Here is a 72089-nt window from a genome sequence, read left to right as displayed (position 1 = left end):
TACTAACACTACTAAAACGTAGCCGTTAACGAGGTGAACAACCTTAACTCTTGTACCTTAACCCGAATCAGTCTCTTTCTTCTCCAAATGGAGCTTTCCCTCTTTAAAACTCTTCCTCTTTCTAGGGTTTGAAGATGAGAGAGTTGTGGATGTGAAAATGATCCAAAAGTGGATCTAAAACTGATATTATGGTCACACATCCATCCTCAAGTGAAAAGATCAAAGTACCCCTTTTAATTTAAGTAAATTGCAACAGCTGGCCTGTCAGGCCATTTGGACGGCGTCCAAAATGGCTGGACGGCATCCCAATGAACTGTGACAGAATCTGAAACTTGTTTTGGTCGTAACTTTCAAACCGTAACTCCATTTTTGATGAATCAAATATCGTTGAAAACGTAATAAAGTTTTCTATCCAATGGTAAAGTTTTAGAACATCAACTCAAACTTTATTTGAGATCCAGATGTACGATTACACGTCTCGTAATTCGAATAACGTCCAAAATAACGCATAACTGAAAAACGGGGTGTTACAGCTGGCCTGGCAAACGGCCCCTGCAAACAGCCTGCCGGCCGTTTGCAAGAAAAACTCAAGCTTATTTAAAGGGTCTTTATCATTCATTCTAACGCACACTTCAATTCACTTTTTTCTCTATCTTGTACAATATTAGTCATACTTTCAAGGTCGTCGACTCCGTACGGGAAACCTAGTACCCGGAGAAGAAGCCGATGATTATATTAGGAGCGGTCTGGAGATTCAAGTTGTCACTTTTGTATTCGGAACTCGTTTATTCTACTGGTACTTATATTCTTTATCTTTATATAATGTCTTCTATCATTATGTTCTGTGATATTGTTGCCACGATTAGCGAGTAGTTATCTTTAGTGTATACTATGATGTAAGTAGTTATAATGCCGATATAATGTTATGGTTTGTGTATGTTGTTGAGATGCTTTCCGAAAATGCTTTAAACTCAATCGCTTTTTCAACTAATAGAACGTAGTTATTGGCTCTGTTATTGGGAAGTCGCGAACCTCGATTCAGAGTACACTATTTGTGTCACCCCTTGGTAAGAGACGTCTATCGAATACAACGTAAGATCGACTGAGGCACACCGGTTGTAGTAAGTCTATCGAGCTTTGGATTCCGACTGAGGACTCTTTCGCAGTGAAACATCTGACTAGACCCTTAGTACATTATCGGTCCCAGACCATGCTATTGTAGTCACTTAGCATATAAACTTCGTACGTGTATGCTGAAGCACAGCGGTTGTTGTAAGCTGTACCTCTGTTAAGTAAGGCAATGGAACCCGGTCAGTGTTGATTACTACACTGCACCATAACGCGATCTCAAGCATTGCACCCCGCTTGAGGGATTCTTAGTTAATTAAGGAACTGTTTGTTTAGACACATAAAGGATTGGACCGTTAGGATAACCGAACGTGTTCATGGAAGTCAACCTGACTTGGTCATGGTGTTCTTTATGGTTGAACTCTTTTTAAAGGGCCTAACTATCTTTTAAAACCAATCATTAACGAAAGCATTGAAACACATCACGTCTCTCGGATATGGTAAACCATGTATTTTATTATGCTTAAGAAAGTTTAGACCTTTGTGGAATGTTAATACGTCACCCAACTAAGTCGCTCAATTGGTTGAGCCGTCTGAACATGTATGCATGTAGTCAGACTGCACAGGCGTAGGGGGTAAGGGACATTTCTGTCTATTCAAAATCTTCAAGCCTATCGCATTACCCAGTGACATGTCTTACGACAGGGGCGTTTAGGACCAGTGTAATGAATACAAGGCCTCTGCCTATTCATGAGCAGAGGCGGAACATATAGTAATCCAAGGTGGGTATCCGTCCACCCTGGATTTTACGGAACAAAAATTTTTACACTAAAAAAAATTACTAAAAAATAAGGTTTTTTTAGAGTTCGTCCCTGCTGAATATGAAAGATTTAAAAAAATTTTACACCCGCCCCATCTGTATCCGAGTTCAAGTTCCGCCGCTTTTCATGAGCCAGCATTCCATAATCTCGGCAGAATAACTGATGAAATCATAGTATGCACTTACTTTAACCTTATCTGAATTACGAATTTTATCGCATTTACTTTATTTGTCTTATAAATTAGAAAATCTCAAAATTAGGTAACCACTACTCCTTCATAACTATCTTAGGCTTTAATATAGGTTTGATTCTACTGATATCTTAAAAATACAAATCTAGGTCATACTTCCCTTACTCATAATAAGGAGTAGTACGAGTTAGGCCCCACTAAATATAAATTTAAAACAGTACCCCCCCCCCCTCTTGGTGGTTGATTCTGACGTGTTGCGACCTAACGGCACCGCACAAATAAAACTGTTTCGGCCATATCAGTCCATTTTTGTCATTTTACCATTTTTCTTACAGCTTCAGCTACTCTGCCAAACACTCAAATACTATACATCTAAAAAACTCTAGCTACCAGCTTTCAGCTAACAGCTTTCAGTTAACAGCTACCAGCTAATTTTGCCAAATATAAAAATAAAGCCACAAATTTAAATTTAAGACTTTTTTATTTAAAAAAAAATGCTCTAAGAGCATTATGAGCTGTAATTATCAGTTTTCAGTGTCTTCTCGATGATAGTGCACTGACTAGACTCACCAAAGGCGAAACCTCCTTTAGCTTTAGGAACCCAAACTTTTGGGCTAATAGTGGATTTTCTACCGTATTTTATGGGCTATAATTTTTTTTGCTCTATTGGGCCCTCCTAAAATTAGTAGATGCAGATTTTTATTACAACAGATTAACCTAACATCTCAAAGCAACTGTAAGTCATCTTCACTTCTTTATGGACAATTCTGAAAATTAATTCATCTTTCTCCTATTCAATTGTGGCATTTCATTAGGTATTTTTATAACTATTTCGTGTATTTAATGTTATCGTATATTATGTGTTATAAATAAGTTATTAATGATTTGTTAAGACTTAAGAACATACGGGCAATCGTGTATTGAAGCCTTTAAGGGTTAAAGGTTATGAAAGGATAATAGGATTAATGATATTAATGGGTAGTTATGAGTAATGAATTATATAAATTTTGTAGTTTGTTTGTGATATAATTATATAAAACTCATAGTCTAACTATTACATATCGAATATACGATTGTTTGATATTGAATATACACAGAGACTTAAACATCATTGTGATTAAAATTTTATTTATGAAGTTGGCGTTGGATTCTGATTCTGTTATCGATGATTATAAAATGTTTAAAGGTCGGCGAGCTGAATTGTAATGATTTTTATTAGCATATATATGACCATGATCATGTTTATTTTTGTAAAGTACTGAACTCAAAATTTTTGAATGTTCACTATTATCGCCCTCCTAGTTATAAACTTCAAGTTACGCCACTGAGACTGACACTGAAAAACTGACATTTGTGAGAAAGTGAATGAGTGGTTCAATGTCAGTTTTCAGTGTCTTGCTGAGAAAAAAAAAGATAAATTTTTTATCATTGATTTTTTTATTAATTAAAGAAAATATAAAATAAAATTAGACAAAATAAAATAAAGGTTGGATTATTAGAGAAAAAAAATACATTTAATCATTAAAAAGTAAACTACATTTCATATTTCATAAAACATCAAACTAAAATTATTAAAATATTCAACTAAAATCTGAATAACTACTCACGTATAACCCAAAGATATTCCACCAAATCGGACCGTAAACCTTCATAACATTTAATCATTAAAAAGTAAACTACATTTCATATTTCATAAAACATCAAACTAAAATTATTATAATATTCAACTAAAAATTGAATAACTACTCACGTATAGCCCAAAGATATTCCATCAAATCAGATCGTAAACCTTCGTGCACTTCCCTATCATGTAATACCTTTGTTTTTCTCTTATATGTGTCACACATATCGATCCAAGTAGTTTACAAGTTCACAACTGGTTCATAAACCTCGGCATTCACAGCAATGTTATACCAGTTATTTTCAGCAATCATGTTGTGCATTATGATATACGCATACATGATCCTTTGGATAGCTTTCTCCGTGTAAGCTTGTGTCGGTTGCTGTCGTATAAGCCAACGTCACTTCAAAATACCAAAGGTTCTCTAAACATTTTTGCATGCAGAAGCTTGTTCCCTTGAAAAGTAACATTTTTTATCAGCTACACTATATAAACGCCTTAACAAATGATGGGCTTCTCCGGTAAATCCCGTCAGCTAAGTAATAACATCTTTTGTACTCTACACCGTTAACATAGAAAGAGATGCCTGACATTTCATCATTAAGCATCAAGCTAAACATAGGACTAGTGTGTATTACGTTTAAGCCATTGTTTGATTCTGCAACCTCAAAGTAAGTACGCCAAATTCATTTGTTATATGAGGCAACGGCTTCAAGCATAATAGTTGAATAACCGTGATCACTTCTATTAAATTGTCATCTCCATGCAACTAGAAATTGTTCCCATTCCTAATGCATAAAATCGATACTATCGAGTATTCCTGGAAAGCAATAAAGTTCCTCATGAGTCATGAGCATCATAAAAACGTAGCATATCATCAAGGGTTCCACATATAAACATTTGCATATAAATCAATAATACACTTTGTAATATTTTGTATAATTTCATGTACAGGCATTTGAAAATACTCGTCAAAAGCATATGGTACATTACCTTATGACAATTGACGTAGTTCAGTGGTAAATTTTGTAACAGACAGAAACTTGGGCTAGACGTAAGAGGACTATTTTTCCATTAAGTTTATATTTTTGTATATATGTGTTTATTTTAAATATGTGATTAGCATTATTTAATTATTTGGTTAAGATCAGTTCGTGACAAGGTCACAGAACATATTTGTTTATTTAATTTGGACTCCGTTAAGGCCGCCTAACGAAGTACATAAGATATCAGATAGCTGGTAAATGCCCGTTTGTTGTGAGGTATGGGTTATTAACCCTCTTTATGTTTGGTGAGCTGACCCATTTGTTGATTTTCCAGAATCTTCAAGTACTCACATACCGCATCTTACATCTTACCTTTAGAAATCCTAATCTCTAAATCTTGTTTTTGATCATTGTTTTTGTTGGAATCAGTGTCTAGTGATTTCAAGAGTTCAAAAAAGATAAGATTTGTGTAATTTCTTGTTTAAATCTGTGTTAAACTGGGGTTTTTAGTTAGTTTTTGTCAAAAATAGCCTTTGATGTGCAAGATGGTGCTCCCGATTAATATAACATCGAGTAAATTGCATGTTTGAGCTTTCCCCCTTATCGTTAACTTGATTTAAAATATCAAAAGCAAGAAATGTATATTTATCATCAGAAGAAGAGAAAGTCGACTTGTGTAGTATATTGTGTTTTTTTAGAGGGAAAAGAGTATTAAAACTGTTATAACATGTTTTAACATGGTGTAGTATTTATAGGATAGAAAGGAAAAGAATATACTTTAAACAACTTGATACATACACACACACACACACATACACACACACACACACATATATACATACATACATACATACATACATACATACATACATACATACATACATACATATATACATACATACATACATACATACATACATACATACATAGGGGTTTAACAACTATACTCGTGGGTTATTTAAACATGTATCACATATTCACGAGTCGGATTTCACCAGTAAGTAGTATGATACAATCATGACCCATCTACGACCCGTCAACAGGATTAAAATCATTACCTGACCCGTACTTATTTATAAAAAAAAAAAATTCCTGAAAATTAATTATTGATTTAATTAAATAATAATACCTCTAATATTAATTATAACTTATATTTAATTTTATATACATTACATATAAATAACAATTATTAGACTTTTTATTCCATTATTACGATTAGATACGAAATAAATATTTACTAGATCAATCGTAAACCTTTCATTATAAGAATGTTTAGGATTAATTATGTAAAGCTTGTGGTAGACATTTACTTCTTTAGACTATTTATAACCCTGCATATGACATCATAGGCAAATTGTACACTTTTTAGCCAAAAAGTGAAAACTGACAATGACTGGACAAGGTCACTACTTGACCTTCAATAACCCAAAATGTCAAATTTGTGTGTCAAATTATAGTAGGGTCTACTAGCTTTTTATTTTTTTTTACATTTTACATATTAAATTAGCACATAATTTAATAAAACTAGTCGTCTTCGGTTTGTTCGTCGTCGGAATCTTGTCGTGGTGGCTGTGGTGGGTTATCGAGCAAAGGCTTAAATTATCAATCTACATCCGTTTAAGCCTTATGATAAATTTTTTTTGTTCCGGGTCTGTGATATCTTCGGTCTTCACCGATAAAACACTCGCACCCGTTAAAGCGGTTCGTAGGAGCTCTTGTTGATCTAAAAATTTAATACTTTTTGTTTGTGCATTTTTATGCTTTAAAATAGCATCCAAAGCACCCTCCGCTTTTGACGAACGAGATTAACGACTAGAATCCGAGTCATGTGATTTTTTTTGCCTTCTTTTTTACTTTGTCTCGACCCATTGGCCTTGAAAACAGATCTTCCTCAAAAAGTTCGTTTTGGGAAAGTGGCACCTCAATCCCCTCCTCATCCGCACTTAGATCAATTCGACCACCCGAGCCCGGAACATACCACTTTGATTTGTCTTTCAACACATACCAAGCGGCTAAGTTGTTATACTTTTTTCCCTCATTATTTTTTATATATATTTGGTTCGCTCTACTCATCACATCGACATCGTTTGATCCACTTCTCCAATTGCATTCGGCCTCATTGAAAGCGGGTGCAAACTCACTACAAGCCTTGTTGAGGTTTAACCACTTTGACGAAACTTGGTCATCACCTCGTACCCATCCCTTGTCGTTGTTGTTGAACTTCTTGTAAATCGTATCCCACAAAGAACCATACTATTGCGAATTCCCCTTTCGGCTATCCTCCGACGAATCGACCCAACATTGAGCCAACCACGCTCCTTCCTCGGGTGTCCATGCTTTCACCTTCTTTGTCGTCGGAGTGAACCTCACATGTTCGTCAACTACAAAATATAAATAAATATATGTATTTATTTGTATATATATACCGTGTATATATATATATATATATATATATATATATATATATATATATATATATATATATATATATATATATATATATATATATTATACAAAAAAGCAGAAAAAAATAAAAAAATATATACTATACATATAAACCGTATACACACACACACACACACATATACTAAACAAAAATTAAAAACTTAACAAAAAATTCTAAAATAATACAATAAAAAGCAGAAAAAAAAATTATACCTCATTCGACAATCTTTTTTTATGTTTTCTTACTCTACGATAATGTGTTTCCAAGACCGTTTCTTGCGTATCCGGTACCGTTTCGTCTTGATAAATCGGAGTCATCGGGGTTTGATATCACAATTTTGTTGAGCTTCGTTGAGCATACGTTGTTGCTCCAAGAACAATTGATGTTGTTGTTCGGGTGTTAACACTCGAAATTGAGGCGTGACCAATGGAATTTGTTGATAATTATTTGGGTTTGATGAACCACCATCCAAATAACTACCGTAGATTGACCAATCGTGTGGGTTATTGGGTCTTTGATTTAGATTTGCCATAGTTTTTTGTTGTTTAAAAATGGAGGATGAATGAGAAAATGAAGAAGATGAAGATGAATATGGGTGTGAATATATATTTATATAAAATATATTAATGATTTTCAGAATTAAAAAAAAAATATCAAACGGATATATCCATTGATGTGATCAAACCACTCAGAAACCGACACGCGTCCCTGACGAATCTCTCACCGTCCGTCAGTTTCCAAACTGACGCCCCTACGCGTCAAAATCTGACGCCGCATTAAAGGCGTCATGGGCGTCAAAATCTGCCAACTCAGTTGACGAGGGTCCATTTGACGCTGCGTTAGGATCAGTCTTATGATTAATGATTCGTAAATCGTAAATAGAAATTTTAACTGTATTGATTAATATACAATAAGATTGATGTAATTAAAAAATAATTGATATAGAGATTAAGAAAATTTAAGGACTATTATTGTCAATTACTCATTAATCTTGATTTGAATGGTTGGATTAAGGAGTATTCTATGTAATTAGTAATTTTTTTTTTCAAGGAAAAAATTTTATTAACACAAATTAAAATGAGAATACAAGGCAGGGCATACCCATCACCCATACAAACAAAGCAAATGCAACAGCACACCTAATACAAATGCAAAATGAAAAACTAAAATGCAATAAACCCATTATGACACCTGAACACAAACAGTAGCTTAGATCAAGCTGTCCCATATTTCATGACATGCTAACACTAAGCCACTCAAACACCCAACCTCGTATCAGGTCTGCCATTTCAAATCCCAGACTTCCTCAGCTTTTAATACAGCACTAGTTCTTTTGACTTTTAAAGTCCACAAATTGACTCTAACATAATCCTGGGCAATTGCAGCTACCTCCTGCTCAGTCCTCTTCAATCTGTTAAAAATACAACCATTTCTCTCATTCCAGATATAGTACACAGCAGCAGCAATCACTAACTTTGTAATGATGCTCCAAATCTGGTTTCTACTTGGAAATTTGGCCATCTCATCAATAATACCTTCAATCTTATGAGATAAACCTTTAAACAGCAACTTTTCCTTCATATATTCCCAAAATTTCTTTGAGTATCTGCACTCAAAAAACAAATGTTTTTTTAGTCAGGCCCCCCATCACATAACAGGCATTTAAGAGTGCCACTATAATTCCATTTGCACAACCTATCCTGTGTAGGTAATCTGTCCCATATCACTAGCCAGAGAATAAAAGCATGCTTTGAATAATTTGCTTAAACCAGACAACATACCACCAAGAATTAACAGGGTTATTTGGCTTCAAATCCTTCCACACCTGATTAGTAGAGTATACAACTTTACTATTGTCATTTTTGACCCAAAAAACCTCATCCTTTTTATTCACCATTTCAGGAATTTTGACAAGATTTAAAATGGGATATTTAACACGTAGATCAGTAGGCCAGTTACCACCATGATGTTGTCTAAATGTGCTAACAGAGATATCATCATCAATTCTGGCATTGTATCTGTCCCTTCTAGGTATAATTGAGCTCAATGGACCTTTCTCATCCCATTTATCATACCAGAGTGAAGTCTCTACTCCATCACCAACAACATAAAACACATGATCCTTGATTTTATCCCTCATGCCTAATAATTGAACCCAATTCCAACTATCATTACTATCCACAGTAATATCCCATATACTCCTGTTTTTTTTTAATTTTACAGTGTTTACCCAATTGTACCATAAAGAATTTTTCCTCTCTATGATCTTCCACAATTGCTTAAGCAACAAAACTTGATTCCATTCCTTAATAGATTTAATACCTAAACCTCCTTGGTCTTTTGGTGAACATACAGTTTTCCATGCAATTTTAGCTCTCCCCTTAACACTATCCCCTTGACTCCATAAAAAACTTTTGAGAACCTTTTGATATCTTTAATTACTGTAGAAGGAAGCATAAACACTGAAGCCCAATAGATATGCATAACATTAAGCACAGAGTTGATCAATAACAATCTACCAGCATATGATAACTTCATATTCCTCCAATTATTAACTTTGTCCTTAACTCTATCAATTAAGCTTTTACAATCACTCACACTTAATTTTTTTGCAAGTAAAGGGATACCAAGATACCTCATAGGCAATTTTCCAATTGAGAAAGGCATTATCTGCAAGATTTTATGCCTAGTCACCATATCCACACTACCAAAAAATATAGTGCTCTTTCCCAAATTTGGATACAAACCTGATACCTTACTAAAACAATCAAGTGCTTCTTTTATTACAGTAACTGATTTTGCATCACCATGGCAAAGCACCAACAAATCATCAGCAAAACTCAAATGAGAAAGTTTCATCTGCTTGCATCCATGGTGATATCTAAACTCAAGGGTATTAGCTATCTTCCTATTCAATACTAAATTGAATACCTCCATAACCAAAGTAAATAAGTAAGGTGATATTGGGTCACCTTGTCTTAAACCCCTTTCCCCTTAAAAAATCCATGAATACCACCATTTATACATATTGAAAACTTGGTAGAAGTTACACATACCATAATCCACTTGACCATTTTTTCATGGAATCCAAAACTACACAGGATCTTCTCCAAAAACTTCCAATTAACAGTGTCATAGGCCTTTTGAATGTCTATTTTCATAGAGCTTCTCTTAGGCCCATTAACCCTATTATAGCCTTTTAAAAAACCTCTCGAGTCACCATTATGTTGTCTTGTATACTTCTTCTAGGGATAAAAGCTGTTTGATTATGATTCACCACCAGATCCAATCCTTCTTTTATTCTCTCAGTCAAAATTTTGCTAATACATTTATAGACCACATTGCAAAAAGCAATGGGTCTAAAATCTGAAACTTTGTTAGGTGTGGCAATTTTAGGGATTAGTGCAATTAGGGTAGAGTTCAGCTCCCCAAGTAATTTCCCTGATGAAAAGAATTCTTTTACAGCTGCATATACATCTTTACCAACAACTGACCAAGCTCTTATGAAAAAACAAAATATATACCCATCTGGCCCTGATGCCTTGTTCATGTCAATATCAAAAATAGCAGCCTTTATTTCTTCATCAGCCACCTCTGTAATCATTTTCTCAGCAATGTCTATAGGAATCTTATTAGTAAAAATATCACCCAATTCCTCTACAGGCATAACTTTATATGTTTTTCCTAAAAACTCTTGAAAATGTTTCACACACTGCTCAACAACTTGTTCATCATAAAATCTCACCCCACTTTCATCACATATACTCTCCACCCAACATTTTTGTTTTCTGCTCTTTAAAACACTGTGAAAGAATTTAGTATTCTTATCACCATCTTTAAGCCAATCAATTTTTGCTTTCTGTTGCATCAGCCTTACCTCATCAAGTTTTGCACCTTCATACTCTTCAAGAGTTTTCTTAGCTTTTTCTTGTAAATGAGTTCAAAAGGGTTCTCATCAACATCTTTTTGAGCCTCTTTCAACTCTCTTTTTAATTGATCAACCTTAACATGTAAGTTGCCATTGCTCCAATTCAGCTTTTTCAACCCACTTTTCAAACCCTTTAGTTTTTTTAACCAATCTAAACATTGCAAATCCCTGCACACATCTTTTGACCAATCCTTAGCTATAGTCTCCAAGAAGTTATCCTTATAAGCTATGTAGTTCATAAATCTAAAAGACTTCTTAACCCTCTTAATGCCTTTATTAATCCCTAACAATGCAGGACTATGATCAGAGATTAAATATGGTAGAAAAATACCATAAGCCTGAGGAAAAGTGTTGATGAATGCATCATTAATAAGAATTCTTTCCAGCTTTTTAAGAACACCACACTTTGGATTCCTTAATGATTTGGTCCAAGTGTAGTGAAATCCAGTGCTACCAATGTCATCAACCTCCACCTTGTCCAAACAGTCATTAAAATCTTGCATATCTTCGGTAATATAAGACCCCCCTGATGAATGTTCTTCAATCTTCCTAGTTACATTGAATCACCAATTATTACCCTTGGATGATTTCTAGTGACCCTGCATTGTATATCAAGCTCCTTCCACAATTTCTTTCTTTCCCTACCAATATTAGCAGCATAAACTATAGTACCATACTAACTCACATGTTCATCTCTTAATTCAAACAAACAAAACAAATTTTGTCTATCAACATGCATTTGGGTAACTTTAACCACCCTGCTATTCCAACCCAGAACAATTCTACAACTATTAGGGCTATACTTCAAATTAGAAATCCATTCCCAATTACTGAACACATTATTACTAGCTTTCTCTATATTACCAGCTTTTAAGTGTGTTTCCAACACTGCACGTATACTCAGCTTTTCATCTTAAATAAGCTTTTTAACCTCCTTTTGTTTATCCTCTGTACACATTCCTCTAATATTCCATCCAGCCATTTTGCACTCCATTAAAAAACTAATAATGCAAACGAACCACACATCATATTAATACACTAGGGTCACCCCCACCCAATTCATTATCCCCAACATGTGTTCCATTATTTTCCTGTAAATACATCATCACATTCATCATCATCCCCATCAGAAGAAGCACTGCCTTTCCTTTTTAAGTTTTCAATTTGTATCTGGTAATACTTCTTTATATCATAGCTCCATTTTTTAACTTCTGCATCTGAAGGCACTCTCTTATTTTTGATAATGTTGTCAACAATTAGCCTTGGATCCTTCCCAATACCAGTTATTTCATCTTCTTGATCTGAAAGGACATCATATTTATTAGCACTTGCCTGGAAATCTTTTGTATTCTGCTCATTTAGTTTCCATTGTTTAGCTGGGCTTTTAACTGCCTCTTGCACAATAGGGTCCTTCCTTGTGAACACCTTCTTCCTATTTTTGTTATTATTCTTATTTTTCACCTCCACAAAACCTTCTGTATCCACACAGTCATCCACCTTTTTAGTCCCCATCTCTTGAGCTGTTTTAGGCCTTACTTTGCATTCCTCAAAACTATGCCCAAATACAGCATAATGGGAGCAAAGCTTAGGTTTCCATGTATACTCCACCTTTACTTGCTTAACAAACTTCACATTGTTCAATTTATCCTTGTAATGAACATCAATATTGTCCACAAAGCCTTTTGCAGCTTCAATTTCAACTAATACTCTTGCATATACTGCTCTACCATTGCCTTCATGACACATTGTGGCTGTTGTGTTATCCATAACTAATGGTTTCCCTAATCTGCTAGCCAGAGAACTAATTCCTTTAGTACACCATGCTTCTAAAGGTAAACTTGACATTTTGACCCACACAGGGATTTTGCAGGGATCAACCTTCTCAACTTTAACATCAGGACTCCATTTTTGAACAATTAAAGGCTTCCCATTCACCATCCATGGGCTTTGATCAATGACCTTATTCATTCCTTCTTCAGAGTCAAATTTGAAGTAACAGATCTGACTATTATCCATAATGATATCTTTCAACCCTAGTTTACTCCACATTCTTCTCAGATTATAACTCATTACCCCATAGGTCATATTACAACCCACAAAGTAACCACAAGCAGTAAGACTCCACTTCTGGCTACCTTCCATAACCAATTCTTCCTCAAAAATAACATATTCATTCCCATAAGTATCTACAGTAGTAGGTATAAAATTCAAATTTCTATCGACACTCTTACGATTGATACCAACAGCTGCAGCATAAGAAACATTACTCTCCTTAACATGTTTCTCACTAGGAGAATTATTCTTTACAGTATTCATATCAACATCATTCACAGTATTAGTGCAAATACTAGATTCAGAATTAGACGTACTTACAGAAATTGGGGAAAAAAATCTTCGCAATCCCTTCATAAGCCTTTGTAGTTGCAAACAACTCTTTCTCCTTTAGAACACTTCCTACCACAGCCCTAACACCGAATCCATGATTAGCTTCTTTTTATTTAGGGCATGAACTGTATCTTTTAGCTTATCAGGTATTTTGACTTTTCGTGTCGAAGCCCTACGATTATCAGCCATCCTAAACGCCCTCGATCTACCAGACTACACGACGAATGTTCGATTGAGGTTGTAGTGATGCAAAAACTGTGATTAATTGATCGGAATCTCGCCTGAGAAGCTCAATTTGGCCGGAAGAAGCCGTAACCGTTTTCCTCGCGTAAATCGCCCTATGAGAGAGAGAGAGAGAGAGAGAAAATATCGATATTAGTTCACTACTCGTAACTATACTACAATTAGCATGTAATTAGTAAATTTAATAGTATTAAGAATCTAAATATTTATAAATTTGTTACATTATAGGTTTCTTTTAATATATAAAATAAATAAAATAAAGTAGGGAGGGATAAGGATAGAGATATATATAGTGTTGCACAAATAAGCCAACTCGGTCAAGAACTCGGGGGTTTATCGGTTTCAAATTGATGCCGAGTTTTCTAGCTCAAACTCAGCAAAAAATCAGTAAACTCCCAAGTCAGCTCGGTCAACGGAAAAAATTCGGAAAAAATAAGTGAAAATCGAAAAATCAGTTAAAAATCGAAAAATCAGTTAAAACCTCGGTCAAAAACTCGGTCAACTTAGAGTTATGTATTTTATTTGAATTCGATTTTTAACTCCTTGTAATTACTAAATTAATCCTCTACTTAATATAAATATACACTTTTAACCATCTATTTTAATTTATTTAATGCATTCATTAAATATATACGTTTAATACTATATATCTTAAAGTTAATTTTTTTTATTGAATCGTCAACATTAGTCAATATTCGAGTTCTCCTTCAGAACTTCCCGAGTTGCCGAAAACTCTTTCAAAAGTTTCTATGAAGTTCTCCCCGAGAAGCGATTTCTTCATGAATATATATATAAATATAAATATATAAATAAACAATTCCCTTACTTTAAATAGATCATGTTTGACTCTTTCACTAATTTTAGAAGAAAAAATGAAGAAAAAAGACGACGTAGTAGACGGTGCAAGTAAGCAAAACCCGTGACGTGGCAGAAGCAGAATCTCGGTGGTGCTGACGTAACACCCCTGGCCCACAAATATATGCGTTCACCTGAAAACGTGAATCAATATCCCATCGCACCTCCTTCCCTCTGCCGTTGGCTACACCTTTCCGGCATCAGTTAACATTTGCTACTAGCAATAAAATTAAATCAAATTAAATTATCTTTAATAAATCCAACGTCACAACTACCATTTCTTATCACTCGTCATTCGTCACCTTCTTCATTATTTTTATTTTCCTCAAATTTTTTCTCACTTTAATTTTTTAATTAGCAACTAACAAGCTATACAATTTAATGGATACATTATGTATAATGTTTCACCGATTAATTTCTAAATATAGAAGTACCTTTAATGCTATATACAAACAATTCACACCGCTACTGCTACTCATCAAAATTTTAATAACATTTTACTCAAAAAAAGAGAAGAACACATTATGGAGAGAAACAATGAGTTTGGTTATGGTTCGGGTTACGAAATGCAAATGCAGTTGAACTTGACCGGAGTTCAGGTGGAATACGATGGGTCTGCAGGGGCAGCAGCTGCCGCTGCAGAGGCCAGACGAAGGCGGAAGGTGGTGACTAAAACTAAGGGAATTTTTAAGAGGAAACGAAAGACGATTTATCGTACTGATCATGGCTTTGTTCCTCCTCCACTGCCACCTAATGTATGATTTCTTGTTCAGTATCTATATTTAATATTTGTATTATTTATTGTAAATATATATAGAGCCATTGAGGTGGTGTTTATTGCATAAAATATAAGAATAAATGTTAATTAAGAGGACAACAAATGTATTTTATCTTATTATTTGATTACAGATAGTTATAGCTAATTATTATCCATGAATTATCAAAAACAGAATAAATGTGGTAGATGATTTTGGATTTAGTATATATTGATTAATGTGTGATAAAGAGATTTTGTAATCTTGAAGATGAAATCAGAATTTAGTATTTTTTAAAAAGAACCAAAGTAACATTTTGTAATCTTTTATCTATATTCTTTCATAAGATCAACTTGAGCAGATATGATTATAGATTTAATTTATTATTGATGTTTTTTATGATCCGTAAGAAAAATCGTCGTTGAGTAACGTTTAGAGTTCTACATAAAATACATGAAATCTGTTCTGCATATTCCAAATGTAAAAAACTGTAAATTAACTTAATAGTTATCTGGAGTTAGATTTACTGAAGTGATTAATATTTGGGAGATGAACACCATGTCAAAGGTCTTTACTGTATAATTTTCTTTGATAATCAACTTCTCTACATTATCATTATTAGATAATGTAACTATATATATATGAGCTGAGTGTTTATTTTTGAGTGTTACCGTGTTAGGATCAAAGCTTATTTATGCATTCAAAAGGCAGTTACCATTATTTAGTTGTTGGCGTCATGGCGTGTGTCCATAGAAAAAGAAAATTCGAAACACCTTCCTTTTATTAAAATTATCCAATTATCAAATATCAAATACTGTGTTTGTAGGACTAGAATCAACAGTGTATTGTGTCATTTGTCGACTGTCGTCACTCGTGTCATTTGTCGACTGTCGTCACTCGTTCAGTTTAATAGTAGTTGTCGTTACTAGGTCGTGTGTTTTTACCTTGAACCGCTTAAAACAACAACATATGTGATTCGCATACACTTTATTCTACGTGGCTTAAAAACGTTAAATTTTAGTCCAAGTTGTTCACATCTACGCGCGTGTAAAAGACCATAGCAATTAAATACGTAATAAAAGGAAAAAAGCCGTAAAATAGCGCTTCCAATTGTAGAAAGATATGTTTGCTCTTATAAGTGTAAGTACCTTCTGCATCATAACAAGTAGTCAAGTATGAACAATTTAACAAAAGATGCATATTTTAAATCCATGTAGCATAAATTGTATGCAAATAGCATATATGTTCCTCTTCATTATCTGAAATTTCCTTCAACTCAACTAAATGTGGATTTTTGTTTAAATTTAGATCATTGATCAGGGGCGGTGGATGTTTCTGTTCTTCAAGAAGCTGCAAAACAGTGACGTCAACAATGTCGGCAGAGTTATATTGCCAAAGGTTTGATAGTATATAATTTCTTATACAGTAATTAGTATGTTTATCAATTATTGTCGGTGCAATTACCTTATTTAATTTTAGATACCAGCGGAGACTCATCTCCCTAGGCTCTCAAACAACCAAAGTATCGTTTTACCTTTTATGGACATGGATGGTGTGGATACATGGCCATTCAAGTTTAGGTAGGTCTGACCTTTTCATTATGCTAAACCAGTTAATATATCATGAAAAGAAATGAAAAAAGGCATGTTAAATTTTTTAGAACTTTGGCGGTTTCTTCCATAAATGCATTCTTTGTGCAGGTACTGGGCAAATAACCATAGCCGCATGTATGTGTTCGAGGGCACAGGTGTGTCATTCTTACACTTTTCATTATCGGTTACAAGCGTTTATGTTGGGTAATGGTAGATATAGATGTTCGTCCCATTTACATATGAGCGGGTCGAGTTGGTTTTTAAATCACAAATGGGTCAAATTGACACATTAGAACTATTGAGCAATTAAAAGAAAAACAAGGATAAAATAGGTTAAACCGCTCAAACAAGTTGAAAGTCTCCTGAATATGTACACAAACAAAAATATAGTTTTATTTCGATATTATATTATTACTCCCAAATATTGTTTATGTAATTATATATGATATAAAATATGAATATTTATTGTCTGAAAAAGGCTGTAAGGTTTTCCCGTTCGGATTACCCTCGAAGGGAGAGTAATCCGACTCCATACTCTACTATACGCAGCTCATCTGATTTATAAAATGGGAAAAAGAGTGTTTTTGTGTAGACCCAACTGAAAAAAAAAAGCACGTACGTTTTGTAAACTGGTTATATTTTGCAGGGGAGTTCACTAGGAAACATAGACTGCAAGTGGGTGACTATATGCTGCTGTACATGGATATGGTGAACAGTAGCTATGTATGCATCTTATACTAAAACTTCAATATGTAAAAATGTTTTCACTTTCGCTAACTGAATCAAAAATCTGCTATCGCTTGTCAATCAGGTGGTTCGAGCTGCAAAAGCTGAAGTTGAAGGGTGTGCAAACAAAGAAGTAACTGAGCTTAAAGTTGCAGACAAAGTGGAGCCCAGTGATGTTGAATTTGATCCACCTGAAAACTATAACAACTTTCCTAATATGGAGGAAATTATGGGTATTGGTAACTACTACTTTAGCGAGATTCTGAACTCGTTCAGCTCGTGGGATAATTTCATGACCAGTTACCCAGTAACACAACCGAAAATAACCTTTGATAATTTAACAGATGAGGATCTCTTACAGGTACAGGCGTGATGATGTTGCATTTTATCTTTAAGGATAGACTGCATAGTGCGTATATAGCATGTACTTTATGCTACCTGCAGCAAAATGTTTTAAGAACTAAAAAGTGTAAAGTCATGGTATTTTTGTTTTGGATATGCTACAAGATTTCAGTACATGCTGGATTTATGTGCTTATATGCATGTGTCGATGATTTTGGTTAATTTTTGCTTGCGTACTCGTTAGTTACGTGCTTTAGTATCTTGATATTAGATGAGTTGACATCTGCATCTACGTATAAAAGGTAACATAGAATGATATTAATTATGAATTGTGAAACTGATTATGTGACTTCGGTATCTTAGCTTTGCAAGCGTCAAATTTTTGAATATATATCTAGTTTGGTTATGCATTTTTTTTTTTTTTTATCATTTATAGCGAGATTTAATGCATCACTGCTGTGAGTCTTAGCGTTGCGGTGGGAGGTTGTATTCAATTGGTTTTTGTTGGGTTGTTTTTGGCGTATTTTTTTCATTGCTATTTCACTCTTGGTTATTTTGTTGTGGTGGTGGCGCGTGATTCCTTCTTGTTGCTTATGGTAAGTAATAGGGTCGGGTTCCGGCCAATGGGGCTTTGCCTCATTGGTCACCATGTTAACATGGTGTTCGAGGAGACCAGGGTTCGAGTCTCGGGGGGGGGGGGGGGGGATTTTCGTGAATTAACTTCGTGAGCTAACCACTAACATTGCCTTTCAAAAAAAAAAAAAAAAAAAAAAAAAAAAAAAAAAAATAGGGTCGGGTTCCGGTTTCATTGGATCTTTAGTTGTTCGCCTTCAATGTGCATTGCGGAGATTCTCTAGTGAAATTCTAGGTCCGTGGTACAAGATGACGTAGGTGTTTGGTTGTCATTAGGATTTGTGTTTGTTTGCACTTGTTTTGTTTCAGCGTTAGCAATCATGTTTGTTTGTACTTGTATTGGTACATTGTTGGTAGTTTGACTTGTTAGTAGTTCAATTTGGTTGTTACAATGCGATTGTTCAATTAGGTAGGATATGTCACATGTAACTCGATTGATCATTGGATCATTTAAACTTAATTTTCTATCGTTCGCAACAAAAAAGCAGTGAAGCGGTTCATCTTATGTGGGTCAAAATATGTGGATTGGGATTATGACACGTAATCCTTGCTTCAAAGATATCCTCTGCACAAGTGCCCTTGTCAGTGTTGATTGTATAAAGGTCATGAATTCTATATGACCCACCTTGATGGTCACACATTCAAATATCTTCAATTCAACTTCTAATCACCACATGTAAGCGCTACTTTAGTTTTACCACCATCAAGCATCAGCCACCACTTGTTTAGCATTTCACAAAACCACGCCACCATTAGCAATTGTCAAAGTAAAATAGACCTTTCTCAAATAATCATCAATCCAACACCAACACATCAGCTCGAAGAATCCATTTTTCGATCAGTAAATACACATGTAGCCCAGCAAACCAAAACTCACATGTGCCAAAAACCAACATTTCAACTCCGCATTATTCACTTTATTAATACTAACGCCACAGACAGTAGACAGCAAGTAACAAATACGAAATAACACAATTTAAATAAGTGCATACTTTCACAGGCCAATAGTATAATCAGTCTTTTTTTCCCATTATTTAGAATGGGGGAAACAATATCCTGTCTTTTCATGATAACAAAAAATGCTTCATTGATGAAGCGAAGGACAACACAATCCTCCTCAATATCCAAAAAATACTCAGTAATAGCATAGAAATAATACAAGTTAAAACTCCAAAGCATTTCTAGTGTACCAAAAGAAAGTCAACTCTCCAAAACTAACTGTGGGGCCATGAATGTATGCCTATATTTTATTGACTTGTTTAAAAAAAGAAGCATCCCAGGCTCCGTAGCCTAACAAACATCTATGCCTCTGCAATCTCAGCAACTGGAGCAGCACCACCCGTAGTTGGCCTGTACATTACAAAGTCAAAGATTTAGCTCAAAACCTAATGGAATAGGCCAAGGTAATAGTTGACCATTTACAAGTGATTGTACATGGTATAAATAGGTTATGAATCACACATACTAATAACTTATGTTCTATTTCTCAATGAGTCAAAACTTGAACTAAAATAGAAACAAATTATCTGAAATGAAATACTCCCACAGTCCCAAATTAAAAGTTATGCTTTGACTTTAAATAACTTTTTTTGTGTTTTATAATATTTGATTAAATTAAGTTTTATATGTACTTTCATTTTATATAACTTTCATCAAGTATTATATAACACAAAAGGTATGACTATTAAATTGGGACGGAATGAGTAGGTCAAAAGTCACTTGAACTGTAACTTTAATTGATAAAACCTCATTTACTCGAAAATCATATTATTATCAGAATAAAATAATACAAACAATAATAGTTGACACAAGCCGAATTTCAACCAAATTTGAAGCTCTTAAGCAAGAAATGTTTTTGTGTCAACCGCCGAAGCTTTACCAAAAATCCATGTCCGACGCGTTACCCAACCCACCCATCTTGACACCTCAAGCAGAGACAAAATATTGTGCAAGAACATATATGAGATGAAGTAAAGAACTTACAGTCCAACAAACACTTTGAATGCATCATAAATTCCCCATTGAGCTCCGGTGAGGGTTCCAATCATGACAATACGTAGGGGAAGCCCTCTAGTAAACAGACCCCAAACTCCAAACTTCTTAATGGCCTGAAAAAAGAGGGAAGCAAACAATATAATGTTATAGCAACGTTGATCATACGATAAAGAAGATAAAACAGTTGCCAAATAAAAACACTTACATCACCAACACTTGCTCCCTTGGCATTGTTGAGGTAGGAGACAAGGTTGTCAGCAGGATGAGATACGATAGCGCAGAGTACACCAGCAACATAACCTCCAGCAAAACTAACTCCGAGTTGCATTGATTTGCTGCACTCGTTCTTTGGTGTGGGGATGGCATACTTGTATAAGTTCTCCACAATAGTCTCAAATGAAGCAAACTTCATCATAGTATCTGTGTATATCAAAACAAAGTGAGACCAATGCATATATTTTAAGACTTGCACAACAAGCAGCTAATAAAACATCTTTTGTTTATTATGTGTTGCATAGCTTCTGCAACCAGATCCGACTTAAAATTGCATGTATAGTCATGCTTCTAAAAGTTTATTTAAGTTTCTGCTAAATCAACAAGTGGCCAAAACTTAAGCTTATGCACCCCGTTTCTGCAACATAAAAGATATACGTTATTTTTCTGATATCATGTTTAAATCCAATGCATGTTTACATAAAGTCATAAACTGCCTTATTGTGAATTTTAAAGAGTTAACAAGTTGATAATTAACTTTTTGGACTTCTTATCCTCCAAAACAGTTGAAAATAAATGACTTATTTTGACTGAAAACTTCTCATTGACATCAGATAATAGCATTTGATAAGACAATATTTCCATTTATTCATAGAAAAGAATACTTATTAGAAATATAAAAGTTTCTTCAATTGAGAACATGGTATAACAATGAAGTAATGAACAATATAAATTGTCACAAAAACCAATGAAATGTAAAATCCATATATGCATATGGCCTAGTGAAAATCATAAAAGCTTGGACACAGTAAAATGTCACACACAGAATAATCATGCATATTCAATGCTTTAACTTACATGGTATCTGGCGCCCCCACAGTGGTACCAATCCCTTGTACAACCTACCAAAATTCAACAAACCTCCATGAGAAAACACCTAAACACCAATAATTTGATATAGTTCCAAAAATAAAATAAAAAACTAAAAAAAAACAGTGTGTGTACCCAAGTGCGCCTTCAGATTTGATAAACTTTGGAAATCCATCTCCCAAACCCCTAGCAAAACCAGGCTGTGTCTGGACACGAACCTTCACTGCCTCCATGGGACACAGTGCAACATCGGCAATTAGCTCAGCAGATGCTGAACCAGCAAGGTAGATCAAAGTCTTGTACTTGGCTGCATATTCTGGGCCAGCTATGTCAGAGTAATATTTCTTGAAGAATTCATAGAAGCCAAACTTGCAGGCACCCTGAGCACTATAACCAAGTAGGGTAGGAACCCATCCCCTAAAAAAGCCCCTTACACCTTGCTCCTTCAGCAATACTCCAAAACCAGACGAGATGCTCTTATATTTAAGAGGGTCAATCTGAATATTAAACAAATGTTTGAGATTAATAACATGACTAAAGAATTTGTAAGTTACCTAAACTCTACCTAATTAATCATTAATTCATTAAGGACCAGGATCAGATCAAACAGTAACACGGTTTAGAAAATTATTAAAAGAGGTGGTGACTAAAAACTTATATAATATAATTCAAAACTTTAAGTTCATTATTTATCATACTTCACCAATTTTGTATAAACAGAACCAACCAGGAAATGGTTTGGCAATAATAAAAGCAATGGTGACTATTATGTAAACATCTTATCACATACTTTCGGCCAAAAACAAAGTTAGGTACTTAGATTTCAGTTTACATCTCCATATCAAACGCACAATAAATAACTAATTAACAGCTTCAATTGCACAGATCTACATCTTAACCAAAAAGTGAATATCAAGTATCAGCTACAGAAGAATACTATAACAAAACAGGTCAGATCAAGGTCATACTCAGTAAATCAGATGCAAAATATGTACATGTACACAAACTATAAACACTATCAATATAGCCTGACATCACTTATAGCATAAGCATAACAATTAACAATTGAATCAACCAAATCAACCAAAACAGACTATAACTCAATAGATCCGTATGATTAACCATATAATGATTAAATACACAAACATATAACATAATCAAGACACGGTATCATAAGAAATGAATCTAAATCTAACGAGATTAACATAAATTCAACCAGATCGAAGCAAAAAAATTACCTGCATATTACATTTCACGAGATCTAGTGGAGTAACGCTCATATGAGTAAGCCCGCAGCTGAGGATACCACCAGCAGTACAAGCAGCATAAAATCGAGGTGAATACATCTCGATCTTACCGAACGGCTCGCTCGGAGCAGGAATCATGAAGTTATCCTGCTGTTTAGCAGGTGAAGTAGAAGGATACAAGCTAGGGCTTGATGATGTGTTGTTGTTGATGAGGAAACTACTGGTTGAAATAGAAGAAGTGTAGAGGTAATTAGGGATTAGAGATTGACGAGAGCTGTCGGAAAACGCCATTGCAGGGAATTGATCGGAGAAATGGTTGATTTGACTCAAAATCTCTCCGATTTCTCCTCAATTCCGGGAATGGCGATGAAATGTGAATGGGGATGGGGTGGAATTGACGTTTTATGTACCAATGAAGCAAGTTGGGTTAGCCCTAATTATCAGCCAATAGCATCCCTTGTTGCCTTACGACGTCGTTTGCTGACTGCTGACTGCTGACTGCTGACTGGTCCGTCAACTTGCTATAATTTAAATGAAAATAAATTAATAATTTAATAATTAATTGTTATAATAATAAGAATATTATTTATTTGTAGATAGTCAATTTTGTACTAATTCTTAGTCAATATTTGGTAGCTTTGTTTTTGTATAAATAGACATGTATTGCAAGCTAAAACACTTGCACCATTTCTCACACTTACACAGTGTTTCCTTCTTTCTCTCCATTATCATCTTTGTTCTTACACTTCATTATTAGTATTCTTAATCAAGAATCAAACCACTAAAGGTAGTTATAAGCCTACTGAATTATAACACAGTCAAACCACTAAAGGTAGTTATAAGCCTACTGAATTATAACACGTTATCAGCACGAAGTGCTCCGTATAATCAAGGTTTATCTAAAAGCACAAGTCACTAATCAAGGTAAGAAATTCTTTAACGATATCTTCTATTATTTATTAGTAAGGTAAATATTAGTATCATCATAAGTAAAGTTATATTTCTGTAATCTAACTTTTATTAACTTCACTAACATTTATATTTATGTTATTTAAGTTATATATGGTCGGTTATACCGCCTGAATTATATTTCTTTAATCTAACTTTTATTAACTTCACTAACATTTATATTTATGTTATTTAAGTTATATATGGTCGGTTATATCGCCTGAATTATATTTCTGTAATCTAACTCTTATTAACTTCACTAACATTTATATTTATGTTATCTAACATTTATGATTACTTATGCAATTAATCATTATTTATTTCATGCATACTAATGTTTATTCTTAAGATTTATTATTTATGAATAATATGTTTATTCTCTTAATCTTCGTATTTATACTAAACGTATTTATACTAAATGTATTTATAGTAATCGTATTTGTACTAATAAAATTCTTTTATTAAAATTATTATTAATACAACTATTACATAACAGTCGTTAACGTCAACTAACGACGTTACAACAGTCATATATACATAACGGTTGTTAACGTCAACTGACGACGTTACAACGATTATATTTTTCAAATATAAAATAAACATCTCCGTTTTCACATTTTCACAAATCAATCTTCATTTTCTCATATTACCACTCTCAAAAGTTTTTTTTTGTAAAGATGATTCACACAAGGATGATTTTTCCTATTGTATTGGTCATACTAACTATCATCATTGTTACTAATATACCACCGGGTGAACCTATATTCTATCATGCTCTTGTGGTTTTATCATTTGTATTCATGTCATTATTCTGTTGTTTGTTACTTATGAATTTAAAATGATTCTAATTTTATTTTATTATTAGTCTATGAATAGAAGTTGATTATGATTATGATTTATGTTGTTCATCTTTTTGATAATAGAAAATGTCGAATTTGAAAAAGCTTAAATTTGCTCATTTAGAATCAAGTGGGAACTACTACTTAACATGGGTTATGAATGTAGAAAAACATCTCGAATCAATAGGTATTTTAGAAACCCTGAATGAAAATAACAATGTTCATTTTATGTAAAAGAGGTGAGTTTGTAAGAAGCATATTGCGCAGAGTTTTCTATTTAACTTTCAATTTCAACGCCTCACTTAATATCAATGAGTAGTACTACTTGAAGTTGATTTGTTTATAAAAGCTTCTAGTAATGATTTCTACTAGATTAAAATATATTTTATAGAATAACAACTTCTTATAAACATTTCTCAAATAAAGTATTAAACTAATTAAAGCACTAGCTCCCAGTACTAACTTTAATCAATCAACGTACGATTATTTTATATATAAAATATAAACAAGTAATCAACAATTACTAGCTAGCTAGCTACTTGTATATTTTAAAAAAATATTATAATTAAACCAAACTTCTTAATCATACATATATGATTAAAGATTCAAGTGTATTGTGGAAAAGGCTCAAAGATAGATATGATATTAATTATTCAGAAACAATCGTGATCTATGAACAAATAAAATTGAAGATGTTAGTAGACGCGCTTATAAGAATTCCAGAGATTCTTATTAATGATATGGTAACATGGATCATCACTCTAGTATTTCTTGAATACATGAACATCTTGTTTAGTTCTACAAATAAGTCCTAAAAGAAAAGAAAACAAGAGTGAATCTGTTGAAAAATCTTGATTAAATAAACCCTGAGCTACCTTGAGACTTGAATGGTTTGAATTTTCTATGATGCCTAGCTTGTTATGTATCACTCATAAATAAATGATTTTAGACCATAACGCATATGTTTATTAAGTGTTATCTTTTATGTACTTCAGATTGTAACTTGTTTGCAAGTAATATAATTTGATTATCTTGCTGAAATATAACTCATTATTTGCTTATCTTATTTAAAGTTTTAGTATGAATCCTGCTGAAATACAACATCAATTAAATGGTAAAGACCTATGTATTGCAGATAGTGGTAACATACACACTATGATCAAATCTAAGAAATATTTTATTGATTTAAATCAAATGAAGGAATTATAAATACTATATCAGGTCTTGCAAACTTGATATAAGGAACGGAAAAGGCAAAAATTCATATTACCAAATGGTACAAATTTTCTTATAAACAATGCCTTGTTTTCTCAAAATCAAAGAGAAATTTGTTAAGTTTCTCTGATATATATCATAATGGATATGATTATCAGTCAATGATAACCGGAAATGAGAAATATCTATGTAGCACCGAAAAGCGCATATGATGAAAAGCGCAGCCCATATGATTAAAAGCGCATATGATAAAAAGTGCATATGATGAAAAGCGCAGTGATAATGCTAAAAACGAACATATATTTCATAGCATTATTCCTCAAGAAAGACAAGCTTTTAGTTGCAATTGTTCTATTTACAAGTGATATTCGTTTAAATAATAAAAGGTGAAGACAAAAGACAGATTCGACGAATTGAAGACGCAAACGACCAAAAAGCTCAAAAGTACAAAAGACAATCAAAGAGGTTCCAATTATTGATAAGAAACGTCTCGAAATTACAAGAGTACAAGATTCAAAACGCAAAGTACAAAATATAAAATTGTACGCAAGGACGTTCGAAAATCCGGAACCGGGACCGGAGTCAACTCTCAACGCTCGACGCAACGGACTAAAAATTACAAGTCAACTATGCACATAAATATAATATAATATTTAAATAATTCTTATAATTATTTAATATATTATATTATTTATAAAACCGTCGGCAGAAGAAAACAACCAAATATGAGCCTCCCCAGCTGGCCATGCGATCGCATGGAGTTGAAGGCATAAATCCATGCGATCGCATGAGCCCCAGTTCCAGCCCACATGCCTATAAAAATCGAGCTTTGGTGCACCACAAATCCATCTATCTTTCTCTTTTCTCCATTCATACGATATATTTATATTTATAATTTATATTTTAATTTTAATTTTAATTATAATTCTAATAATAAGGGTATGTTAGCGAATATTGTAAGGGTGTAAGTCGAAATTCTGTCCGTGTAACGCTACGCTATTTTTAATCATTGTAAGTTATGTTCAACCTTTTTACATTAATGTCTCGTAGCTAAGTTATTATTATGCTTATTTAATCCGAAGTAATCATGATGTTGGGCTAATTACTAAAATTGGGTAATTGGGCATTGTATCATAATTGGGGTTTGGACAAAAGAACGACATTTGTGGAAATTAGACTATGGGCTATTAATGGGCTTTATATTTGTTTAACTAAATGATAGTTTGTTAATGTTAATATAAAGATTTACAATTGGGCGTCCCTATAAATTACCATATACACTCAATCGGACACGATGGGCGGGGTATTTATATGTACGAATAATCGTTCATTTAACCGGACATGGAAATGGATTAATAGCCACTAGAATAATTAAAACAGGGGTGAAATTATGTACAAGGACACTTGGTATAATTGATAACAAAATATTAAAATCTTGGGTTACACTCAGTCGACATCCTGGTGTAATTATTAAACAAAGTATTAAAATCTTGTTACAGTTTAAGTCCCCAATTAGTTGGAATATTTAACTTCGTGTATAAGGATAATTTGACGAGGACACTCGCACTTTATATTTATGACTGATGGACTGTTATGGACAAAAACCAGACGGACATATTAAATAATCTAGGACAAAGGACAATTAACCCATGGGCATAAAACTAAAATCAACACGTCAAACATCATGATTACGGAAGTTTAAATAAGCGTAATTCTTTTATTTCATATTTAATTTCCTTTATTTTATATTTAATTGCACTTCTAATTATCGCATTTTTATTGTTATTGTATTTAATTGCACTTTTAATTATCGTACTTTTTAATTATCGCAAGTTTATTTTATCGCACTTTTATTATTCGCAATTTCATTATCGTTATTTACTTTATGCTTTAATTTAAGTCTTGTATTTATTTTTAATATTTTACATTTGGTTTTAACTGCGACTAAAGTTTTAAAATCGACAAACCGGTCATTAAACGGTAAAAACCCCCCATTTATAATAATAATATTACTTATATATATATATATATTTGTATTTTTATAAAAGTAAACTAATATAGCGTTAAGCTTTGTTTAAAAAGATTCCCTGTGGAACGAACCGGACTTACTAAAAACTACACTACTGTACGATTAGGTACACTGCCTATAAGTGTTGTAACAAGGTTTAAGTATATCCATTCTATAAATAAATAAATATCTTGTGTAAAATTGTATCGTATTTAATAGTATTTCCTGCTAAAATTAATAGTATTTTATACCCCTTAGTTTTGACATCACGCAGCGCATATGATGAAAAGTACATATGATGAAAAGCACAACGCATATGATTAAAAGCGCATATGGTGAAAAGAATATATGATTAAAAGCGCATATGATGAAAAGCGCATATGATGAAAAGCGCAGCGCATATGATTAAAAGCGCATATGATGAAAAGTGCATATGATGAAAAACACAGCGCGTATGATTAAAAGCGCATATGGTGAAAAGGATATATGATGAAAAGCGCATATGGTGATTAATGAAAAAGCACATATAGTGATTAATGAAAAGCACATATGGTGATTAATGAAAATCACATATGGTGATTAATGAAAAGAATATTGAGAAAGAATCGCCAATGTTTCTTGAAAGAATTCAAGGTTATATATATGGACCAATTCATCCATCATGTGGACCATTTTGATATTTCATGGTTATAATAGACGCATCTAGCGGATGGTCTCATGTTTGTGTGTTATCAAGCCATAATATGGCATTTGCAAAGTTTCTTGCATAAATTATTAAATTGAGAACACATTATTCTGATTACACCATTAAAAGGATGAGACTTGATAATGCTGGTGAGTTAATATCTCAAGTATTTAATGATTATTATATGTCTACAGGGATTGTTGTTGAACATCCAGTTACTCATGTGCATATACAAAATTGGTTTAGCTGAATCAATAGATAAACGCTTGCAGCTAATAACTAGATAATTGGTAATGAGTACAAAACTCTCAATATTTATATGGGGATATGTAAATTTACATGATGCGATATTAATTCGCATTAAACCAAGTGCAAGTCATAAATATTCTCCATTACCAACTTAATTTTGGTCGAGAGCCAAATATTTTCCATCTTAGAATATTTGGTTGTGCAGTGTATTTTTAATTGCACCACCACAACAAATGGTTTCTAAAAGAAGGATGGAAATATATGCTGGATATGAAACATCTTCAATCATAAGATATATTGAATCCATGACGGGTGATGTTTTTACAGCACATTTTGCTGATTGTCATTATAATGAAAAATTGTTCCCTAGATTAGGGGGAGAAATGAAAAATAAATAAAATGATGTTTCATGATGTGAACATCAATTAAGGTATCTTGATACTCGCACAAAAGAATGCGAAACAAAAATAAAAAAAAAATAATAATAATAATGTATATGCAAGAACTTGCGAATAGATTGCCCGATGCATTTACAGATACAAAAAGGAGTGACTAAATCATATATACCAACAGTAAATGCTTCAGCTAGAATTGAAATTCTAAAAGCTGGCAATAATGTCAATCATGAGTCTTTGCCACGTCTGAAACGTGGAAGACCAATTGGTCCCAAAGATAAAAAATCATCGAAAAGGAAAATCAGCTGATAATGAGGTAAAAGAAAGTGTTCAAAAAGGAACCACAAATTAATAATCCTTCTGTAGAGGATATTGATGATGAAAATACAGAAATTGCAATAAAATATGCAATATTATATAACCGAAACTAAATGACAAATATTGATGAGAATTTTTCAAATAATGTTACAATGACATCATGAATAAAGATGATGATCTGGAATCAAAATCTGTTATTGAATGTCAAAATAGACATGACTATATACGAGCTGAATTAGAATTGCTCAAAAAAGAAAAGTTTTTGGATAAATCATTTTCACTTTTAAAGATGTGAAACGTATGGGACAAAAATGAATTTTTACCCAAAAAGGAAATGAGAAAAATGAAGTTACAAGGTAAAGCTATACTTGTAACTCAAGACTTCTCTCAAAGACCAGGAATTGATTATGAGGAAACTTATTCTCCTGTTATGGATGAAATTACTTAATCAGCCTGGCAATTTCTAAAAATTTAGAAATACATCTAATGGATGTTATTACTGCTGATCTTTATGGATCACTTTATAGTGATATATATATGAAGATACCTGAAGGATTAAGGTATCAGAAGCATCAAATGCAAAACACAAAGAAATGTGCTCAGTTAAATTACAAAGGTCTTTATATAGGTTAAAACAGTCGGATCGCATATGGTATACTCGAATAAGTGATTACTTGATAAGAAAAGGGGACAAATAATCTTATTTGCACATGTGTCCTTATTAAGAAAACAATGTCCGGATATGTGATTGTAAGTTGTTTATGTCAATCATCATAACATCATATGAACAAATAAAGAGAGCAGTATTGCCTTGGATTGCAAATTGAGCATATGCCTAATGGTTTACTTGTACATCAAACAACTTATACCAAAAAGATTTTAGAACATTTTTTTAAATACAAAACCATTGGTTGTTAGATCACTCAATATTGACACTGATCTATTTAATCCCTGTAAAGGTCATGAAGATCTTAACAGATCGGAAGTTCCATATTTTGGTACAATTGGGATTCTTATGTATTGTACAAGACCTGACATTTCTTTTGCAGTTAATTTGTTGGCAAGATCCAGCTCTGCTCCTACCAAAAGATACTTGAATAGGATCAAACACATATTTCGATACTTTCGAGGAACTACTGATTTAGGATTATTTTATTCTAACGAATCAAAACAAGATTTGGTTGGTTATGCAGATGCAGGTTATTTATCTGATCCACATAAAGCTAAATCTCAAACTGGATATGTATTCCTAAATGGAGGTACCGCAATATCATGGCATTCTCAAAAACAAACACTTGTTGCAACATCATCGAATCATGCTGAAGTGATTGCATTACATGAAGCTACTCGGGAATGTTTTTAGTTGAGATCAATGACACAACTCATTACTGATTCTTGTGGACTAGAATGCAATAAAAGCCCAACAACTATCTATGAAGATAATGCAGCTTGCATAGCACAGATGAAAAGAAGGGTCTATCAAAAGTGACCGAACAAAACACATACCTCCTAGATTCTTCTCATACACTCAAGATCTCATTAAGGACAACCAGATTGAAATGAGATATGTTCAATCCAGCAAAAACTCTGCCGATCTTTTCACCAAAGCACTTCCAACTACTATTTACAGAACGCATGTTCATAATATTGGCATAAGGCATGTGACAACTCATCGATGTCTACTTGAGGGGGAGTCAACTCTATGCTGCACTCTTTTTCCCTTGGCTAAAGTTTTTATCCCACTGGGTTTTTCTTTAGCAAGGTTTTTAATGAGGCAGTAACTTATAGTTGATCTTCAATAAAACAAAATTGATATCCAAGGGGGAGTGTTATAATAATAACAATATTATTTATATGTGTGTGACGATCGCTCCAAATCCATACGGACGAACACGTCATTCATCGATTTCATTGCGAGGTATTTGACCTCTATATGATACGTTTTGTAAATATTGCATTCTTTTGAAAAGGCACACCATAAATGAATATTTAAATCAAAGGTTTTCGACATCTGATGATTTCTACATATAGACAATCACCGTAATATAATAGTTTACAATAGTACTTCTGTTGACTATGCAGCCAAAATAAGATACATGGTGATGATTTGGTGAATGCAACGTATCCTTGAAAAACATGCCATGTAAGACTCCATGCACATAGCTTGTCTAACATATAAGCAAATAGCGGAAGACTTCTAGGGAACCTGAGAATAAACATGCTAACAAGTGTCAACACAAAGGTTGGTGAGTTCATAGTTTTAATGTTTTGCATAATATGTACATAAAGGTGGATCACAAGATTTCAGTTGTTTCATCCAAAAACGTTTATCAAAATATTCTACAAGATTGAGCACTCTGGTAACTAAGCTTTAACGTTATAATAAGTACCCCTGTTTTAACATACATGCAACCAACATGTACAATACACGCAAACCAACGTGTACTAAACTTAAATAGCATACGTCTGTTTTATAGTTCAGCCTAGGGTTTCTATACCTGAAATAGACGGGGATGTCAAGCCCTATGGATCCATATATAACTACTCGCGCCCACCAGTTCTTATAACCGGCAGTTACTAGTTACCAAAGCTAAGGGATTTTCGGTTCAAACTCGGTGTAGAATTTAGTATAAATTTGTGTCCATTGTATTTAAAATAAAGTGCATATATTCTCAGCCCAAAAATATAGATTGCAAAAGCAATTAGAAAGTGAGCAAATGAAACTCACCTTAGCAGCATATAAAGTCGTTCACCAAAATGTGACCGAAACTCGAATTACCAAATAACCGTAGATCTCAACCTAGAGAACATATGTTGGTCAATAAATGTCTATCAAGCTAGGTCAGGTCATAGTGTATCCCAATCCTAATGCTCGATATCGACATATAAAAGTTATCCAAAGTAGTTTCAAAAAGTCAATTTTGACAATAGTTTAACACAACGAGATGTGCCTTATATAAGGATTCATTTACTCTGCTGGTAATATTCAAAAATCCAATTTATCAATCTTACAAACAAGTTGTTTAAATATTAATTACAGATTCAAAAGCAATTCCAATTAACATCAATCATAATTCAGTTGACCATATCTTTTGATTCGTTCATCGAAATTATGCGATTTCTAAATGAAAAGTTATTGATTTTTCGCCAGCTTTCCAAAAACATGCATATCATATACCTTTTATCAGTAATATATGTATTTAATTCGTGATTCATCATAAACTGTTTAACGATGAAATTTAGCATACAAGCATGCATAAACATATATACTCGAGCACTAGTCAGGGATGCACTATTAATATATAAAAGATAAGATATGAATGCTCACGTATCAATATTGTGATTCAATATTGCAGGAAAGTACGTACACGTAACATAGGTGATAAACACTAGGTTTGATTTGCAAACAATACCTACGAACATTACCCATAACCTCCATAGCTATAACCCATAGTTTCCTTAGCTTTATCCCGCTTGAAAACCATTTTTGAAATCGTTTGGACATAACCTCGTCATAGTATTTTATGTATAATAATAATAATAATAATAATAATAATAATAATAATAATAATAATAATAATAATAATAATAATAATAATATAAATATATATATATTGTAAGATCCTGTTTTCTTTTTGGGTTTGAACGCCGTCCAAACATTTGGGACGCCGTCCCAGTTTGAAGACCTGGACGCCGTCCAACATTTTGGACGCCGTCCAGAATGGCTGGCAGGCATGTCTTTTTGTTATTAATTATTTTAGATGGGTATTTTGGTAATTTCACTTCTTGGACGAATTTTAAAGCCCTAGATCAGTTTTGGGAGTCTCATTACTCCATTCACAACCACCAAACATCATCTACTTTAATTCTAGAGAGAGAGTGCTCTTAAGTGTGAGAAAGCTCAAATAGGAGAGGAAGAAGCTTGTTTCGGGTTCTAGCTCGAGCATTGAAGTTGTTCATCTCCTCGTTAGCTTCGTTTTGATTGTGGTGGTAAGCCCTAAAATTGATTTCTCTAGTAAATATGTTTAAGGGTTAGGGTTTGGGTTAATGTTGTACATAAAACCCATGTATGAGTGATTTGGGGGTTTTGGGTAAGTTTGGGTCATGAAGACCCAAATGGTGACTAACTTAGGGTTTTGAAATGTTGAAATGTGTAAATGGGTCTTAAAGGCCTAATAGATCACTAGTACACCTATAGTTAGTGTTCGTGGGAGTCATTTGGGTTGTGGGTGACCTAAATGGGTATGTTGACCTTGAAATGGGTCAAATGGGTCTTTGATGACCTAGGTTGTCTTGCATGTATGAAAACGAGTTAACTTTGTGGTTAAAAGTGTGTTAAGACCTTAATTGGCTAAAGTTAGGGTTTTTGGTGAAGTTAACCCATTATTAGGGTTAAGGGTGCAAAATGGGTCGGGATTGCACTTTGGGACAAAAGACTCTAGATTTTTGAGTGAGTCGCTTGACCGACTTGAGTTGTGAATTGATTATGTGCTAAAATGTAATAGGTACGTTACATTGAAGTGGCAAGTTCGGTTATCTTTCACGAAGACTCTAAGGTGAGTGGAGTAATTATACGTATGTGTATATGACGTATTTATTTGTGGGTGTTATGGTATGAACCATAGAGCCGGTAGTGCCATAACATGTGTGTGATCGAGTGTGAACCACGAGCCGGTAGCACTATAAACTAAGATGTGAACCACGAGCCGGTAGCATCGAGTGTGAACCACGAGCCGGTAGCACTATAAACTAAGATGTGAACCACGAGCCGGTAGCATCGAGTGTGAACCACGAGCCGGTAGCACTATAAAAGAGTATGACTCAATTGCGTATGGTGTGAACCAAGAGCCGGTAGCACCATAGCGTTATGGTTAACCATATTGAGATTGTTGATTGTTTGGCATATTGTTTAAATATATTGTGTTGAGTATATGCTAATGCGGTTTTGTGATAATGTGCGACTTGTTAAGTATTTCGGGTATGATGTTATGCTAATTTGAGTTTCAAGTTCGTACAAGGTATTCGGTAATTGTGATTGCAAATAGATGGGTTATATATATGTATGTATAATTATTGCATTCACTAAGCTTTGCTTACCCTCTCGTTGTTTACTTTTTTTATAGGCTCGGGCATTGACAAGGGTAAGAGCGTTCATTTGGATTAGTGATCTCCCGCTTGTTTTGTTAGGGGATGCTTTTGGGTGTTAGCTTTTGGAGTTCGACCGAGATTGGGTAGTTTAACCCCAAACACCATGCTCTAGTGTCGTTTGGAACTTAAACTTATATTTGGTCGAAACTTTTATTTTTGAACAAAACTCGTAAAATGGGCGATGTGGGTCCGTTGATGTAAAACTTGATTTGATGATGAAAATCTCTTAGTTTCACTTATATTGACTTGTGGTAAAAAGGTTTTCGTTTGAAAGTATCGGGAAGCGGGTTTTCCGCTCGTGTGAGTTGGACCCGTGATCAGTAGCTGGAAGACCATTGGGACGCCGTCCCAATTTCTTGGACGCCGTCCCAGTTGTTTAAGCTGGACGCTGTCCCAAATTTTGGACGTCGTCCCAAACTTTGGACGCCGTCCCACAATTCTGAGCTGGACGCCGTCCAGGATTCTGGACGCCGTCCAGATGCACTGACATATAAATTTTTTTTTTTGGTACGCGTTTTTGGGTTTATGAAGTCGGGTTGTTACAAGTGGTATCAGAGCATGGTCTAAGGGATTTAGGCGACTTGAGATGTGACAACCCGAAAATTTTCAACCAAATTTAAACTTTAATCTTTATATGTTTCTGACACGATAATCAATATTTGTTAAGTTAAATTTCAAGAATTTTAAACTATGTTCATACATTCATTCAACCTCGACCAAGTTCTAACGATTCACGAACCATTAAACGAATATGATTATATATGTATATGTGTATATATATTATAACGTGAAACGTAAACAAAATATTAGATTAAATACTTTATATGATTGTATCTGTTTCAAAATTTTTATCAATGGAATTAGAAGATAAGATCAAATGATTGAATTATCAGATATATTGAATTATGATTACAAGTCTCTGTTGAAAGGCCCACGTTGATTTGAGAAATCTTTCCATTTTAACAATATTCGGGAAATGGTAAAGTGATTTATAAATAAGAACAAATTGTCAATCATTGAGAACTAGACAAAGGATAGTGGAAGATTGAATCTCATAAAGACTCGATTGATCTATTTAGTTTCAAACGTACAAAAAAGTTTTCAGTTTAAAAAGAACTTTATTATTAAAACGTATATAACTTTTATAAATATCTAGAACCACTTTTGACAACTCACTACTTAATTAGTATGATAAAGATAAAGATAAAGATATTTATATTTTATTTTATTAAATATATATAACGATTTAAATTAATATTATATATATTTATACGCGTATTATACGTACATAGTTTTATACTTTTACTATACTTAAACTTTACCTTTACTTTATTTTTACTTTACTTTACTTTAATAATTCATACTTTAATAATTCACTTTAATAATTCATACTTTAATAATTCACTTTAATAATTCATACTTTAATAATTCACTTTAATAATTCATACTTTAATAATTCACTTTAATAATTCAAAAATCTATTATAAATAGAATTCAATAGGTTTCATTATTTCATAGAAACTTGAAAATATTTTTCTCTAAACTCTCTCAATCGATTTACATATATATATTTACTCCGTATTATTTCAAGATATTATTAGTATACATAAAATATTACGACGGGGTGCTGTCCGAGTGGTTTCGAAATTGTTTTTCGAGTAGGATAGGATTAAGGAAATTATGGGTTATAGCTATGGAGGTGATTGAGTATGGTTCATGGGTATGCTCGTGAGGTCAATATAGTGTTTATCATTTCCGTTGCGTCTACGTACCTTTCCTGCAATATTGAATCTCAATATTGATACGTGAGTACTCATAATTTAACTTTTACATACTAATAGTGTATCCCTGACTAGTGCTCGAGTATTTAGGATTATGCATGTTTGTACTTTTGATATTGCCCTTAGACAGGTTAGGTTGAATCTTGAATTAGTTACACTTGCGGTTGAGAGAAGGTATAAGATATGCATGTCCTTGGAAAGCTAGCGAAAAATTAAGAACTTTTCCTTTAGATATTGAATGGTTTTGATGAACGGATTAGAAGTTATAATCAATTGAATTTTTGATATTTTTATTAAAAATGATTATTATTATCGTCGTTTTTATCGTCGTTTTAGTTTTATCTTATTATTATGATTATTATTATCTTTATCAATAAAAGGGATTTATCATTAAAAACTGTAATTTTTTTTATTATTACTATCGTTATTATCGTTAAAGTTATAATTAGTATTATTATTATTATCCAATTATTATTATTATTATTATTATTATTATTATTATTATTAGTATTATTATTATTATTATTATTATTATTATTATTATTATTATTATTATTATTATTATTATTATTATTATTATTATCATCATTATTAATATATATATCATTATTTAAAAATGGTTATTGTTATTGTTATTATTATTATTACTATATTATCATTAAGATAATTATTAGTATTATCGTTAATAATGTTATAGTAACTATCATTATTAATATTAGTGTAATTAAAACAAACATTTGTAACACCTAATTATTTTGATTACTATTATTATCATTATTATGAACACGATATAAAAGACGATTAAAAGCTATTAAACGAAATGATTAGGAAATAATGAGTAAGAGTATCATGATGAAATTAAAATATTATAAAATATTGATTTAGATAAAATTATCGTTCTTATTATTTTTATCATTACTATTATCATTAAAAGTATCGTTAGTATTAAAACTATCATTTTAACAAAAATTATCATTTTAATAGAAATGTCATTGTTACTATAAAATATCATTATTATTATTATTTTAAATAGAATTATTATTTTAAAGATAATATTAAAAATTATCGTAAATATTAAAGTTATCATAATTAGAATTATCGTTTTATCATAATGTCATCTTAGTGATTATAAATATTGATATTTTTATAATAATAATTATTATTGCAAAATAATACAACTTTTACTTACTATCATTATAGATATTATTTTATCAAATAAATATGTGATACAAACATATTTTACTACGTGTAATAACTTACTTTAATAATACCTATCATATTATCTTTATGATATTAAATGAACCCTATAAATTTTATTACTTAATATATATAAAAGTATATTTTATTATATAAATTTAATATAAAATTTTATTTATTAATAAATAAATTATATTATTTACTCTAATAAATCTTTTAAAAAAATATTTAAAAATATAAAACGACGATATTTAAACTATATATTAATCATGTATAGATTTTTGGAAATTATTTTGAGTCAAATTTACTTTTGTTGACTTTTGCATATTAGTCTCGAGCATTAGGATTGTGGTACACTATGACTTGACCTAATTTGTTAGACAAATATTGACCAACACATAAATATATATAATTAATTTAGGTTCGTGAATCCGAGGCCAACCATGCACTTGTTCAATGATGTTATATGTATTTTTACTACGAAATACAGTATGGTGAGTTTCATTTGCCTTTTTACCCTTTATATTTTTGGGACTGAGAATACATGCGCTTTTATAAATGTTTGACGAAATAGACACAAGTAATTGAAACTACATTCTATGGTTGAATTATCGAAATCGAATATGCCCCTTTTTATTAAAGTCTGGTAATCTAAGAATTAGGGAACAGACACCCTAATTGACGCGAATCCTAAAGATAGATCTATTGGGCCTAACAAACCCCATCCAAAGTACCGGATGCTTTAGTACTTCGAAATTTATATCATGTCCGAAGGAGGATCCCGGAATGATAGGGGATATTCTTATATGTATCTAGTTAATGTCGGTTACCAGGTGTTCACTATATGAATGATTATTTTTGTCTCTATGCATGGGACGTATATTTATGAGAACTGGAAATGAAATTCTTGTGGTCTATTAAAATGATGGAAATAAATGATTATGATAAACTAATGAACTCACCAACCTTTTGGTTGACACTTTAAAGCATGTTTATTCTCAGGTGTTAAAGAAATCTTCCGCTGTGCATTTGCTCATTTTGAAGATATTACTTGGAGTCTTTCATAGCATATTTCGAAGAACGTTGCATTCGAGTTATTGAGTTCATCAAAGATTATTATTAAATCAATTTATAGTTGGATAGTGGATATTATGAAATGGTATGCATGCCTGTCAATTTTCGATGTAAAGAAAGTTTGTCTTTTAAAAACGAATGCAATATTTGTAAAATGTATCATATAGAGGTCAAATACCTCGCAATGTAATCAACTATTGTGAATCGTTTATAATGTATATGAACGGGTCCTTTCATGAGATAGGTGCCTAGACTTAGACTTTATTGTGTGAGCGCTTTATGCGGGACTTGTAGGACTTTGGGTCTAATCGGGAATTGTTAGTGCTTTGGTTTATGAGAATTAACCTTGTGCTAATTGTTTGTGTTGTGTTTAGCAAGCATTAAGCGAGATAGGCGTTGTACTAGTGAGTTAATGCAACGTGCTCGTGTAGTAATGACTAGCTACCATTATTACGGGCGCAAGTCGTGTTAAACAAGCAATGTACGATGATTGTTGAGCGAGATGGAGTAGTGTGGCATATATGTATATACACATGTAATTGTCCTTTCGTTTTTGTGGTTTAACCTATTTCGTTTTATAGAATGAAGACGAGAAACGGTCCCGATCATGATAACGGAAGTACAAGCGAGGACGTCGAGTTTTCGGCCAAGGTTGAGGCCGTCTTTAAAAAGTTAAAAGCGGATTTTCTTACGGACTTCCGAAAGGTCTTTCAAGATTCAGTCGATGGGCAGGTGACCGATTTGATAAATGAACGAATGAAGGCCACTATCGAAGGGGCCCTTGACGCTAGAAGCATATATCCTCGTGGTGAAGGAGGTGAAGGAAGGCGAGACTTCCACTACAAGAATTTCAAGGATGCTCAACCCCCGATGTTTAATGGGGTGCGGGATCCTTTAAAAAGTACATGTTGGATCTCCGATATTGAGGGAGCTTTCCGTACCGCGGAATGTCCTCCCGAAAAGAAGGCGAGGTATGGCTCTAGCTGTAGTGACCCGAACTTTTCCATGTTTATATATATTAATTGAGATTGATATTTACATGATTAAATGTTTCCAACATGTTAAGCAATCAAACTTGTTAAGACTTGATTAATTGAAATATGTTTCATATAGACAATTGACCACCCAAGTTGACCGGCGATTCACGAATGTTAAAACTTGTAAAAAACGACATGACGATATATATATGGATATACATATGGTTAACATGAGATTATGATAAGTAAGTATCTCCATAAGTATATTAACAATGAGTTATATACATATAAACAAGACTACTAACTTAAGGATTTCGAAACGAGACATATATGTAACGATTATCGTTGTAACGACATTTAAATGTATATATATCATATTAAGATATATTAATATATCATAATATCATGATAATATAATAATTTAACATCTCATTAGATATAATAAACAATGGGTTAACAACATTAATTGAGATCGTTAACTTAAAGGTTTCAAAACAACACTTACATGTAACGACTAACGATGACTTAACGACTCAGTTAAAATGTATATACATGTAGTGTATTTAGATGTATTAAAATACTTTTGGAAGACTTCAAGACATATATCAAAACACTCATACTTAACGAAAATGGTTACAGTTACTTTCCCATTCTTTTCTTTCATCAAGAATTCTAGTCGTATTCTTACCCGTATTATACACAGCTTCAAAACGTACTTACTATGAGTATATACCAATAGGAACTAGCATGGGATTCCACTCTTGATTATGTCATGTATGAATAATCAATTTTAACTTCTACCATGAGCTAGTCAACTAACTAGAACTCCTTTTAACCCCACTCACCACTCACCAATTACCACTCATCATTCACTCCATTTCACTTCCAATTCTCTTTCTAATTCTCTCTCAACACACACACACTATTATGAACGTATTTTTCCAGTATTTAATCATCATCTTCATCAAAAATCACTTCAAGAATCAAGCTATAATCATCATAGGAAGAACACTTCAAGAACACTTCAAAAATCCCTTCAAGTTTACTAATTTACTTCCAAGCTTTCTAATCCATTCCAAGTAATCATCTAAGATCAAGAAACCTTTGTTATATACAGTAGTTTATCTTTCTTATTCAAGGTAATATTCATATTCAAACTTTGATTCAATTTCTATAACTATAAACTATCTTAATTCGAGTAAAAATCTTACTTGAACTTGTTTTTGTGTCATGATCCTACTTCAAGAACTTTCAAGCCATCCAAGATCCTTTGAAGCTAGATCATTTCTTTTCACTTCCAGTAGGTTTACCTACTAAACTTGAGGTAGTAATGATGTTCATAACATCATTCGATTCATATATATAAAACTATCTTATTCGAAGGTTTAAACTCGTAATCACTAGAACATAGTTTAGTTAATTCTAAACTTGTTCGCAAACAAAAGTTAATCCTTCTAACTTGACTTTTAAAATTAACTACACACATGTTCTATATCTATATGATATGCTAACTTAATGATTTAAAACCTGGAAACACGAAAAACACCGTAAAACCGGATTTACGCCTTCGTAGTAACACCGCGGGCTGTTTTGGGTTAGTTAATTAAAAACTATGATAAACTTTGATTTAAAAGTTGTTATTCTGAGAAAATGATTTTTATTATGAACATGAAACTATATCCAAAAATTATTGATAAACTCAAAGTGGAAGTATATTTTCTAAAATGGTCATCTAGACGTCGTTCTTTCGACTGAAATGACTACCTTTACAAAAACGACTTGTAACTTATTTTTCCGACTATAAACCTATACTTTTTCTATTTAGATTCATAAAATAGAGTTCAATATGAAACCATAGCAATTTGATTCACTCAAAACGAATTTAAAATGAAGAAGTTATGGGTAAAACAAGATTGGATAATTTTTCTCATTTTAGCTACGTGAAAATTGGTAACAAATCTATTCCAACCATAACTTAATCAACTTGTATTGTATATTATGTAATCTTGAGATACCATAGACACGTATACAATGTTTCGACCTATCATGTCGACACATCTATATATATTTCGGAACAACCATATACACTCTATATGTGAATGTTGGAGTTAGCTATACAGGGTTGAGGTTGATTCCAAAATATATATAGTTTGAGTTGTGATCAATACTGAGATACGTATACACTGGTTCGTGGATTGATTCAAGATAATATTTATCGATTTATTTCTGTACATCTAACTGTGGACAACTAGTTGTAGGTTACTAACGAGGACAGCTGACTTAATAAACTTAAAACATCAAAATATATTAAAAGTGTTGTAAATATATTTTAAACATACTTTGATATATATGTATATATTGTTATAGGTTCGTGAATCAACCAGTGGCCAAGTCTTACTTCCCGACGAAGTAAAAATCTGTGAAAGTGAGTTATAGTCCCACTTTTAAAATCTAATATTTTTGGGATGAGAATACATGCAGGTTTTATAAATGATTTACAAAATAGACACAAGTACGTGAAACTACATTCTATGGTTGAATTATCGAAATCGAATATGTCCCTTTTTATTAAGTCTGGTAATCTAAGAATTAGGGAACAGACACCCTAATTGACGTGAATCCTAAAGATAGATCTATTAGGCCTAACAAACCCCATCCAAAGTACCAGATGCTTTAGTACTTCGAAATTTATATCATATCCGAAGGGTGTCCTGGAATGATGGGGATATTCTTATATATGCATCTTATTAATGTCGGTTACCAGGTGTTCACCATATGAATGATTTTTATCTCTATGTATGGGATGTGTATTGAAATATGAAATCTTGTGGTCTATTGTTACGATTTGATATATATAGGTTAAACCTATAACTCACCAACATTTTTGTTGACGTTTAAAGCATGTTTATTCTCAGGTGAATACTAAGAGCTTCTGCTGTTGCATACTAAAATAAGGACAAGATTTGGAGTCCATGTTTGTATGATATTGTGTAAAAACTGCATTCAAGAAACTGATTTCGATGTAACATATTTGTATTGTAAACCATTATGTAATGGTCGTGTGTAAACAGGATATTTTAGATTATCATTATTTGATAATCTACGTAAAGCTTTTTAAACCTTTATTTATGAAATAAAGGTTATGGTTTGTTTTAAAAATGAATGCAGTCTTTGAAAAACGTCTCATATAGAGGTCAAAACCTCGCAACGAAATCAATTAATATGGAACGTTTTTAATCAATAAGAACGGGACATTTCAGTTGGTATCCGAGCGTTGGTCTTAGAGAACCAGAAAAATTACATTAGTGTGTCTTATCGAGTTTGTTAGGATGCATTAGTGAGTCTGGACTTCGACCGTGTTTTCTTTAAAAATGATCGCTTAACATTTTTGTTGGAAACTATATATTTTTAACATATGAATATTATGTGATATATTAATCTCTTAACGTGTTTGATATTATGTGATAGATGTCTACCTCTAGAACAAGTCCCATTGACTCAACTAATAATAATGAAGAGTCAAATGTAAATTGGAATGATTCGTGGACTGATTCACAAGTTCCCGAAGAGGAACCGGAAGAAGAGTCGGAACCGGAAGAAGAATCGGAACCGGAAGAAGAATCGGAACCGGAAGAAGAAATAGAACCGGTGGGGGAAATAATAAAACGGTTAAGTAAAAGAGAATCCTCAACCAACCGACCAAGGTTAATTATGGTCAATGGTGTTTCCGCCAAGGAAGCAAAATATTGGGAGGATTACCAATTCTCCGATGAATCGGATTCCGACGAGAATTCCGATGATGTTATAGAAATTACCCCAACTGAATTTAAAAAGGCAAAAGAAAATAATAAGGGAAAGGGCATAAAAATAGAGAAATCTAATTTCAACCCTGATGAACTTTATATGTATCGTCAACCCCCGAAGTCCTTAAGTTGTAACAATGACCCGGGAACCTCTAAACCACCAGGTTTTTCTAAACCAATGTGGACAACGACGGCTCGTATTAGGGGAACATCATATATCCCTAGAAACTTGGCAAAACGAACCAAAACTGAACAAGAAGAAATGAGCGAGTCGGAATAAGATAGTTGTATTCGTGTGGTGTAATATATGTAATATAGTGTGCTTATGCTTTATGATATATGTAAAAATTGCTTGTATTAATAAGTATTTTTTTTATGAATCTAACTCTTGTCTATTTTACAGTATAAAAACACAAAATGGATAGACAACCCAATATTTTAAGAGACCTACCCGGAGACATGATTGATGAAATCTTGTCTAGAGCCGGTCAGAATTCCTCGGCACAACTATTTAAGGCGAGATCAGTTTGTAAGACATTCGAAGAACGTTCCAAGAATGTCTTGGTTTATAAAAGGCTTTTGTTTGAAAGATGGGGGATATCACATTGGGAAATCCATAAGTTACGATGTGTTTACTTTGACGCATATATTGCGGGGAACCCAAATGCTATTTTACGCAACGGGTTAAGAAATTATTTTGACTCAGTATATCCGAATATAGGACTTCGTGATTTAGAAAAAGCGGCTAACATGCAACATAAAGAAGCATGTTATGCTTACGGGTTAGTAATGTTCGCTTCTCACCAAAGTGAGAACAAGAACATCAGGCTACAACTATTAAACAAAACGTTCCCACAAGTGACGGAGTCGGTAATTGGGGTAAGAAATGAGGTTTTTAGGTTATTACGAGACTGTTGGTCATTACGTAACCCTCGTCCCTTTGACGACGTTACAACACGCTGTCTTATCAACGGCCATAACGGTTATGTTCCACAAGATCAAGGATGGGAAGTAGTCCTAGTAAAACCAGAATGCATGACTTGTTTCTGGACGTATGAATTACATGTCTTTATTGCCTTTGCTGAACGACTTGTGTACTAGCTAGAATTATCTTCACAACTATCTTGTATCAAAGTTATTGTGTGCTATATTTCATGCTTTATGTAAAATAAGCGGTATTGTAAGTTTGTAAAATATTGTATAAAAGTTTGAACGCGAAATATTATTACAATCAGTTTTTCATATAGAATTGTAGTAGTTGAATTGTATATTAGCTACTAAGTATGAACTTAACGGGTAGGTACTACCCGAATTTAAACATATAAAACGCTAATATGAAGAAAAAGCTTTTATAAACGAGTTCATATTATGCTACGAAATACTATTAACTACTCTTAATATTCTGTATGATTAACTTGTTCCATTTGACTATTTTGAAGGAAATGGCACCGACTACTCGACACACCGTGAATATGAATGAAGAGGAATTCCGTACTTTTCTAGCTTCAAACATAGCCGCAGTACAGGCTGCGCTACATACCAACAATAACCTTGGATCTGGCAGTACAGGAAATCGTGTAGGATGCACCTACAAAGAATTCACTGCCTGCAAACCTTTGGAATTTGATGGAACCAAAGGACCGATCGGATTGAAACGGTGGACCGAGAAGGTCGAATCGGTGTTTGCCATAAGTAAGTGTACTGAAGAGGACAAAGTGAAGTACGCTACGCATACCTTCACAGGTTCTGCGTTAACATGGTTGAATACCTATCTAGAGCAAGTGGGACAAGATGATGCGTACGCACTACCGTGGTCAGCATTCAAGCACTTGATGAACGAGAAGTACCGTCCCAGAACCGAGGTCAATAAGCTCAAGATAGAACTTAGAGGGTTACAAACCCAAGGATTTGATATTACCACGTACGAAAGACGATTCACAGAATTGTGCCTATTGTGTCCGGGAGCATTCGAAGATGAGGAAGAGAAGATCGACGCGTTTGTGAAAGGATTACCGGAAAGAATCCAAGAAGATATAAGTTCACACGAGCCCGCCTCCATACAACAGGCATGTAGAATGGCTCACAAACTAGTGAACCAGATTGAAGAAAGAATTAAAGAACAGACTGCTGAAGAGGCCAATGTGAAGCAAGTCAAAAGAAAGTGGGAGGAAAACGGTGATAAGAATCACCAATACAACAACAACAGCAATTACGACAATAATCGCAACAATTATCCTAACAATCGCAACATCAATCGCAACTACAACAAACGGCCCTACAACAGCAACAACAACAACAACAACAGCAACTACAACAATCATCCCAACAACAATAATAACCGCAACAACAACAACAATCAGAAGCAGCTATGCCAAAGGTGTGAAAAGTATCACTCGGGGTTCTGCACCAAATTTTGCAACAAGTGTAAAAGAAATGGTCATAGCGCGGTGAAGTGTGAGGTCTACGGACCAGGGGTTAATAGAATGAAAGGAACAAATGGTGTCGGAACGAGTAATGGCGGAGCAAGTAGTGTCGGAGCAAGTTATGCCAATGTAGTTTGTTATAAATGTGGAAAACCGGGCCACATTATTAGAAATTGCCCGAACCAGGAGAACACGAATGGACAAGGCCGTGGAAGAGTTTTCAATATTAATGCGGCAGAGGCACAGGAAGACCCGGAGCTTGTTACGAGTACGTTTCTTATTGACAATAAATCTGCTTATGTTTTATTTGATTCGGGTGCGGATAGAAGCTATATGAGTAGAGATTTTTGTGCTAAATTAAGTTGTCCATTGACGCGTTTGGATAGTAAATTTTTACTCGAATTAGCAAATGGTAAATTAATTTCAGCAGATAATATATGTCGGAATCGAGAAATTAAACTGGTTAGCGAAACATTTAAGATTGATTTGATACCAGTAAAGTTAGGGAGTTTTGATGTGATAATCGGTATGGACCGGTTGAAAGAAGTGAAAGCAGAGATCGTTTGTTACAAAAATGCAATTCGCATTATACGAGAAAAAGGAAAACCCTTAATGGTGTACGGAGAAAAGGGCAACACGAAGCTACATATTATTAGTAATTTGAAGGCACAAAAACTAATAAGAAAAGGTTGTTATGCTGTTCTAGCACACGTCGAGAAAGTACAAACTGAAGAAAAGAGCATCAATGATGTTCCCATTGTAAAAGAATTTCCCGATGTATTTCCGAAAGAATTACCGGGATTACCCCCACATCGATCCGTTGAATTTCAAATAGATCTTGTACCAGGAGCTGCACCAATAGCTCGTGCTCCTTACAGACTCGCACCCAGCGAGATGAAAGAACTGCAAAGCCAATTACAAGAACTTTTAGAGCGTGGTTTCATTCGACCAAGCACATCACCGTGGGGAGCTCCTGTTTTGTTTGTCAAGAAGAAAGATGGTACATTCAGGTTGTGTATCGACTACCGAGAGTTGAACAAACTTACCATCAAGAACCGCTACCCACTACCGAGAATCGACGACTTATTTGATCAACTACAAGGCTCGTCTGTTTATTCAAAGATTGACTTACGTTCCGGGTATCATCAAATGCGGGTGACAGAAGATGATATTCCAAAGACTGCTTTCAGAACACGTTACGGTCATTACGAGTTTATGGTCATGCCGTTTGGTTTAACTAATGCACCAGCTGTGTTCATGGACCTTATGAACCGAGTGTGTGGACCATACCTTGACAAGTTTGTTATTGTTTTCATTGATGACATACTTATTTACTCAAAGAATGACCAAGAACACGGTGAAAATTTGAGAAAGGTGTTAGAAGTATTGAGGAAGGAAGAATTGTACGCTAAGTTTTCAAAGTGTGCATTTTGGTTGGAAGAAGTTCAATTCCTCGGTCACATAGTGAACAAAGAAGGTATTAAGGTGGATCCGGCAAAGATAGAAACTGTTGAAAAGTGGGAAACCCCGAAAACTCCAAAACACATACGCCAGTTTTTAGGACTAGCTGGTTACTACAGAAGGTTCATCCAAGACTTTTTCAGAATAGCAAAACCCTTGACTGCATTAACGCATAAAGGGAAGAAATTTGAATGGAATGATGAACAAGAGAAAGCATTTCAGTTATTGAAGAAAAAGCTAACTACGGCACCTATATTGTCATTGCCTGAAGGGAATGATGATTTTGTGATTTATTGTGACGCATCAAAGCAAGGTCTCGGTTATGTATTAATGCAACGAACGAAGGTGATTGCTTATGTTTCTAGACAATTGAAGATTCACGAACAAAATTATACGACGCATGATTTGGAATTAGGCGCGGTTGTTTTTGCATTAAAGACTTGGAGGCACTACTTATATGGGGTCAAAAGTATTATATATACCGACCACAAAAGTCTTCAACACATATTTAATCAGAAACAACTGAATATGAGGCAGCGTAGGTGGATTGAATTATTGAATGATTACGACTTTGAGATTCGTTACCACCCGGGGAAGGCAAATGTGGTAGCCGATGCCTTGAGCAGGAAGGACAGAGAACCCATTCGAGTAAAATCTATGAATATAATGATTCATAATAACCTTACTACTCAAATAAAGGAGGCGCAACAAGGAGTTTTAAAAGAGGGAAATTTAAAGGATGAAATACCCAAAGGATCGGAGAAACATCTAAATATTCGGGAAGACGGAACCCGGTATAGGGCTGAAAGGATTTGGGTACCAAAATTTGGAGATATGAGAGAAATGGTACTTAGAGAAGCTCATAAAACCAGATACTCAATACATCCTGGAACGGGGAAGATGTACAAGGATCTCAGGAAATATTTTTGGTGGCCGGGTATGAAATCCGATGTTGCTAAATACGTAGGAGAATGTTTGACGTGTTCTAAGGTCAAAGCTGAGCATCAGAAACCATCAGGTCTACTTCAACAACCCGAAATCTCGGAATGGAAATGGGAAAACATTACCATGGATTTCATCACTAAATTGCCAAGGACTGCAAGTGGTTTTGATACTATTTGGGTAATAGTTGATCGTCTCACCAAATCAGTACATTTCCTGTCAATAAGAGAAGATGACAAGATGGAGAAGTTAGCACGACTGTATTTGAAGGAAGTCGTCTCCAGACATGGAATACCAATCTCTATTATCTCTGATAGGGATGGCAGATTTATTTCAAGATTCTGGCAGACATTACAGCAAGTATTAGGAACTCGTCTAGACATGAGTACTGCCTATCATCCACAAACTGATGGGCAGAGCGAAAGGATGATACAAACACTTGAAGACATGCTACGAGCATGTGTTATTGATTTCGGAAACAGTTGGGATCGACATCTACCATTAGCAGAATTTTCCTACAACAACAGCTACCATTCAAGCATTGAGATAGCGCCGTTTGAAGCACTTTATGGTAGAAAGTGCAGGTCTCCGATTTGTTGGAGTGAAGTGGGGGATAGACAGATCACGGGTCCGGAGATTATACAAGAAAATACCGAGAAGATCATCCAAATTCAACAACGGTTGAAAACCGCCCAAAGTCGACAAAAGAGCTACGCTGACATTAAAAGAAAAGATATAGAATTTGAAATTGGAGAGATGGTCATGCTTAAAGTTGTACCTTGGAAAGGCGTTGTTCGATTTGGTAAACGAGGGAAATTAAATCCAAGGTATATTGGACCATTCAAGATTATTGATCGTGTCGGACCAGTAGCTTACCGACTTGAGTTACCTCAACAACTCGCGGCTATACATAACACTTTACATGTCTCGAATTTGAAGAAATGTTTTGCTAAACAAGATATCACTATTCCGTTAGATGAAATCCAAATCAACGAAAAACTCCAATTCATCGAAGAACCCGTCGAAATAATGGATCGTGAGGTTAAAAGACTTAAGCAAAACAAGATACCAATTGTTAACGTTCGATGGAATGCTCTTAGAGGACCCGAGTTCACCTGGGAGCATGAAGATCAGATGAAGAAGAAATACCCGCATCCATTTCCAGAAGATTCGTCAACACCTTCAACAGCTTAAAATTTCGGGACGAAATTTATTTAACGGGTAGGTACTGTAGTGACCCGAACTTTTCCATGTTTATATATATTAATTGAGATTGATATTTACATGATTAAATGTTTCCAACATTTTAAGCAATCAAACTTGTTAAGACTTGATTAATTGAAATATGTTTCATATAGACAATTGACCACCCAAGTTGACCGGCGATTCACGAACGTTAAAACTTGTAAAAAATGACATGACGATATATATATGGATATACATATGGTTAACATGAGATTATGATAAGTAAGTATCTCCATAAGTATATTAACAATGAGTTATATACATATAAACAAGACTACTAACTTAAGGATTTCGAAACGAGACATATATGTAACGATTATCGTTGTAACGACATTTAAATGTATATATATCATATTAAGATATATTAATATATCATAATATCATGATAATATAATAATTTAACATCTCATTAGATATAATAAACAATGGGTTAACAACATTAATTGAGATCGTTAACTTAAAGGTTTCAAAACAACACTTACATGTAACGACTAACGATGACTTAACGACTCAGTTAAAATGTATATACATGTAGTGTATTTAGATGTATTAAAATACTTTTGGAAGAATTCAAGACATATATCAAAACACTCATACTTAACGAAAATGGTTACAGTTACTTTCCCATTCTTTTCTTTCATCAAGAATTCTAGTCGTATTCTTACCCGTATTATACACAGCTTCAAAACGTACTTACTATGAGTATATACCAATAGGAACTAGCATGGGATTCCACTATTAATTATGTCATGTATGAATAATCAATTTTAACTTCTACCATGAGCTAGTCAACTAACTAGAACTCCTTTTAACCCCACTCACCACTCACCAATTACCACTCATCATTCACTCCATTTCACTTCCAATTCTCTTTCTAATTCTCTCTCAACACACACACACACTATTATGAACGTATTTTTCCAGTAGTTAATCATCATCTTCATCAAAAATCACTTCAAGAATCAAGCTATAATCATCATAGGAAGAACACTTCAAGAACACTTCAAAAATCCCTTCAAGTTTACTAATTTACTTCCAAGCTTTCTAATCCATTCCAAGTAATCATCTAAGATCAAGAAACCTTTGTTATATACAGTAGGTTATCTTTCTTATTCAAGGTAATATTCATATTCAAACTTTGATTCAATTTCTATAACTATAAACTATCTTAATTCGAGTAAAAATCTTACTTGAACTTGTTTTTGTGTCATGATCCTACTTCAAGAACTTTCAAGCCATCCAAGATCCTTTGAAGCTAGATCATTTCTTGTCACTTCCAGTAGGTTTACCTACTAAACTTGAGGTAGTAATGATGTTCATAACATCATTCATTTCATATATATAAAACTATCTTATTCGAAGGTTTAAACTCGTAATCACTAGAACATAGTTTAGTTAATTCTAAACTTGTTCGCAAAAAAAAGTTAATCCTTCTAAATTGACTTTTAAAATTAACTACACACATGTTCTATATCTATATGATATGCTAACTTAATGATTTAAAACCTGGAAACACGAAAAACACCGTAAAACCGGATTTACGCCGTCGTAGTAACACCGCGGGCTGTTTTGGGTTAGTTAATTAAAAACTATGATAAACTTTGATTTAAAAGTTGTTATTCTGAGAAAATGATTTTTATTATGAACATGAAACTATATCCAAAAATTATGGTTAAACTCAAAGTGGAAGTATGTTTTCTAAAATGGTCATCTAGACGTCGTTCTTTCGACTAAAATGACTACCTTTACAAAAACGACTTGTAACTTATTTTTCCGACTATAAACCTATACTTTTTCTGTTTAGATTCATAAAATAGAGTTCAATATGAAACCATAGCAATTTGATTCACTCAAAACGGATTTAAAATGAAGAAGTTATGGGTAAAACAAGATTGGATAATTTTTCTCATTTTAGCTACGTGAAAATTGGTAACAAATCTATTCCAACCATAACTTAATCAACTTGTATTGTATATTATGTAATCTTGAGATACCATAGACACGTATACAATGTTTCGACCTATCATGTCAACACATCTATATATATTTCGGAACAACCATAGACACTCTATATGTGAATGTTGGAGTTAGCTATACAGGGTTGAGGTTGATTCCAAAATATATATAGTTTGAGTTATGATCAATACTGAGATATGTATACACTGGTTCGTGGATTGATTCAAGATAATATTTATCGATTTATTTCTGTACATCTAACTGTGGACAACTAGTTGTAGGTTACTAACGAGGACAGCTGACTTAATAAACTTAAAACATCAAAATATATTAAAAGTGTTGTAAATATATTTTAAACATACTTTGATATATATGTATATATTGTTATAGGTTCGTGAATCAAACAGTGGCCAAGTCTTACTTCCCGACGAAGTAAAAATCTGTGAAAGTGAGTTATAGTCCCACTTTTAAAATCTAATATTTTTGGGATGAGAATACATGCAGGTTTTATAAATGATTTACAAAATAGACACAAGTACGTGAAACTACATTCTATGGTTGAATTATCGAAATCGAATATGCCCTTTTTATTAAGTCTGATAATCTAAGAATTAGGGAACAGACACCCTAATTGACGTGAATCCTAAAGATAGATCTATTGGGCCTAACAAACCCCATCCAAAGTACCGGATGCTTTAGTACTTCGAAATTTATATCATATCTGAAGGGTGTCCCGGAATGATGGGGATATTCTTATATATGCATCTTATTAATGTCGGTTACCAGGTGTTCACCATATGAATGATTTTTATCTCTATGTATGGGATGTGTATTGAAATATGAAATCTTGTGGTCTATTGTTACGATTTGATATATATAGGTTAAACCTATAACTCACCAACATTTTTATTGACGTTTTAAGCATGTTTATTCTCAGGTGAATATTAAGAGCTTCCGCTGTTGCATACTAAAATAAGGACAAGATTTGGAGTCCATGTTTGTATGATATTGTGTAAAAACTGCATTCAAGAAACTGATTTCGATGTAACATATTTGTATTGTAAACCATTATGTAATGGTCGTGTGTAAACAGGATATTTTAGATTATCATTATTTGATAATCTACGTAAAGCTTTTTAAACCTTTATTTATGAAATAAAGGTTATGGTTTGTTTTAAAAATGAATGCAGTCTTTGAAAAACGTCTCATATAGAGGTCAAAACCTCGCAACGAAATCAATTAATATGGAACGTTTTTAATCAATAAGAACGGGACATTTCACTAGCATGCTACGAGAAGAGGCTAAGTTATGGTGGGATGATAATATCAACTTGTATGGTGAGGAACAATGTATGGGCTTGACGTGGGAAGAATTTAAGAAGGAGTTTTTCAAGGAATACCGAACTTCTTCCGATCTCGATAGAATCCGGGACGAGTTGCACCATTTGCAACAAGGTTCAATGGACTTAGTTACTCTTAAGTCCATCTTCTTGGCAAAGACTCGTTTTTGCCCGGAGTATGTTGGTGATGATCACAAGCTAATGAAGGATTTCTACCGCACTTTAAATGATGAGTACAAGGGTAAGATTAGTCGGGGTATGGCTAAGTCTTTTGACGAGTTATTTGAATTTGCTCGAGGTTTTGAGCCGGAGGTGCCAAGAAAGAGCGATTTTACTTTTTCAAAGAGGAAGTTTGAGGGTTCAAGTCATTCGAACTTTTCAAATAAGAAGTCCAAGAAAGGCTCCGAAAGCTTTAATAGTGTGAAGAAGGGTGCTTCCGGGGGTTTCGGGCCCACGTGTTATAATTGTAATCAAAGAGGACACATGGCCCGTGATTGCACCAAGGCGTCGACCAAAATCACATGCTTTAATTGTGGTAAAGAGGGGCATAAGAGGCCAGAATGTCCCGATTTGAATAATGATAATGTTAAACGGTTAGAGAAAGCGGCGGGTACGGCTAGGGGTCGCAACTATTTGATGACCAATGACGAAGCCAAACAATCAAACGAAGTAGTCTCAGGTACTTTCATGGTTAATTCTAATCCGGCGAGAATTCTATTTGATAGCGGTGCAAATTTGTCATTTGTGTCTCCTAAATTTGTGCCTAAACTTGATAGACCGTTAGCTAAGTTAAGTCGTCCGGTAGAAGTCGAAATAGCGGACGGCAAGACGGTGCTTGTGGTTGATGTGTGTGAAAATTGTGATGTTGTTTTTGGTGCCGAAACCTTTAAAATTGATCTTATTCCAATGACCTTGGGCGACTTTGATATTGTCGTTGGTATGGATTGGCTCGATCGTTATAGAGCCGATATTGCATACCATGATAAGTTTATTCGTGTGAAGACCCTAAGTGGGGGAGAGTTAATTATTCATGGTGATAAGCGAAGGAGACCGATGCCGATATGCACTTTTGCACGGGCACGTCGTTTTGTTGTTACCGGTGGCATGGCTTTCCTTGCTCACGTTGTTGATACTCGCAATGAGCCACCACCTATTCGTGAAATTCCGGTTGTTAGTGAATTCGAAGACGTTTTTCCGGACGAATTACCGGGTGTTCCGGCGGAAAGACAAGTTGAGTTTCGTATTGAGTTGGTTCCGGGAGCTACTCCCATTGCTAAAACTCCTTATCGTTTAGCACCAACGAAAATGCAAGAGTTGTTAAATCAAACCCAAGAGTTGCTCGAGAAGGGTTTTATTCGACCGATTGCTTCACCATGGGGCGCTCCGGTGTTATTTGTGAAGAAGAAAGATGGTAGTATGCGTATGTGCATTGATTACCATGAGTTGAATAAAGTGACGATCAAGAATAGTTATCCATTACCTAGGATTGACGATTTATTTGATCAACTTCAAGGTGCAACGTATTTCTCTAAGATCGACCTACGGTCCGGCTATCACCAAATGCGGGTCCGTGAGGAAGACATAGAGAAAACGGCTTTTCGAACGCGTTACGGGCATTATGAGTTTGTAGTTATGCCCTTTGGTCTTACGAATGCACCGGTGGCATTCATGGATCTTATGAACTGAGTGTGCCAACCTATGTTGGACAAGTCGGTAATAGTGTTCATTGACGACATACTAGTCTACTCGAAAAGTATGAACGAGCATGAACGTCATTTGCGTGAAGTATTGAAGACGCTACGAAAGGAGAAGTTGTATGCAAAGTTCTCCAAATGTGAATTTTGGCTAAGGAAAGTTCAATTCCTTGGTCATATTGTGAATGAAAACGGTATTCAAGTAGATTCGGGGAAGATCGAGACGGTGAAGAGTTGGGGACGACCGACTACGCCTACGAAAATCTGAAGTTTTCTCGGATTGGCCGGTTATTATCGTCGGTTTATCCAAGACTTTTCTAAGATTGCTTCTCCATTGACGAAGTTGACGAGAAAGAATGCTAGGTTTAATTGGGAGAACGAGCAAGAGATTGCTTTTCAATTGTTAAAAGAGAAGTTGTGTCAAGCTCCGGTGTTAGTGTTGCCGGAAGGGGTAGAAGATATGGTGGTTTATTGTGATGCTTCCTTAAATGGTCTCGGGTGTGTTCTAATGCAAAGAGGTAAAGTCATCGCTTATGCCTCTCGACAATTAAAGGAACATGAAACGAGATATCCGACTCATGATCTTGAGTTGGCGGCGGTTGTGCATGCGTTGAAAATTTGGCGCCATTACTTGTATGGTGTCAAGTGTACGATTTATTCGGATCATAAGAGTTTGAAACATCTCTTTAATCAACGAGATTTGAATTATTGTCAACGTAGGTGGATGGATGTGGTGAAAGACTACGATTGTGAAATACTTTATCATCCGGGTAAGGCGAATGTTGTCGCGGATGCATTGAGTCGAAAGAGTCAACATCCGGCGATAAAAGTGGGGTCATTACGTTTGATTATTTCCAACGATTTTCTTGAGAAGCTTGGCGAGATTCAAATAGAGGCTTACGTTCACAATAAGCATGTGAAACGAATCGTGGGCCAATCGGAGTTCATTACTATGGGCCCGCGTGGGTTGTTGTCTTTTCAAGGAAGGGTGTGGGTGTCTAAGATGGGTGATTACCGACGGGTGCTACTTGATGAAGCACATAAGTCAAAATATTCCATTCATCCGGGGGCGACAAAAATGTATCATGACTTGAAGAAAGATTATTGGTGGCCGGGCATGAAGTGAAGTATGTTGAGCAATGTGTCACGTGTTTACAAGTAAAAGCCGAACACCAAAAGCCGTATGGTAAGTTGCAACCGTTAGAAATCCCGAAGTGGAAATGGGAACACATTACCATGGATTTCATTACAAAGTTACCTAAAACGGTGAGAACCCAATTCGATTCGATTTGGGTTATAGTTGACCGATTGACAAAAAGTGCTTTGTTTCTTCCCATTAAAGAAGCGATATCGTCGGAGGCCTTGGCTAAGTTGTTTATCAAGGAAGTGGTCTCGCGACATGGGGTTCCTATATCTATTATTTCGGATCGAGATACCCGTTTTACATCTCGGTTTTGGGAAAAGTTTCATGAAGATATGGGTACGCAATTGAAGTTGAGCACGGCGTATCATCCTCAAACGGACGGTTAAAACGAACGTACGAATCAAACTTTGGAAGATATGTTACGGGCGTGCATCATTGACTTTGGTGGTAGTTGGGATGAGCATTTGCCTTTGGTGGAATTCTCGTACAATAATAGTTATCATACTAGTATCGGGATGCCACCTTACGAAATGCTTTATGGGCGTAGGTGTCGAACTCCCGTTTGTTGGGGAGAAGTGGGTCAAAGAGAGATCGGGAGTACCGATTTGGTTTTAGAGACAAATAGCAAGATCGATTTGATTCGGAAACATTTGAAGAAGGCTCAAGATAGGCAAAAGTCGTATGCCGATAGACGTAGGTGATTGATTGAGTTCCAAGAAGGCGATATGGTGATGCTTAAGGTTTCGCCATGGAAGGGTATTATTCGATTTCGAAAACGGGGAAAGTTAGCCCCTAGGTTTATTGGGCCGTTCAAGGTTTCAGCTCGTGTTGGTGAAGTTGCATATCGATTGGAATTACCCGAAGAGCTTGCGGGGATCCATAATACATTTCATGTTTCCCACCTCCGTAAGTGTCTTGCGGATGATTCCTCATGGATGCCTTTAGACGACATCGAGCTAAACAACAAGTTAGAATATGTCGAGGAACCGATTGCTATCCTTGACGAGAAGGTGAAAATGTTGAGGAATAAAGAGGTGAGAACTTTCAAGGTTCAATGGCGGCGAAGTAAAGGTTCCGAGTTCACTTGGGAGCCCGAAGAGTTCGTGTTAGTTTATCTTCCCTCGTGTCATGCGGCTTGGATTGCGAGGTCGCAATCCGGTTCAAGTGGGGGAGAGTTGTAAGATCCTGTTTTCTTTTTGGGTTTGGACGCCGTCCAAACATTTGGGACGCCGTCCCAGTTTGAAGACCTGGACGCCGTCCAACATTTTGGACGCCGTCCAGAATGGCTGGCAGGCATGTCTTTTTGTTATTAATTATTTTAGATGGGTATTTTGATAATTTCACTTCTTGGACGAATTTTAAAGCCCTAGATCAGTTTTGGGAGTCTCATTACTCCATTCACAACCACCAAACATCATCTACTTTAATTCTAGAGAGAGAGTGCTCTTAAGTGTGAGAAAGCTCAAATAGGAGAGGAAGAAGCTTGTTTCGGGTTCTAGCTCGAGCATTGAAGTTGTTCATCTCCTCGTTAGCTTCGTCTTGATTGTGGTGGTAAGCCCTAAAATTGATTTCTCTAGTAAATATGTTTAAGGGTTAGGGTTTGGGTTAATGTTGTACATAAAACCCATGTATGAGTGATTTGGGGGTTTTGGGTAAGTTTGGGTCATGAAGACCCAAATGGTGACTAACTTAGGGTTTTGAAATGTTGAAATGTGTAAATGGGTCTTAAAGGCCTAATAGATCACTAATACACCTATAGTTAGTGTTCGTGGGAGTCATTTGGGTTGTGGGTGACCTAAATGGGTATGTTGACCTTGAAATGGGTCAAATGGGTCTTTGATGACCTAGGTTGTCTTGCATGTATGAAAACGAGTTAACTTTGTGGTTAAAAGTGTGTTAAGACCTTAATTGGCTAAAGTTAGGGTTTTTGGTGAAGTTAACCCATTATTAGGGTTAAGGGTGCAAAATGGGTCGGGATTGCACTTTGGGAAGTTAACCCATTATTCGGGTTGTTACATATATATATATATATATATATATATATATATATATATATATATATATATATATATATATATATATATATATATATATATATATATATACGAGAGATAGAGAGATGGAAGAATAAAATGAATCAGAAATCAGAAAAACGTCGAACTTTATAGCATTTGGCCTGTCCCCCATAGCCATGCGATCACATGGCTGGGAAGGCATAAACCCATGCGATTGCATGGGCTCAGTGTCCAGCTCACATCTGTTTTTGTTTCGTAGTTCGTTGACATCAAATAGTGTTTACTATAGCAAATAGTGTTTTACTGTAGCAAATAGTGTTTTACTGTAGCAAAGTCGTTTTCACTGTAGCACTGTAGCAAAGTCATTTTCACTGTAGCAAATAGTGTTTTAATGTAGCAAAGTCGTTTTTACTGTAGCAAATAGTCATTTTTACTGTAGCAAAGTCGTTTTTACTCTAGTAAATAGTGTTTTACTTGTACATCTTATAATATATATACATACATATAATTGTTCGCGAATCGTTGAGAACAATCGAAGAATAATTGATTACATGAATATAGTTCCAAAACTTGAGACTCAACATTATAGACTTTGCTTATCGTGTCAAAAATATTAAATCATTTAAAGATAAAGTTTAAATTTGGTCAGAAATTTCCGGGTCGTCACAATATGGATAGTCAATTTTGTACTAATTCTTATTCAATATTGGGTAGCTTTGTTTTTGTATAAATAGCCATGTATTGCAAGCTAAAACACTTGCACCATTTCTCACACTTACAAAGTGTTTCCTTCTTTCTCTCCATTATCATCTTTGTTCTTACACTTCATTATTAGTATTCTTAATCAAGAATCAAACCACTAAAGGTAGTTATAAGCCTACTGAATTATAACATAATCAAACCACTAAAGGTAGTTATAAGCCTACTGAATTATAACATTAATAAATTAATAAGCGATTTTTACCCAAGTTGATTTCTCGAGGAATAAGTTCTTCATGCTCGTTTGACGTATTATATTTTTTTCTTACTCCGTATAATATAAACAAAATACTAATAAACACTAAACAAAAGTACTAATGATACGGTATTCATTTAGCATGTAGAGAATTAATAGAAAACTATATTCGAACGAAGAACTGGTCACCATAAACGTGAATAAAAGGTAAAAAAAAATCATAAGTTTAAAATTAAGCGAACATCGAACAGAGGCTATTGATGTTAAAGCGAAGGGGTACAAAATACTATTAATTTTTTACAAGGAAATACTATTAAATACGATACAATTTTACACAAGATATTTATTTATTTATAGAATGGATATACCTAAACCTTGCTACAACACTTATAGGCAGTGTACCTAATCGTACAGTAGTGTAGTTTTTAGTAAGTCCGGTTCGTTCCACAGGGATCTTAGCCAAGTTTAACGCTATATTTTTAAAACTATATTTGTAAATATATAAATATATATAAGTAGTATTATTATTATAAAAGGGGATTTTTACCGTTTAATGACCGGTTTGTCGATTTTAAAACTTTAGTCTCAGTTAAAACCTAATGTAAAATATTGAATATATAAAAGACTTAATTTAAAGCGTAAAGTAAATAACAATAATTAAAGTGCGATAAATTAAAGTGCGATAAATAAAATGACAATAAATAAAATTGCGATAATTAAAAGTGCAATTAAATATGAAATAAAGGAATTATGCTTATTTAAACTTCCGTAATCATGATGTTTGACGTATTGATTTTAGTTTTAGTACCATGGGTTAATTGTCCTTTGTCCTGTATTATTTAATATGTCCGTCTGGTTTTTGTCCATAACAGTCCATCAGTCATAAATATAAAGTGCGAGTGTCCTCGTCAAATTATCCTTATATCCGAAGTCAAATAGTCCAACTAATTGGGGACTTAAACTATAATTATACCAATTTTTCTTGTATATAATTCACCTCTGTTTTAATAAGTCCATTAACTATTAATCCATTCCCGTGTCCGGTTAAATGAATGATTATTAGTACTTATAAATATCCCGCACATCGTGTCCGATCGAGTGTATATGGTTATTTATAGGTACGTCCAATTGTAAATCTTTATATTAAATTAACAAACTATCATTTAATTAAACAAATATAAAGCCCATTAATAGCCCATAGTCTAATTTCCACAAGTGTCGTTCTTTTGTCCAAACCCCAATTATGGTACAAAGCCCAATTACCCTGTCTTTAATATTTATCCCAACATCACGATTACTTCGGCTTAAATAAGCATAATAATAACTTAGCTACGAGACATTAATTTAAAAAGGTTGAACATAACTTACAATGATTAATAATAGCGTAGCGTTACGCGGACAGAATTTCGACTTACACCCTTACAACATTCGCTAACATACCCTTATTATTAAAATTAAAATTAAAATTATAATATATATATATATATATATATATATATATATATATATATATATATATATATATATATATATATATATATATATATATACGTTGAGAGAAAGGAAAGAAAAAGATGTGTTTTTGTTCGTTGAAACTCGTCGCCTTTTATAGATGTGGCCAGCATTTCAGGGCCATACGATCGCATGGCTTTGATGCCTGATTCCCATGCGATCACATGGAGGGCTGTTCCAGCTCACACTCATTTGTACACTAGTTTGCCGACGGTTTATATATATAATATAATATATATATACTTTTAAGAATTATTTATATATTATATTATATTCATGTGCATAGTTGACTTGTAATTTTTAGTCCGTTGCGTCGAGCGTTGAGAGTTGACTCTGGTCCCGATTCCGGATTTTCGAACGTTCTTTCGTACTATTTAATATCTTGTACTTTACGTTTTGCGTCTTGTACTCTTGTAATTTTGAGACGTTTCTCATCAATAATTTGAACCACTTTGATTGTACTTTGTACTTTTTAGGTTTTTGGTCGTTTGCGTCTTCAATTCGTCGAATCTGTCTTTTGTCTTCACCTTTTATTATTTAAACGAATATCACTTGTAAATAGAACAATTACAACCAAAAGCTTGTCTTTCTTGAGGGATAATGCTATGAAATATATGTTCGTTTTTAGCATTATCAAATATTCCCACACTTGAGCGTTGCTTGTCCTCAAGCAATATAGTCTTGAAATAAAAATACTAGAATCACTTCTTTATTCTTCACACTTTGTACATCAGCGATTTTAATACGGCGGTATGAACAATGGTAGTAACGTTGTGGTTTACAGTCCCACATGACTATGAAAATTTTAGATCCTTAAGGAAATTGGATCTTTATGAAAACATTTGATCTTTTGAAAATTAAATCTTGCTTTTACCCTAGATAAGTTTTCCGGAATAACCCTTCACCGGTGTTTGTAAAATATTTTTGTGGGTTTGGTGGGTTTCAGATTTGAAAATTTTAGCTCAAAACTTGCAGTTTTGTGTCACCCACTTGCTAACCTTGTATTAGGAAAGTAACACGTCCAGTATACTTGCTCCGTATATTACCTTTCGGTAAATTACCGTCCGATTGTAAAGGAAAGCGTTGAACAAGCAACTATTAAGGCGATGTCTAATGACATGCAGATGTTCATGGTCTACAACATGTCAGATGCAATTACTATCCTTTGTAGGAGCAATAGTAAAGCTCACCCTATAGTTTTTCGGTCTGACACAAGGTCCTGTCTTTGACCATGCTATGCAACCACCGTTCTTACGGTTGACACCCGATTTGGTTCAGGTGACCTAATGAATTCCAGGTGAATTCCTAGGATTTTACGTTCAATGGTAATGAACGCATTAAAAATGGGTTTCCAGAAATCAAATCGGTTTGTAATTTTGATCAAAATATTTTCTCGTTCAAGCTCGAGTTTAGATATCATCGAATTCCATGAGTTTGAATTCTCAATCTTTAAAAGTCAATCTCAAGATTTGAGTAATATCAGTCTTAAAAGCTGATTTTTGATCTTTAAGGAGATTATCCTTTCTGGGGATCTGATTCATTAGTCTTATCAAGTTAATTTGCACGGCGCCCTCCCCATTTTACGAGACAGATCCTCTCATGGTTAGGATAAGTCTGACCACTTGGCGACCCTGTTTGATGCTGAGGTTCGTGGTTTTCCAGCTGATTTTCGAGAAAACTTTTCAAGGTTTTTCGTAGACTCTACAACTGATCTGGACGACAACTTCCTGACCTAAATCAAGAAGCGCGTGTCTTTTTCAAAAGACTTTACTTCCTTTTAATGATGGAATTGATTCATCGTGTAGATCCATCTTTTCTTTCAAATATATTATAAGAAATTGGGTAAAACTGATAAAATTGTCCAAAACAAAAGTATCTTTAGTTATTTGTACAAAAATATGTGATATATGTTTTAAATAACTCGGTAAATTTTTCCCACACTTGTCTTTTATTTTCCTTTCTTTGCCTTTTTATTGTCCTCTATTCCATTTTAAATGAATTCTAACATTTTGGGTTGTTTCTCAATTTATGTCCTTTCCGAGGTAACAATAATTTCGGTGTTAACACCTAGTTTTATTGTTCATAAATATGTATAAACATGATTTTGAGTTCATTTAATTGAAAATTTTGAAAATTTTTACTATAATTGGGTAGTCAGTATATAAGACTAGGGCTGTTCTTTATTATCAGAGAGCACTAGATTCTAATACAACTACTGCGTTACTAGTATTTTTAATGGTAACCAAGTGTATAAGTTAAAATTTTAAAAATCCGAAAGAATTTAACCCCTTCCCACACTTAAGATCTTGCAATGCCCTCATTTGCAAGAAATCAGTAGCAATTTAAATTATTGAGGGTGAGTAGCGTAGAAAAATGATTAAATTTTAACAAAGTTTTCAAACATATTGGATTTTTTTTTAAATCTTTAAATTATAAAATAAATAATTAATTAATTTTAAAATTTTGTTTCGTTCTATAATGAGGGTGTTTCGGTACGTTGACCTAGTCCGTCCCTCGACAAAATTTTAAAATTTGTCATTTTAAAGCGTTTGTTTTAAAAGTAAAGATTTTTGGGTTTTTTTAATGTTTTTGGCATACTTTAATTTAATAAGATTAAAAATAATGATAACAAAAGTTCTCGTCCCGCCCTCGAGTAAAGCAATTTCGGTTCAACGACCTAGTTTTCAACTCACGACGAATTTTAAAAATCAAATTTTTAACTTAGTGAAATAAAGTAAATTTTTGTTTTTAAATTCACATCAAACTTAAATTTAAAATGCATAAAATTAAAAATTCATATTATTAATATTAAAAATTCTCACCAAATTTATATTATATTCTTGTTTTTATACATACAAATTTATATTAAAAATATTAATTTTTCAAATATTTACAAACTTAAATATATTGATTTTAAAAAGTTTATAATATTAATTTAATATTTATATATTGATTTTAAAAATATGGTAAAAATTAAAAATTAAAAATCTTTTTGGCCTTTTATCCCACTTTAATCAATCAAATATTATCAAAAATATACACCCCTCTTTTCGGTAAAGTAATTTCGGTTCAACGACCTAGTTTTACTCCTGACAAATTTCTGAAATATTTTGGGTTGATTGATTAAAGATATTTATACCTTAAGAATAAACGGTAAATTTCGCAGTGATGTAATAAATTTTTGTATGATATCAATAATTTTGGTTACGCATACCTAATTTTATTGAATACTAATTTAATACTTTATAGCAAACGATTCAGCGTTTATTATCAAAAGGTTAAAAGCAATAAAAATAAAAATAAAAACTGTACATACTTACCTGTGAGATAGAATTCTCAGAGACCTGCTTTAGCCGACTCATAAGAGAGTCGTGTGATTTGATTTTCCATAGCTACGTAAGCATAACCTCGATTCTTCAATATCTTTTCTTCTAAACATATGAACGGTCCTTCTCTGCATAGAGTAACAAATTCGGTATTTGAATATGTTTGATTATTTGAACATTTACCTTCGTGTGACCATTTTCTGCATTTATAACATCTTTCAAGGTGTCGTGCTCTTCTTTTTGTTGCGGATTTTGATTTTCCTTTTTTAAAATGTATCTTATGATGATCTTTTCTGAGTTCTTTTCTTACTCCGTCCATTTTGCCTCTTATGAATGATACCAGTTTACTTGGAAGTGTGTCATTATTACGTTTAGTAATCATAGCGTGTAGCATTAGACCATGGTTCAGATCAAAGGAATTCTTCATCTCGTAAAACCTAAAAAAAATAAAAATTCAGAATGGGGGGAGAAGACTAGTTCTTTAGGGTCTGCTAGGAAAAGACCATTCGGGTTCCATTTTCGAGAACTACACGAAAACAGATAATCTAACTCTAACAGAAATACATATTATCCTTTAAAGACTTGATTCTCTCCACACTTAGTTAGCTGTGGTGTCGAAATTGTGATTAACTTCATCTTCAACTTCTATTGGATTATCTATGTAATGTTTAACTCTGTGACCATTAACTTTAAATTCAATCCCATTTGAATTTATTAACTCTACTGTTCTGTATGGGAAAACTCTTTTGACTATGAATGGTCCAGACCATCTTGATTTCAATTTTCCAGGAAATAGCTTGAATCGTGAATTGAAAAGAAGAACTCTGTCTCCTTCTTTAAATTCTTTTGAACTTCTGATTCTTTTATCATGCCATTTCTTCGTTCTTTTCTTATAGATTAACGAATTTTCGTATGCTTCATGTCTTAATTCTTCTAATTCGTTTAATTGACTTAACCGTAGACGTCCGGCTTTATGTAAATCAAGATTACATGTCTTCAAAGCCCAAAATGCTTTGTGTTCAATTTCTACTAGAAGATGACATGCTTTTCCGTAAACGAGTTTAAAAGGTGTGGTTCCAATTGGAGTTTTGTAGGCTGTTCTAAAAACCCAGAGTGCATCCTCCAATTTCATGGACCATTCCTTCGGATTTGATCCAACGATTTTCTCTAGAATACATTTTAGTGCTCGGTTGATATTTTCAACTTGTCCACTTGTTTGTGGATGATAAGCGGTTGAGATTTTATGAGTTACTCCATATCTTTTGAGAACTTTCTCAAGTTGATTGTTACTGATAATGCTAAAAACGAACATATATTTCATAGCATTATTCCTCAAGAAAGACAAGCTTTTAGTTGCAATTGTTCTATTTACAAGTGATATTCGTTTAAATAATAAAAGGTGAAGACAAAAGACAGATTCGACGAATTGAAGACGCAAACGACCAAAAAGCTCAAAAGTACAAAAGACAATCAAAGAAGTTCCAATTATTGATAAGAAACGTCTCGAAATTACAAGAGTACAAGATTCAAAAAGCAAAGTACAAGATATTAAATTGTACGCAAGGACGTTCGAAAATCCGGAACCGGGACCAGAGTCAACTCTCAACGCTCGACGCAACGGACTAAAAATTACAAGTCAACTATGCACATAAATATAATATAATATTTAAATAATTCTTATAATTATTTAATATATTATATTTATATTTAAAACCGTTGGTAAACAAAGAGCCAAGCTTGTGTGAGCTGTAAAAGTAAACTCCGCGACTCGCGGAGTTTGAAGGCCAAAATGGCCGCGAGTCGCGGAACCCCAATTTCAGAAACTCCCTATAAAGCTCGCGCATTCTGATCGTAAAAAATAATCTTTTTCTTCTCCTCATTCATACGTAACATATATATATATATATATTTATAATTTATATTTTAATTTTAATTATAATTCTAATAATAAGGGTATGTTAGCGAATATTGTAAGGGTGTAAGTCGAAATTCTGTCCGTGTAACGCTACGCTATTTTTAATCATTGTAAGTTATGTTCAACCTTTTTAATTTAATGTCTCATAGCTAAGTTATTATTATGCTTATTTAATCCGAAGTAATCATGATGTTGGGCTAATTACTAAAATTGGGTAATTGGACTTTGTACCATAATTGGGGTTTGGACAAAAGAACGACACTTGTGGAAATTAGACTATGGGCTATTAATGGGCTTTATATTTGTTTAATTAAATGATAGTTTGTTAATGTTAATATAAAGATTTACAATTGGGCGTCCCTATAAATTACCATATACACTCGATCGGACACGATGGGCGGGGTATTTATATGTACGAATAATCGTTCATTTAACCGGACACGGGAATGGATTAATAGCCACTAGAATAATTAAAACAGGGGTAAAATTATGTACAAGGACACTTGGTATAATTGATAACAAAATATTAAAACCTTGGGTTACACTCAGTCGACATCCTGGTGTAATTATTAAACAAAGTATTAAAATCTTGTTACAGTTTAAGTCCCCAATTAGTTGGAATATTTAACTTCGGGTATAAGGATAATTTGACGAGGACACTCGCACTTTATATTTATGACTGATGGACTGTTATGGATAAAAACCAGACGGACATATTAAATAATCCAGGACAAAGGACAATTAACCCATGGGCATAAAACTAAAATCAACACGTCAAACATCATGATTACGGAAGTTTAAATAAGCATAATTCTTTTATTTCATATTTAATTTCCTTTATTTTATATTTAATTGCACTTCTAATTATCGCATTTTTATTGTTATTGTATTTAATTGCACTTTTAATTATCGTACTTTTTAATTATCGCAAGTTTATTTTATCGCACTTTTATTATTCGCAATTTCATTATCGTTATTTACTTTATGGTTTAATTTAAGTCTTGTATTTATTTTTAATATTTTACATTTGGTTTTAACTGCGACTAAAGTTTTAAAATCGACAAACCGGTCATTAAATGGTAAAAAACCCCCTTTATAATAATAATATTACTTATATATATATATTTGTATTTTTATAAAAGTAAACTAATATAGCGTTAAGCTTTGTTTAAAAAGATTCCATGTGGAACGAACCGGACTTACTAAAAACTACACTACTGTACGATTAGGTACACTGCCTATAAGTGTTGTAGCAAGGTTTAAGTATATCCATTCTATAAATAAATAAATATCTTGTGTAAAATTGTATCGTATTTAATAGTATTTTCTGCAAAAATATAAGCTATTTTATATACTACCCCGCTGCACATCAAGTATTTTTGGCGCCGCTGCCGGGGAGTCTCTTAAAAGCCGGAAGCGCAACGCTAATATAAAAAAAAAAAATATGTATTTTTAAGATTTTGTTAAATATTTAAGTTTTATAAAGTTTCTTTATTTTTATATAAGTTTTATTTAAGTATTTTGTTTTTATTTAAAAACATATAAAAAATATATATATAAATATAAGTTTTTATTATACACATATTTTTTTTATATAAACAGAAAAAATTAAAAACAGAAAATAAAAAAAATAAATAAAGAAAAACGCGTTGAATTTAAATAACCTGTCAGTTGAAAACTGGAACCCCGCGACTCGCGGGGTTTGATGCATTAAATACCGCAACTCGCGGAGTAATCCTGACACGCTGACAGAAACCCTAAACTGAATTAATTACGGGGTAATTAATTATTATTATTATTATTTAACCCTAATTATTATTATTATTATAATTAGTTTTATTTTAACTTTTACTTTTTATTTAATTTATGTATTTAGTATTAATTAGTTTTATTAAATTGTAAAATTAATAGTTTTAATAAATAAATAATATAAAAATAATATTTTTATAAAAATTGTACTTTTTACAACTTTTTGTATATTTTTATATTTTATCCCTTTTTAATTGTTTTAGCATAATATTTGTATTTTTTAGCTCATATTTAGTTTTAAACATAGTTTTTGCCATAGTTATTTTTACTTCTAGATTTTTAGGCTTTGCCATAGAATTCCTTAAGTGCTTTTTCTTTAGACTAAGATTTAGGTGCTTTAGAATTTTGCGACGCCTTTTTAAGTTTTAGTTTCTTTTTAAGTTATTTCCATTTGGGATATAGTTTTTCCTGTAAGCTTTAATATTTTTAGACACCTTTTACTATGTACCAATTATCATTCCAATTAGTAATTTTAATTTGCGATTATAATTTTAAGTCAGTTGTAGTAATAAGGTTAGGTTAGTCAAGTATTTTTAAGTTTTATAAGTTTCTTTTATTTTTCCGTCACCTTTTATTTTTCAACCATTTTTCTTTTTTCGACCTTTTTCCGACGAACTCTTTTTCTTTCTTATTTCTCGCTATTCTAGTTTTAGGACATAGATTTTTATTCTACTTCTTATCTAAATTTTCTTAAAATTACAAAAATTTATTTTAAGTGGTTAAATTAATAGACATCAAAATTTTCTGGTTCGTAGTAATAGTTGGATTTGTACGTGGACCGGGTTATTGGAGCCAAACAGTCCTCAATTATATTGAGACCAAACGAATCCTGCCCCTCTGCTGCATCTTTTGGCTATTCGAAACGTGGGCAAAATCAGAAAAGTCTATTAATTGGATAACTTATTATAATTTTTCTTTCCTTTTAAAACTAATAGGATATTCAGTGAATGCACCGAGCAAGACGATCACCACCTTTTGTACGTTCACCACCTGTAACTAGATCAAGACATTTAGCAAATATAACCGCTGTTGATTTTTCTTTAGAATCGTCATCCAGTCGACCAAGTACTTCAGTTCAAATTTCCGATAATCCATTTTTTGAACCCGACCTTACAATTGAGAATCTGGAGAATATTCAGGAACGGTTCGTAGATCCTGAACCACTAAACTTTCCTCCGGAACCACCAATCATTCAAACAGAGATTGTTGAGGAACGAACCATTAAATCAGAATCCTCTAGTGATTCCGATTCAACAAATTCAATTATGGAGAATCTGGAACCTTTAAGTATGGAAGACCGAATGAGAGCTAAACGCACTGGCCAAGGTCACGCAATTACTCATCCAGACATTAATGCGCCAGATTATGAAATCAAAGGACAAATTCTACACATGGTGACTAATCAATGCCAATTTAGTGGTGCGCCGAAGGAAGATCCAAATGAACATCTACGTACCTTTAATAGGATCTGCACACTATTTAAAATCCGAGAAGTGGAGGATGAACAGATATATCTCATGTTATTTCCCTGGACTTTAAAGGGAGAAGCCAAAGATTGGTTGGAATCGTTACCTGAAGGGGCGATTGATACATGGGATGTTTTAGTTGACAAATTTCTTAAACAATTCTTTCCGGCATCTAAAGCCGTAAGACTTCAAGCAGAAATTGTTACGTTCACACAGAAACCGAATGAAACTCTATATGAGGCATGGACAAGATATGGAAAGTTATTAAGAGGATGTCCGCAACATGGTTTAGACACCTGTCAAATAGTACAAATATTCTACCAAGGATGCGACATCACTACAAGGAAAGACATAGATATAGCAGCTGGTGGTTCTATTATGAAGAAAACCGAAACTGATGCTTACAAAATTATTGATAACACTGCTTCCCACTCACATGAGTGGCACCAAGAAAAAGATATCGTTAGATCATCTAAAGCAGCTAGAGCCGATTCTAGCCATGACTTAGATTCCATTTCCGCAAAGATAGATGCAGTCGAGAGATGAATGGAAAAGATGACTAAAGATATTCACTCAATACGAATTAGTTGTGAGCAGTGTGGAGGACCACATTTGACAAAAGATTGTCTCAGTATTGAATTAACAATGGAACAAAGAGAGAATATTTCATACATAAACCAAAGGCCTGGAAATAATTATCAGAATAATTATCAACCGCCAAGACCGATTTACAATCAAAACCAGAATTATAACCGAAATATTCCATACAACAACCAACAAGGTCCTAGCAATCAACAAGTATCCAATAATACTTACAACCAGCAAAGACCTAATTTTCAAAACAAACCACCACAACAAACCGATGATAAAAAGCCGAATTTAGAAGATATGATAACGAAGCTAGTTGAAACTCAAACGCAGTTTTTCACATCTCAAAAACAAACCAATGAACAAAATGCTCAAGCATTTAGAAATCAACAAGCTTCTATTCAAAATCTAGAACAAGAAGTAAGTAACCTAGCAAGGTTAATAGGTGAAAGAAAACCAGGAAGTCTACCTAGTGATACAAATGCTAACCCCCGGAATGAAACAGCTAAAGCTATTACCACAAGAAGTGGTACAACACTTAAACCACCGGAAATACCTGTAACTTCTGATGAAGCTATTCCTACTCCACAAGAACCACAACCTGATCAAGATAAGGAAAAAGAACCGGTAGTTAAAAAGGTTAATGAAGATAACACAGTTAAGGCTAAACCTTATGTTAAACCATACCAACCACCACTTCCTTACCCGAGTAAAATGAAGAAAGAGAAACTTGAAGCCGAGCAATCCAAATTCTTGGATATGTTTAAACAGATAAATGTAAATCTTCCTTTCATTGATGTGATTTCAGGAATGCCTAGATATGCTAAATTCTTGAAAGATCTAATTTCAAATAGAAAGAAAATGGAAGAACTCTCGGCTGTTACTATGAATGCTAATTGTTCAGCAGTGCTGTTAAATAAGATACCAGAAAAACTATATGATCCAGGAAGTTTCACAATTCCATGTTTTCTGGGTAGTCTTAGTTCAATAGAAGCATTGGCAGACTTAGGTGCTAGTATAAATCTAATGCCGTATTCACTATACACTAAACTAGACCTTGGAGAATTGAAACCAACAAGAATAAGCATACAACTAGCCGATAGATCAATAAAATATCCTAGAGGGATAATGGAGAACATGCTAGTTAAAGTTGGTACTTTAGTATTTCCAGTAGATTTTGTTGTTCTGGACATGGAAGAAGATTCTCAAGTTCCTCTCATATTAGGAAGACCATTCTTAAACACGGCTAAAGCAATGATAGACGTGTTCGGTAATAAACTGACCCTAAGTATAGAGGATGAGAGTGTTACCTTTTCAGTTGATAGAGCAATGCAACAACCACAATCTGCAGATGATACATGTTATTATATTCAAACTATAGATGCACATGCAGAATTATTAGAAGAATTTCCAGAATTACAAGGAACAGGAGAATGTTCTTTAGGAGAAGGTAATGAACCAATTGATGAAGCTGAAATGTTAGCTACACTTATAGCTAATGGATATGAACCAACAACAGAAGAAATTAAAATGCTAAAAGAAGAAGACAGATATCGATACAAATCATCGATAGAAGAACCTCCGAAATTAGAGTTAAAGCCACTTCCAAACCATTTGGAATACGCTTATTTACATGGTGAATCTGAATTACCTGTAATAATATCGTCTTCTCTTACTGAAAATGAGAAATCACAACTCATTTCTGTATGGAAGATTCATGATATTAAGGGAATAAGTCCTTCGTATTGCACACATAAAATCCTTATGGAAGAAGGTCATAAAACATATGTGCAACGCCAACGAAGACTAAATCCTAATATGCAAGATGTAGTTAAGAAAGAGATTATTAAACTGCTAGATGCAGGTTTAATTTATCCAATTTCTGATAGTCCATGGGTAAGCCCAGTTCAATGCGTACCTAAGAAGGGTGGCATGACTGTCATTACAAATGAGAAAAATGAGCTTATTCCTACTAGGACTGTAACAGGATGGCGTGTATGTATTGATTATAGAAAATTAAATGACGCCACCAGAAAAGATCACTTTTCCTTACCTTTCATAGATCAAATGTTGGAAAGATTAGCCGGAAATAGTTACTATTGTTTTCTAGATGGATTTTCCGGATATTTTCAAATTCCAATAGCACCCGAAGATCAAGAGAAAACCACATTCACGTGCCCTTATGGTACTTTTGCTTACAAACGCATGCCATTTGGACTTTGCAACGCCCCTGCAACCTTTCAAAGGTGTATGATGGCGATTTTTCACGACATGATAGAAGAATGCATGGAAGTTTTCATGGATGACTTTTCAGTCTTCGGTGATGCATTTGAATCATGTCTAGTTAATCTGGAACGAATGCTTCTTAGATGCGAACAATCAAATCTAGTACTTAATTGGGAGAAATGCCATTTCATGGTTAAAGAAGGCATCGTTCTTGGACATAAAATTTCAAAAGAAGGAATTGAAGTGGATAGAGCTAAAGTAGATGTAATTGCTAAACTTCCACATCCCACCAATGTTAGAGGAGTTAGGAGTTTTCTAGGGCATGCCGGTTTTTACCGACGTTTCATAAAAGATTTTTCTAAAATTGCCACTCCTATGAATAAACTCCTAGAAAAGGATGCTCCATTCATCTTTTTAGATGAGTGTATCAAATCTTTTAATATTCTTAAAGAGAAACTCACTAATGCACCGATCATGATAACACCAAATTGGAATCTACCATTTGAACTAATGTGCGAT

At 33.7% G+C, this 72089-nt stretch overlaps 1 protein-coding gene across 1 annotated transcript; it reads right to left on the bottom strand.

The window, feature by feature from the left end:
• Positions 1–19544: 19544 nt before the first annotated feature.
• Positions 19545–23312, bottom strand: LOC139861658 (mitochondrial phosphate carrier protein 3, mitochondrial-like). The gene is made up of 6 exons (XM_071850117.1): positions 22908–23312; positions 21805–22166; positions 21658–21701; positions 20792–21006; positions 20575–20699; positions 19545–19941 (listed from the first exon to the last, which is right to left on the bottom strand). Exons 1-6 carry the CDS (start codon positions 23205–23207, stop codon positions 19893–19895), a joined length of 1095 nt encoding a protein of 364 aa, XP_071706218.1. The 5' UTR covers positions 23208–23312; the 3' UTR covers positions 19545–19892.
• Positions 23313–72089: the final 48777 nt, after the last annotated feature.

The sequence above is a fragment of the Rutidosis leptorrhynchoides genome, chromosome 8 (assembly GCF_046630445.1).
Source record: "Rutidosis leptorrhynchoides isolate AG116_Rl617_1_P2 chromosome 8, CSIRO_AGI_Rlap_v1, whole genome shotgun sequence".
Classification (NCBI taxonomy): Eukaryota; Viridiplantae; Streptophyta; class Magnoliopsida; order Asterales; family Asteraceae; genus Rutidosis; species Rutidosis leptorrhynchoides.
The sequence above is the reverse complement of the archived record's forward strand: the minus strand, read 5'-3'. Positions and strand labels throughout refer to the sequence as shown.

Excerpts from the sequence above, each read along its gene's own strand:
- LOC139861658 (XM_071850117.1), bottom strand. The coding sequence starts at position 23,207 with ATGGCGTTTTCCGACAGCTCTCGTCAATCTCTAATCCCTAATTACCTC. Across the intron at positions 21,702-21,804 it reads AAATCTGAAGGCGCACTTGG|GTTGTACAAGGGATTGGTAC; the intron begins GTACACACACTG and ends GAATTTTGGTAG. Across the intron at positions 21,007-21,657 it reads GTGGGGGCGCCAGATACCAT|ATACTATGATGAAGTTTGCT; the intron begins GTAAGTTAAAGC and ends TGATATACACAG.